Source organism: Mustela nivalis (assembly GCF_964662115.1).
Source record: "Mustela nivalis genome assembly, chromosome: 12".
NCBI lineage: Eukaryota > Metazoa > Chordata > Mammalia > Carnivora > Mustelidae > Mustela > Mustela nivalis.
In genome coordinates this window covers 23,300,657-23,371,662 of record NC_139031.1, presented here as the reverse complement: position 1 = coordinate 23,371,662, position 71,006 = coordinate 23,300,657, and the positions used below count along the sequence as shown (strand labels likewise).

Sequence of the window (71,006 nt, the reverse complement as noted above, 5' to 3'; positions counted from 1 at the left end):
TTACATTTTTGTAATGTTCTTCCCAAATTTGGGTGTTAGGTTTATACAAGGTTCACAGAATGAGTAAGGAAGTATTGTCTCTTTTGCTATATTCTAGAAGCGTTAGACTGAAATAATTTATTCATTAAAGTTTGGTAAAAATACCTGGATCTGATATATTTTGTGGGAAGATTTTAGCTACTTATTTAGATTACTTTTTCTCCCCCCCCCCCATGAGTTTGAAATTATGGAATCTATTTCTATTCTTTTAGTAGTTACCTTTATAATTTTAAAATTTCATTCTTATTTTAATCAAATACATGTGGACATAGCTTAGAGTCAAATAGGGTTTTGTTTTTGTTTTTAAGATCTTATCCATTTATCTGAGAAGAGAGAGAGCACATGTGTACGCCTGCACATGAGCAGGGAGAGGCAGAGGGAGAGGGAGAAGCTGACTCCACGCTGAGCAGGGAGCCCAGTGCAGGGCTCCATCCCAGGACCCCAAGATCACGACCTGACCTGAAAGCAGACCCTTAACCAAATGAGCCCCCCAGATGCCTCAATCAAATAGTTCTTGAGTCAAGTGCAGCCTCATATCCTGACGCCCCAAAAGTAAGTACTTTCAATTTTTAACCAATTCTTGGGTTATTTGTGCCCATATCTCTCCATAATAGGCTTATATTATCACTTCTTGATTTTTCTGTTTCAGGCATTACCTATTGCCTTCCCACTCAGGAAAATAAAGACTTAACATACTTTCGCATATACCCCCATCCTCTTATAACTTGCCACATACACACAAACATGGTCCCTCAATCTGTACAACATAGTTATTTGAATTTTAGATAGAGGCTGCTGCTTTGCACACACATTCAGTACCTACGCTTCAGTGTTTAAAGTGTAACTCTACTGCACCCCCAACTGTGCCTGCTCCCCCTCCACCACCAGCTCAGAAGTCATGAATCATCTTACCCACAGGAGACCTTCAGGGAGCTGGGGGGCTAGCCACTTCACAGCTTTCTCCAACCAGACCCACACAATGCCATTTATTTCTTCTGGGTACACATGGCATTTCTGAGACGGTCTTGTTGCTTTCCTTTTAATGCGAGGACACGTGTTATTTCTTTAAGCAATTTTGTACCTAATTAATTTCTATTCTGCATCTGGTGATTCCAAATCTGAAGTTCTCGGGGATCTAAATCATTTTTCATTGTTTCTGCTGACTCCTCGTGCAGCTCAGGAGTCAGCTTTCCGAGGCCCTCGGAGACAATGATCACCCGCTTTCCTAAATGAGCTTCCTAGATTTGGGCGCTATTGTTTCCTCACTTGCTCCTATAGGATTCTGTCTTTTGGGCGGGGGCGGGGGGGGGGTGTTGCAAAGAGGGAGAGGGAGAGACAGACTCTTAGGTGGGCTCCACGACCCTGAGATCATGCCCTGAGCGGAAATCAAGAGTCAGACCCTCAACCTGACAGCCACCCAGGTGCCCCTAAATGGATATTTTGAAAAGACAGAAGCCTAGATCAGCAGGGAGTCTGTTTCCCCCTCTGCCCCTCCCCCTGCTCATGCATGCGCACACTCTTTCTCTCAAATAAAATCTTTAAAAAATTTTTTTAATAAAAATATCCATTTATGGTCATGCTTGTGATTGGGGGAAGGAAGTGAAAATAAATGCAAGCATTCAGTTGATAATGTTTAATTGGACATCTTCCATTCTTAAAACATCTCCTTCATATTTAAGTTAAATCCTAAAGTTATTCAATCCCATAGCCTTTGCTCCTGAATACCCTTCCCAATTTACAAGCCACTGTCCTGTATAATTTAACTCTAGTGTTTTAGTCCCCACACATAAGATGTTATTATTTTATACACATAAGATTCATTAGATCACCAGTTTCTTTGTTCACTAGATCTTCTTCCATTTCAAACCTTACATCTAGAGACATTCTTCTCATTCCTTTACAATAGCAGTCTCAAAGTATGCTTTATGGACTTATAAGGGTTCCAAGACCCTCTTAGGAGGAGTCCAGAAGGTCAAACTACTTTCATAATAATACTAAGGTATTATTTGTCCTCTTCACTGCATTGACACACACCTTAACAGTACAGATGCTATGGTGGGTAAATGTGCTGGTAAGGAAAAAAACTGAAACACAAGTTGGATTGGGAGGGAGGCAAACCACAAGAGACTCTTAATCTCTTAAGTGGGGTGGGGGGGGGAGGGATAGGGAGGCTGGGTTATGGACACTGGGGAAGGTATGTGCTATGATGAGTGCTGTGAAATATGTAAACCTGATGAGTCACAGATCTGTACCCCTGGGGCAGATAATACATTATATGTTAATAAAATACTTAATTTATTTTTAAAGTGCTGGTACCTGAGCACAAATGAAGACAGTGGACCAAACAATGCTAGGAATTGATGTGGCCTTCTCTGCCATCCACTCTCAGCAAATTTTCTGAAATGCTAGTTCACTTAACAGTATGCTTGGTGAAGCAGAAAAGAACATACCAATTTTATTAAATCTTGGCCCTTATACAATGTCTTTTTAATATTCTCTGTAACCACATGAGAGGTTAAAAAAAACACTTCTGAATACTGAAGTATGATGGTTGTCTCAAGGAAAACACTTGTGTGACTGAGTTGCAAGCTGACGTAACCAGTTTTTTCATGGAACACCATCTTTACTTAAAAGAATGACTGACAGATGAACTATGGCTATTCAGACTTGGATAATTGGCAGACATTTTCTTAAAATTGAATGAAGTGAGCCTGTTATTTCAAGGAATACAAGTGACAGAATTTGTTGCCAATGACAAAATTCAAGTTTTCAAGGAAAATTCGCACCATATCCTTGACAGCTTTTCAGCATATGGATTTTTCTAACAAGATCAAAGATGATGTTAACGAGTATGACTTTTCTATCAATGTTAAGAAGACCTACATTACCAGTGTTTTCCGCATTACCAGTCCATGATGTTAAAAAATCATACACAGGTAAAAGATCCATCTAAAGTTTAAGAGAGGCAAATAAACTTTAATGTAATAATTGATATTGTCTTCAAATTCCACATTGCAACTAACCATTAGGAAACTACCATTTGTTAAGTTTTGCTGCAGTACCAAAAATAACATCCACCTTTATCTGAAAAGGCAATTAAAATACTTCTCCCTTTTCCAGCTACACCTGTGGGAGGACAAATTTTCTTCATACGTTTTAACCAAAACAACACACAGCAACAGAATGAATGTAGAAACAGGTATGAGGATATAGCTGTCTCCTATTTACTCAGACAATAAAGAGATTGTCAGAAATACAAAACAATTTCTCACGAATGTTTTTGTGTATGAAAATAAGTTGTTTTTTCTTAAAATACATCATTTATGCTAATATCAAATGTTTATTGTTGCTTTTTTTTTTTTTTTTTTTTGAGAGAGTGGGGAGGAGCAGAGGGAGAGAGAGAAAGAGAGAGAAACTTAAGCAGGCTCCACGTCCAGCAGGGAGCCCAACATGGGGCTTCATCTCATGACCCTGAAAACATGATCTGACCCAAAATCAAGAGTCAGATCTTCGGGCACATGTTGTCATGTGCACTGGGTGTTACACGCAAACAACGAATCATGGAACACTGCATCACAAACTCATGATGTCCTGTGTGGTGACTAACATAATAAAAAATAAATTAAATAAGTTGGTCAGAGAAAGAAACACAATATGATGTCATTCCTAAGTGGAATTTAAGAAACAAAACAAATAAGCAAAGGGTGGGGAGTGAGAGAGAGACAAACCAAGAAACAGACTCTTAACTATAAAGATTTTATTTATTTATTTGACAGAGAGATCACAAGTAGGCAGAGAGGCAGGCACAGAGAGAGGGGGAAGCAGGCTCCCTGCTGAGCAGAGAGCCCGATGCGGGGCTCGATCCCAGGACCCTGGGATCATGATCTGAGCAGAAGGCAGAGGCTTAACCCACTGAGCCACCCAGGCACCCCCAGACTCTTAACTATAGAGAACAAACTGATGGTTACCAGAGGGGAGGTGGGTAAGGGGTTCGCAGGGGTGAAACAGGTGAAGGGGGTTAAGAGTACAATTATCTTGCTGAGCACAGAGTAATGCATAGAAGTGTCAAATCACTATATTGTGCACCTGAAACCAATATAATACTGTATGTTAACTATACTGAAATTAAAATTAAAAACTTGAATATTAAAAAAAATGAGTCAGATCTTTAACCAACAGAGCCACCCAGGTACCCCATATGGGTTTTTTAAAATAAATTAATAAATTTTTTTAAAACTGTAGGTTTAACTTCTAACAGGGAAAATACTAATAGATATAACCACATACACAAAAGCTCTATGGGGTCCTCAATAATTTTTAAGAATGCAAAGGAATTTTGAGGCCAAAATGTTTGCTTTAGGAATTCATTTCCTGAGGGCCTGTTGGTGATAAACTCTCATATTTTCCATCTCTTTGTCTTTCTATGCTGCATTCTGGGTAATTTCTTTCAATCCATCTATCAATGATTCTCACTTCAATTGTTTAATTTACCATTTAACCAACTCACTAATTTTTCAAAACTTAATTATATTTTCTCATTTTGAAATTTGTATTGGTTTCTTTTCAAATCTTCCTGCTTATTTGGGAGAGTTCCTTACTGCTTTCTCATTTCTATGAGATACCAGGTTATTTCTTTAAACATTTCATACATGGTCATTTGATGTTTTACATCTGATAATTCTGAAACCCGAATTTATTAAGGCTCTAAATCCTTTGTTTATTGTTTCTGCTGACTCTTCTCGTAGTGAGACAGAGGCTTTTTCTTCTGTCATTTTGTTGTTCTTTGAGTGTGAGTTTATATTTGGTGGATATTAATCTCTAGAAATCCTGAGGGCCAATGGAGGTTGCCTTTCTCCAGAGCAGGTTCCCCCTTGCTTCTGCTGGGGGTCAGGGAGCTCTAGTCCTGGAGCCTCCTTATCTCCCTTCCAGGGTCTGAACCTAGAATAGAAGTCTCATGTTCCATTCACTCACCTTCCATTGGGCACAAAGCTTAGTCTCCTGATTGCATTTGCTTACTGCTCACTGTATCTGCTAGTCAGATTTCAACAAACTATTCTTTTTTACACTGTTAGATATTTCCCTCATTTTCTACAAACAGCACTGCTTCTGAAATCACGACGTTACTCGAGCACGTGTATCATAATGTAATCAAAACACAACTTTATTTTTGCCTCCCGCTGTTCCATTAGGCTCTATATAGCAGGGGTAATGTTTCCCTGTGCTTGAAAGAAAAACAGTGTTGATTCAGAAACTAGGATGTCCAATTCTGTATAATAATTATAACTCTGGGCTTGATTGAGCAGTCAATCTCCTTCTTTCCCAGCTCGCTTCGGGCTCCAAGCTGAAAGCCTACAATGAGAGAGGCTGGTTGGCTTCTTCCCCAATTCCCTGCCTTGTGCTTCTCTTCTCTTTCTTCCTCTTCCTTCTCCCAAGCTGATGTTTTGAAGCCGTCAGGGTCAAAGTAGGAGGATGACAAAGAGACATGCGACAAACGTCCATACATGAACTGATATCCTCACGTGCTAAGTGTTAATGAGCTCTGTAGTGCTTTCTAGCAGTGGATATCTTTCTCTCGTAATATCTAGCCCCAAATGGGTGCCTTTATAACCTGAGTCCTCCTTAGTCTTTGCACATCACTGGTATATAACCAGCCTCTATCTTCTGATATCTTCTTGTCCATTGCAGATAGCAGGCTCTAAGAGAAACCACACTGGCTTTTTCACCCAAGCACCCACGTCTAGTCTCTGAAACAATGAGATAGTTTTTGCCAAAAAAACAAAAACAAAAACAAAACAAAACAAACAAAAAAACCCCACAAAATAAAAACAACAACAACAACAGCCCTCAAACAAACAACCAACCAAAAACTCCCAAAGTCAGCCACAGGGTAGTTGGTCTGCCCTTTTCTTGCCCTCTAGATTTCTGACACCAGAATCGGACTCCAGCCCATAGACAACAAAGCTCTCTAGATGGTGTCATGGAAGTTCTCCCTGGGCCTGAGATGAAGAAGGAGGTAGCTCGCTCTGTTTAGGGGGAAGCTGTGGGATTTATCACATGGTTTTCTCCAAAGACAGCATCCTCACTAATCCTTTCCTCTCCCGTGCAATGATCCCTTTCGTGTCCTTGATCTACTACCGCATTGACTGTGGGTCTCAGAATGTTCTCTCTCTCTTTGGTATCTATCATGTAGGTGCTTCAGTCAAAACTCAGGAGCTCGAGCTCTCTCTCTTTCTGAAATGAATAAACAAATCTTGCGCCTGGGTGACTTAGTGGAGTGACCCACTCCTGGCTTGGGCTCAGGTCATGATCTCAGGGTTGTGGGATCAAGCCCCACTTCAGGGTCCATGCTCAGTGTGGAGTCTGCTTCTCTCCCCGGCCCTCTAGCCCCACATCCCCACTTACACACATGTGCTCTCTCTCTCTCTCTCTCTCTCTCAAATAAATAAATCTTAAAAAAAAAAATTCTCAGGAGGAAGAATTTCAGTCCAACATTCTGTTACTTATCAATAAATATATTCTGTCCAGGAACTAGCTGAGTATTTAGTTCACCAAACTGCAGGAAGCAGGAGCATGTTCTAATAAACTTAATTAACTAATGTGGATTTTGTAAATGTATAATCAAATACTTTAAAATAAGGCTGCAGTAGTTAGTCATACACGGAAGGCCCTGAGCTGTGAAGAATAGTGTAGACACGCCCACAAATCAATGTCATTTCTGGAAAATAATGATCAAGTATACTACAGTAAAGGAACTGCCTTCTTCATTATCCAATGGGCTCCATGTACCCGCTTACATGGCTGTGTCTCAACCCACTTTTACCTCATTTAGATGCACATGAGGCCGTTTATTCCTCACAGATACACATTGCATAATTATTTTCCGCTCTAGTAAATGAATAGCTTAATTAGCTCTTTAATTTGATTTTAAGAGCCGAAAAATATAAGTAATAGCACATTCTTTTTTAAAAATATATTCTAAATAATCACACTTTGTGACTAGTTCTTACATATGCAAACTGTAGAAAAAGAACAGAACTAAAAAAAAAAAAAAAACAGAAGAAAGCAACCTCTACTAAAAAGCTATTTTTGACAATTAAGAGGATTTCTCTTGTTTACATTAGAGGAAAAATAGTACAAAAGTAACTGAACACATGCCAGAATAATTAGCAGCTCTTGGCTCATTGAAATTATGTGCACATTGCCATTTTAATGCATTTTTTAAACACCCACTTGCAATTCTGTTTTATTCTCAGAAGAAAATTAATGGCTTTCCACTAGGTATGACTAGTAAAACCAAATTTTCCTGTTTTCTTGGAAAACATATATCTTCCTGGGTTTATGGACCCACTTTTAATAATAATTAAAAACATAAAATAATAATAATTGTACTTTAGAAGTATACAGTATTTCTGCATGAAATGTAGAAGCATTCTTTTATGTAAGATAATACCTCTATAGAAATATCATGCTGTTTCTTCACAATCACTATGTAACATGTTGAATCTAAGGATAATCTAATGTTAATAACACAAGGATTAGGACTGTGATTTTCTGTTTTCTTTTTTTTTTTTTTTCCCCAGGAAAATACTTCAGTAGCTCCCTAAAAACAAATTCAGGTCATGAATTTTACATATTTTCCTCTAAATTTAAGGTCCCTGATGATTAGTTACAAAGTAGTGATTAGCAAGAAGTACATGCATAAGCATGTTTCATATCCTAGGAGATAAAAACAGGGAACAAAAAGAGAGGAGACAGTCACTTTCTCCTTTTGAAGACATAAAGGCAGAAAATTTGGTCATAAAGACACCAGACCCACTGATCTGAAAGCTGTAACCCAGACCAACAAAAGTCTTGTTGTTAAATGTTACAACATATATAGCTCCACTAAATATCATGACAGACCTTATTTAGACTTCAGAATATATAGAAATCATTGACACAACCTGCCCACTGTTAGGCTGTACCCAGCCTGCTCCAGGCCCCAACTGGATGCCATGTGAAACCACAATGAGAACCGCATCTTTCAAACAACCTGAGCCTTCCCAGAAGCTCCCAGGCTATTGAGAGATACGACTGGTGCCTAGGGGAGTATTACACCAAGGTAAAGATTTAGAGATTCTCTAAGATAGAATCCGACAGAGTGCTGAGGAAATTCACAGAAGGGAGCTATTACTTCTGCATGGAGGGGCTGGGGAAGGCAAACTCAGCCCCCAAGCATATGGCCAAATAAAGCCATGAAAGTGCGTGGGCTGCAAGAGGGGCCATTTCAGGCTAATGTGAGCATTTGCCACAATCACTGGAGAGGAATGGAGGCCCACTTCACTCATACGAATGTTTGCATAAGCTGTACAAGAACTGAATAAGAGCATGCCTATCCAAGAATTGTGCATAAGCCAAAGAGAAGAAGGCAAGGTCAGAAAACATGATCAGATGATCCAAGAAGACAAAAAGCAGGGATTCTAGTTGGGTAATTACCCTGACACATGGTATTTTTACATTGGGCCCCTTTAATTCTAGGTCCAAATCTTAAATAGGATATTTCAGAAGCAGTGATCTGGTCACACAGTGTTAGGGAGCCATCATGCATGTCATGTGACATGTCCAGAGCCACTCAGATGCTGAGAAAGAAGGACAAGCACATGTGTCGAGCCCAAGTGGGTGGAGAAGGCTGTGCTGTGAGCCTGAAAACACCAAAAATTTCCACCTTCCATTAGAATATTCACTTCCAGGTGCCTGGGTGGCTCAGTTGTTAAGCGTCTGCCTTCAGCTCAGGTCATGATCCCGGGATCCTGAGATGGAGCCCCACATCGGGCTCCCTGCTCAACAGGAAACCTGCTTCTCCCTCTCCCACTCCCCCTTGCTTGTGCTCCCTCACTCAACGGTGTTTCTCTATGTTACATAAATACATAAATAAATAAATAAATAAATAAATAAATAAAGTTTAAAAAAAAATTCACTTCCAGGGGTGACTGGGTGGCTCAGTCAGTTTGGCATCTGACTCTTGATTTCAGTTCAGGTCATGATGTCAGAGTTGTGAGCTGGAGCCCTGAGTCGGGGTCAGTGCTGGACATAGAGCCTGCTCAAAGACTCTCTCTCTCCTTCTCTCTGACCCTCCCTCCCACACCAGAAAAAGAATATGCACTTCCGTCTTTGCTTTGAAAGAAGGAAAACTAATTATAATAGTGCCATCTTTATTTTTGGAGGCTTATTCTCTTCATTTGATGATCTACAATCAAGCTACAATTGTGGAGACCAGATACATCACCCAAGGGTCCTTGAAATTATGCATTCATCATTTCCAAGATACGTGTGCAGCAATAACGTTCATATTATTTTATCCTATTTTTGACAACAAAATAACACGTGTAAGATATAGTCTTTAAAACTAATAATTTTTACAAAAGCATATAAAGATCTGATTATATATTTTAACATTGCTCTTCTAGCACATGTAGCAACTAGTTCATGAGCTGATTTAACCTGACGAGTGAACATTAATCAACATCCTATCTTTGATCCATGCATGTAATTCCATTGATTTCAGTGGAATCCATCTTCAAGGGGCAGGGACAGAATCACTCCATAATTATCTCTACCGATCTAAATCGCTATATTTATTACAAAAGCCACTTCACCCTCCATACCGACTTTTGGAAACTCAAAAGCACATACATTATATTCTATTGAATTTATTCCTTCCGTATGCAGAGTATGAAATCCATCATGAAATTTATAATATAAAACCACCAGAACAAAAATGTATCTGAACTGATGAGAGTGAATACTTCTGTATATTTCAAGGGGAGGTACAAGTTCACATTTACTTCTTTAGTATATAACCCAGGGTAGATGGGGAAAACCCTCTGTGGGTCTCTGATTAACATTCAGCAATAACACCGATAATCCTTACGGTTCTGTCCCATCCTTCAAAATGCTGGGTTTTATCTTTTACAAATCTCTCCCTAATTCCTTTCCAAATTTCCTCTATGACTTGCCTCAGCAATACCCTCCAGTCATAGTCCAACAATATAATATGGAACTTAATTAGACGCTAAACACTGAAAAAGGCTCCTTGTGCTTCTGAAACTAGAAGAAGAGGAAATGAAACAACCAGTACTGAGACCATTAAACCAGTTCATGGAGCTCTTTTCTAATAAGATATCAGTTAAAATTACTCGAGCCTACAACAAATAAACGGAGTAAGAAAAATGTCATGGAATCTTTTTTTTTTTTTTCCAGAAAAGAACTAAAAAGTCAGGTATTCTAATTTTTTTTTTCTTGAAGCCCCAGTTTAATTCTCTTCTGAGTTAATGTCTTTTTTTATTTTTAATTGGAGTAAGGAGTTTCTTTTCTTTTCTTTTCTTTTTTACAGTTCACATGAAAAAAAAAAGTCCAGGACCCATGGAAATCAGAAACATTTTATGTTTGCTTTGCTGTTAAAACCCACACAGTTTATTTGCAGAGATGTCTATTTTGGTACCAAATGACAGTCTTACCAAACAAGTGCCACCATGAATATAATCTTCAGGAGCCATAAGACTTTAAAATTAGTTCATATCACCCAATTTATTTCTATTAAAAGTATTGACTCCTTCTAAACTAATTAAGTTACAAGGGATCATGGATTTAAATGTGAACCACAAAGCTACCAAGTTTTTAGAAACCAAAAAAATAAGAAAATCTTCGGGTCTCAGATAGGCAAAAAGTTCTTAGTTCTTAGACTTGACACAAAAAGCATGATCTATAAAAAGAAAACTAAAAAAATTGGACCTCATCAGATTGAGGACTTTTGTCTTATAAAAGACCATCTGAAGAGGATGAAATGTAAGCTACAAATGGGAAAAAAGTACTTGCAAACCACATACCAAACAAAAGATTAAGATCTAAACACTATAAAGAATTTTCTGAATTCAACAGTTAAAAAAAAGGTAGCAATCCATTAGAAAGTGGGCAAAAGATATGAACAGATATTTGAATGAAAAGGCTAGACAGGTGGCAAATAAGCACATGAATAAGGTGTTCAACATCATTAGCAGTCAGGGAAAGACACATGAAAACTGACCACAATGAGATTTCACCACGCACTATGAGAATGGCTAAAATGAAACACAGGCATCATCACATGCTGACACCGATGCAGAAAAAATGAATTGCTCCCACATCACTGGTGAGAAGGCAAAACAGCAGTCACCGTGGGAGACACTGCGGCAGCGTGGCCGGCTAACTGATGACCGCCAAAAGGTGTCCATGGCCGAATCCTCAGAACCCATGAAAACCTTACCTTATAGGACAAAAGAGCCTTTGCCAATGTGATTAGATCAAAATCTTGAGATGAGATTATCGTGGATTATCCAGAGGGTGTAAAGTGGTATCACAGGAGGTTTCTTAGAAGATGAAGACAGGTGTCAGAGAGAAGAGAAGGTGCTCCAAAGGAGGCTTTAAACATGGGGGTGCTGGGGGAGGCAAGGAATAGCTTCTCCTCTAGAAAATCCAGGAGGAATCCGCCCTGCCCATCATGTAAGACTCATTTCAGACTTCTGAGTCAATGTGTGTTGTTTTAGGCCACTAAGTTTGTGACAGCAATAAATAATTAACACAGGAAGTTTCTGACAAAGTTAAACATACCGCTATCATGGGACATCGTAATTGTCTCTGGGGTGTTTATGCCAGAGAAATGGAAAACTTATATTCACACAAAGGCCTGTGCAGAAAGAGGCATAGCAGCCCTGTTAGTAATAGTCACTGACGGAGGCAGCCCAGATGTGCTTCGCCAGGTGGGTTCAAAGCAGTAGCTTGTTCATAGCACAGGACATGACTCAGCAATACAAAGAGATGAATCACTGATACATGAAGCAATTTGGAGGAATCTCAAGGGAAATATGCTGGGTGAAAAACCCAATCCCAAAAGGGATTCCATTTGTCATTCTTTTTTTTTTTAAGATTTTATTTATTTATTTGACAGAGAGAGAGATCACAGGCAGGGAGGCAGGCAGAGAGAGGAGGAAGCAGGCTCCCTGCCAAGCAGAGAGCTGGATGTGGGACTCGATCCCAGGACCCTGAGATCATGACCCGACCTGAAGGCAGAGGCTTAACCCACTGAGCCACCCAGGCATCCCTCCATTTGTCATTGTTGAAATGACAAAGTTATAGAAATGGAAAAATGACCAAGTTTTGGAAGAGTTGAAGTTAGGGACAGATGTTGTGGCAGGAGGGAGATAGAAAGATGTGCTTACTAAAGGGAAACACGGGGATCCTCATGATGAAAGCGTTCAGGGTCCTCATTGTAGTGGTAGATGCGCAAACCTACACATGCGATAAAACTGTAAAGAACCAGGGCCCCTGGGTGGCTCAGTGGGTTAAGCCTCTGCCTTCAGCTCAGGTCATGATCTCAGGGTCCTGGGATTGAGCCCCACATCAGGCTCTCTGCTCAGCAGGGAGCCTGCTTCCCCCTCTCTCTCTGCCTGCCTCTCTGCCTACTTGTGATCTCTCTGTCAAATAAATTAAAAAAAAAAAAAAGTCTTTAAAAAAAAAAACTGTATAGAACCACACACACAGACACACATACCTGTGGGGGAGGGGGCAGAGGGAGAAGGAGACTCCCTGTTGAGCAGGAAGCCCAATGCAGGCTCCATCCCAGGACCCTGGGATCATGACTGGAGCCAGAGGTAGGTGCCTAACAGACTGAGCCACCCAGTCACGTCTCTGCATTATTTCTTGCAACTGCATGTGAATCTACCATTATCTCAATAAATATATTTTAAGATTTTATTTATTTATTTGTCAGAGAGAGAGAGAAAGCTCATAAGCTGGGGGAGCAGTGGACAGGGAGAAGCAGGCTCCCCAATGAGCAAGAAGTCTGATGTAGGACTCGATCCCAGGACCGTGACCTGAGGCAAAGGCAGCCGCTTAACCAACTGAGCTAACCAGGCATCCCTCAATAAATTTGCAATTAAAAAAGGTATGTTTTACTATCTGCATACTAAAATAATGTCTTCCTCCTTAACAGACATTTTATGTCTATCATACAAACAAATATTATTAGCTACTTTTGTAACTATTACAAATGGTTACATATGGGCATATAAACTTTTTAGTCTTAGAAGAAAATGCTCTTAAGTCAGATAGGGTTCAATACTCTAAATATCCACTTTTTATTCTTCCCATGTGTACGTTCTCGCATGCCCCACTCTACTAAACCGTTCCTATCGACCACCGCGAGTAGAATGGTGTTTAATCAAGATATGATTTGATTTTAATCAAAATATGATTTGGGGGGTCAAACCCAAGTTTCACTATTTATGGCTTACGTGTGCTTAAGTTCTCTATGACTTAGCTTCCCCCACTGAGAAATGGAGTGAAGACTAATAGCTACCTTAAAGGGTCAATTAAGTGAGTTCATAGAGTTCATAGATGCATATAAAGATTAGACACAGAATCTTACACAGAGAAAACACCCGATAAATACTACTTATTATTCTGGCACATATCATTACTCCTGCTATTTTATCACTATCAGGGTATAGAGGTATACAGGTGTACATATGCAGAGATACTCTACGACTGCACTCAGATGCGGTCCACAAACCTAAGGGGAGAAATTGTAAAGGCCATGCCAAGGCAAGGGAGCATTCATCCTTGTGATGATATGAATGGGACCCCTTGCTGCCGGCTCAATGACTTATTCCTGGAAATCTTTAGGCTCTGTACTAAAAAGCCACTCCCTTTCTCTCTTGATGCCCATGCTCCCACAGTCATATGACACAAACTAATCTCTTTGATTAAATTGAATTCAGGGTACCTCTAAATAGTAGTGGATTGTGCTTCCGTGTTTTGTTTGTAGCTTGATTTTCTTGCAACTTAGAAGAGATGGTTTAGGTTTGTAATAACAGAAAAGGCACAAAGTCATAAGTTTAAAAAATTGTGGTAAAAAATATGTAACATAAAATGTACCATTTTAATCACTTTTAGGTGTACAGGTAAATAGTATTAACCATATTCACACCTTTATCCAACAGATATCCACAACTTTTCATCTTATATCATAAGTGAAATCACAAGTATTTGTCTTTTTGTGGCTAGTTTATTTCACTTAGCATAATGTCCTCAAGCTTCATCCATGCACACACACAATGGAATGTTATTATATATTATATAATTATATATATATAATTTAGTGTGTGTGTGTGTGTATAAATAAAATTTTCCTCATCCATTCACCCACTGATGAACATTTGGATTGCTTCTACCTCTTGACTATTATGCACAATGCTGCTATGAACATGGGCATACAAACATGTATCTCTTTGAAGGGACACTCGGGTGGCTTGGCTCAGTCAGTTAAGCATTCGTCTTTAGCTCAGGTGATGATCCTAGGGTCCTGGGATCAAGTCCCACATCGGGCTCCTCACTTAGCGAGGAGCCTGCTTTTCCCCTCTGCCTGCCTCTCCCCCTGCTTTTGCTCACTCTCTCTTCTGACAAATAAATAAATAAAATCTTTTTAAAATGTTCAAAAAAATTTGGATTCCTTCTACTTCTTGGCTATTATGCACAATGCTGCTATGAACATCGGCATGTAAACACATATCTATTTCTTTGAGATACTGCCTTAAATTCTTTTTTTTTTTTTCTGCTTTAAGTTCTTTTGGATATAGATCCAAAAGTGAGATTGCTGGACCATGTAGTAGTTCTATATTAAATTTTTGAAAAATTATTATACTGCTTTCCATAGTGGTTGCACCATTTTATAATCCTGCCAACAGTGCATATGGTTACCAACACTAAACATTTTCTGGTTTTTTGAGAGTAAGCCATACGAATGGGTATGAGGTGATAGCTCTTGTGGTTTTTGTATTACTCTTATGATTTAGTGAGGTACAGCATCTTTTCATGCTTGTTGGCCATCTACCTTTATGTCATCTTTGGAGAAATGTCTATTCAAGTACTTTGCCTATTTTCTGAGTTATTTTTTATATAAACAGTTCTTTATATATTCTGAATATTAAACAAATGGAACTATGAGGGACGCCTGGGTGGCTAAGTCAGTTAAACATCTGCTTTCAAGTTTTCAAGTCCCACATTGGTTCTCTGCGCAGTGGGGAGACGGCTTCTCCCTCCCACTCTGCCTGCTATTCCCTGCATGTGTGTTTGCTCAGTCTCTCTCTCCCTCTCTGACAAATAAATAAAATCTTGAAAGAAAAAAAAAAAAGAATGCAACTTTTCGGGTAGAAATAAAAAGGAGTGAATTTTTTGTAATATTATGAGTCAATAAGTACTATAATTGACTATGTCAGCAGCTTGAATGGTTTGGGGCAGGGTCTTAATGCTTTTTTTGTTTCTCCCTCCAGCACCTTATCAGTGCTTTATAGCCAGGACCAACCTTGTGTTTTTTGTCAATGGCTTCCCTCTCCTCCCTATGGACAAAGCCAGAAACTCCACTCCATTCATCATCTCCTATTTCCAACAGGTTTCCAAATACTATCCATTTCATCCATGACTAGATAACCCTACAGGAATATTAAGTACCTTCTTAGGACAAAGATGACGCAGTCTCCAATAACATGAAAACAAAATTTGACGGCACCTGGGTGGTTCAGTCAGTTGAACATCTGCCTTCAGCTCAGGTCACAACCTCAGGGTCCTAGGATGGAGTCCCACATCCCATCTGCTCCAGGCTCAACAGGGAGTCTGCTTCTCCCTCTCCCTCTGTCCTTCCTCCCTCCCCCTGCTCATGTGTGTGCCCTCTCTCTCTCTCTCCTCATAAATAAATCTTATTTTTAAAAAAGGAAAAAAAATAAAATTCAAAAGAAGTGGATATTCGATGTTTCTATAAAAAATATCAAAGTATTGTCATAGGCAAAAATCAGAAATTTATTGGATTTTGTTATATTTATTTTACAGTTCAGGGCTGTTTTTTACTTTAAACAATATATGGGGGCGCCTGGGTGGCTCAGTGGGTTAAAGCCTCTGCCTTCAGCTCAGGTTCTGATCTCAGAGTCTTGGGATCGAGCCCGGCATCGGACTCTCTGCTCGTGGGGAGCCTGCTTCCTCCTCTCTCTCTGCCTGCCTCTCTGCCTACTTGTGATCTCTCTGTAAAAAAAAAAAAAACCACCAAAAACTTTAAACAGTGTATGAGGGCTGGGGGTTGCCATTAACTTGTCAGTGCTTAGGGTCTTTACATTTCTTTTTTTTTTTTTTTTTTTTTTTTTTTTTAAGATTTTTTTTTTTTAAATTTATTTAGTCAGAGAGAGAGCGAGCACAGGCAGACAGAGTGGCAGGCAGAGTCAGAGGGAGAAGCAGGCTCCCCGTGGAGCAAGGAGCCCAATGTGGGACTCGATCCCAGGACGCTGGGATCATGACCTGAGCCGAAGGCAGCTGCCTAACCAACTGAGCCACCCAGGCGTCCCAAGGGTCTTTACATTTCTTAATCCAACCTAATTTTACCCTAAATTCATGTCTCACTGTTCTTTGCTGTCCTACTGCCACCGCTCAGGTTCTGGCCCTACATTATAGCTTATACGACCTGCTCCTTTTAAAGGAGAGCCCTTGCCTCTCCTTAGAATCACACTTCTGCTACCCAGATTACTTTTCGCAAAGACATATTATTATTTCCTAGCTGGAAATGGCTTCCCACCACCTGTGGCCCAGCCTAGATTACCTAGCATAAATTTTAAGACTCTCTGATATCTAAACCCAAAGTACCTTGTGAGTTTTGTTTTCTATTATGTCCTTTCACATATCTTGCCGGGATAGACAATATGTCCTCTGTCTTTTCCCACACAGACCACCTTCAAAAGCTCCCCTTTACTCCTGTTATTCTCTTGGACTGGAATTCCTGGCCACCTCTGCCACACATACGCTCCTCCACCCCCAACCACCACCACTTTTCACCCAAACAATGATCCATTGTTTAGATCAACAAAAAGTTGATGGGTTGAATTCATGGACTGTGGTGCTCAGGCAGCCACGACAACCATCAGCTGTGACCCAACCCTGCCCATGGCAAACACACAAGAACAAAAAGTTATTAGTTCTTTTCCCAATCTATCTCCTATATATGTGATATGCAGACCTTGATTCCTCCACATCTCTCTCATCAACAACCCCATCTCAGTCGCTGACTAGTTGCTTAAGAAGGAATAGGGCACTATTGATAATGTTGCCACTCATTGCTGGTCTTGGACCATTGGGGTCCGATGGGAGTTCTCTTGACTTTGTGTCTCCAGGTTTGGGCTTTCTGAGTCATGGAACTTCTCCCACAATTTCGGACATGTCACTAGACTTTCTAGTATTATCTCAGCACAATTCCTGCTGCCAAATATGTACAATTGTAAGCTAAAGATCTAGCCCCCAGTATCCAGCTGCCATATTTCTGGTGTCTAACGTGGCTTCAGTCATGAACAGTGAGGATGTCACAGTGAAATGTGCCACATCCAAACATCTCAACACACGCTATGATGTCACTGGCATTCACTTTGTCTGCTGATGGAATGAGCTTCCTCACACTCTAGGTTTGAATCCTCCTACTACATTTTATAGTCATCATGATTAGATCACTACCATGTGAAAACGTTCTCTTTCAGGTTTCTGGGACCCTATGGCCATGTGACAGGGGCCAGGTGGGGGTGGGGTCCTCCACACTACCAAGCAATTCTTAGGACACCAAGTGGGTGCCCATGAATTCAACTCAGTTCTGAAACTATCTACCCCTAGAGAGCACCATATTCCACAGGTTGGGGGGCACAGTCCCATAACATGCCCCTCCCCCAACCTCACACCCCACTAGCAGCCCAGATGGTTACCTGATTTCTGACCAACCTGCTACAGACTGGAGCTTCCCACAACCCACTCCTTCTATTTCAGACTCAAATCACAAATCCAGGTTGTTACCATACTTCCCACCAACTGGCTATAAGTCTGAGGTTTCCAAGACCCTTCCCTTAAATTTATTCATTTTCCAGAGCAGCTCACAGAACTCAGGAAACCTGCTAACTCACTAGATTACCAATTTACTATAAAATGATAAAACTCAGGAACAGCCAGATGGGGAAAAAAATGCATGGGGCAAGGTATCGGAAAAGGCACAGAGCTTCCGTGCTATCTCCCAGCCATGCCACTCTCTCCCATCTCCCCAAGTTTATCCACCTGCAAGCTCTCTGAACTCTGTCCTTTTGGGTTTTTACAGAGGCTTCATTACATAGTCTGATTGATAGAACTCAATCTCCAGCAACTCTCCCTTCCCCAGAGGTCAGGAGAGAGGGGAAGACCTAACCCTCTGATCACACAGTTAGCTGCCCCAGCTACCCCATCCTTAGAAGCTTTCCAAAACTCACCTCATTTGCATAACAAAAGACACCTTTAATGCCCTCATCACCTAGGAAATTCTGAGGGTTCTGGGAGCTCTGTGCCAAAAACAGGACAAAGACCAAATATATTATATTTATTATTATAAACCACAATGTAATATCTTCCAACTGCTGAGAATTCAGTATTATCTCTACCTTGTAACTAGCTAAACTGAGTCCTGGAAATTGAGATAATTTTCTCCAGTACCAGTAGTCAGAGTCAAAGTTTCCTTCCTTTCAGATACAATGTTGCTCAAAAGAGCAGGTGGTCATGTCTGGGAAGCCAGGCAACAAGGAAGGCCAAAACCTTGAATAGACTTGAGAATACAGAGTGGCAAGCCAGCTGCAGGTGTTGGGAGTACAGGTTCTCCCTCCTTGACCTTGACCCCTGTGGCATTCCTTCTTACCTGTGCTTTCACCAGACAGGTGCTTACATTGTCAGCTCCATCCACAGAGGGAAAAAAAAGTTAGACTAGGCCCCCAAAATTCAGTCTGCGAGCTCATCCCCATTTGTCTTAAAGTCTGATACCCACAAAACAGCTGGGCCCCAGCCTCCGTGACACCTGGACGTGCAAAGAGAAGGACTGTGCATACTATGCAGCTGTTGCATCTTGTAAATGGACACAATTTTTCAGAGGCTACAATGGAGACTGGTGAAAGAATTATTATGGCCCTTTTTAGAGCCAGTGACTGTGTCCAAAAAAAGATACGCGCTAACATTTAGCCCAGATATTCCTCACCACTGACTACTTTCCCTGTCCATTCTAAGACATTCATTATCAGATTTTCACCCCAATGCTATCGTTTTACAGTCTTTTGCAGAGTTACATCGAAATGACATCAACTCTTGTCCATTCTCGTGATCAGATAAATGGTATAGAAGCAGTGCTCCGTATGTAGAAAGCTTTCATTATAATGCACTTTTGCTGGCATGTCTTCAGGAGGAGAGGAAGCCGATGATATTCATATACTAAATCAAAGCCTTAAGTACAGCACGAGAGAAGCCAAAACTCAGCCTCAGATCGCATCACAACACTGACATCTGTTGGCTACAAGCGCACTGGATCTTCTGATCCTCCTTTCTCTGCAATTGCAGGCCAGCTCAGTCAAAACTACATCTCCTAACAGCCCTTGACCATTTGATGTAGGTTATGTCCTTCATTCCTAATAGATTGCAAACTTGTGTTCAGAGTTTCTCGTGTTAGCTTTCAACTCTCTCATGAAACAAGACTTTATGCCATTTTAACTCTTTCCTAAAACAAACATTCATGTATGCAATATCTGCTTCCAGCCAAACACAAGCTGCATAATGAGACTGGTCATTTACTGATATGGTCTTGAAATGTACATCAGGAGGAAGATCACACACAGCGTACTTACTGACCCATCCGCCTGTCCTCCATACAAATGCTTCCTGCTATTCAGCCTGCTAACTCTTCTCTCCTGCTTTCTCGACCTCATCCTGCTCTGTGTTCTCATCTCCAGGATCCGAAACTCCTCTTTTTCTTCCTCTGCCTAATTATGAGGACCCACAAAGACTCTCTCTCTTAGGCTGCCAGGGGCCTTTTAACTCACAGTGTCTACAGAACTGCATCTAAGCACACAGTTTAATATCCCATAGAATAAGAACATACTGACTTTTCCTCTCCTTTATCCTCTAAGTTTTCAAAGACTTAGAATAAGAGGGATTACCTCCAAAGTCCCCTATTGAATGTTCTCTTTTATCAATATTAATCAATATCTGTATCAATATCTACAGCCTTATCATAAACACTGAGCTGGTTACTGTCCTCTTCTGAATCAACACTGCAGTCCAACTCCCCCATTTCTACCAAATGCAGCACCATCCCCCCGGGCTCCTACCTGCAGTTGGACAGGTTGTCACGTTGTCATGGCTGGCTCCCCTCTTTTCTCTCCCACAACATTCCTGATCCCTCCCCCGCCGGGAGGCCTGACGTCAGGCCATCCCTCTGCTCTCACCTAGACAGAGACAGCAGAACAGCAGAATGCTCTTCCTCGTCCATGACATGATTACCAACTATGTACTGAGGACTCCCACCTCCCCTTCTCCAGCGGAGGCCTCTCCCCTAAACTCCAGACCCACGTAATCCACATCATCCACAACGGCTCATCTTCACGTGGCTCTCCCCTGGGTACCTGAAACTCCACATACCAAAAATCAAACTCCTATGCTTTCCTCCCTCTCTCATAAACCCCCCCCCATCTTCCTTATCTCTGTAAGCAGAGGGATTATTAGCTTTGCCTTCAGAGCCCAAAACCTGGGAGTCACCCACAACTTTATCGTCCCTCCGATATCATATCCATCAATCACAGAAGCTTAATTCACCTGTTGATTCCGGCCCTGGGCACTCTTTCATTCATGCCTCACCAACCCCGCTGCAGCAGAGACCCTGGCCCACCACCTCGGAACTGGACTCCTCTTCCACAGCATGGAGTTGCCACAGGGAAACAGCTGTCCAGACAGAAACTCTCTTTTCTCAGCCCCAATATCTGGCGTGGGGAAGAGAGCGCATGATTAATCGTTGCCCATGGAATAGAAGCTGATGAGACTAGCACTACTTAGCATTTACAAAGCAGAGGGCCATCTCCAAGGCTCTTCCCTCATCCATCTGCAGAGTAGAGGGGACTTACAGAATAGAGGTCTTAAAGGATGATGGGACCACGGGGTAGAAGGAGTCTAGGCCCCCGAATGAGACTCAGAACGCTGTCTGCCAGGAATACCCATACTGGGCTGTGAGCATGGAAGAAACCCCCCGGGGGGGGGGGGGGGGGGGAGGGGGGGAGTTCCGGGCTTGTCCCTTACAGCCCCTGAAGCACTCTCTGCCACTCCCTAGGTCAGGGCACCATCCCTGCTCCCCCAGGTTACTGCAGGTGACTCTCAGCTGAGCTGTGCCTTCAGCCTGGTGTGCAGGCCCCTGGGGCCTAGAGAGTCCATGGAGACAGAGGCTGGCTGGGCTTGTTAGGCTTGTGCGAGGACCCCCATCAGCTAGCCCAGCACCTGGTATGCGGTAAAAAGGACTAGGATCCTTTCTTCCCAATTTGTCCCTAGCTCATGCTCTTCCTCTCTTGGATTCTATTACCGTGTGCCCCTCTCTCTCTTACACTGACAAACACACGCACAAGCACATACACATACACACACACACACGCTCTCTCTCTCACCAAGAGTACACTTGAGCCCACCTTCCAGTCCTTATGCCCCATTCCTTCCCATTCCTTCCTGCCAAAGCCCTTTCCTCTCAAGTTGCTTAGAGCTCAGCTTCTGTGAATTTTTCTCTGACTTCTCCTAGGACTGATTATTCTAACGTTCAGCTGTATTATGCGCCTTGGCCTTGACCTCCCCTTGCATTTGCAATTAACCCTTTGTGTCTGGCCTGTATTCTGTCCCACGTCCTGGGCTATATGAGCCACTCCTGAGGGAAGAATTGAGGTTCACTCTTCACAGAGCTTCTCAGCAAATGCTCAATAAATACCACCCACTGAAGCCAATAATTTGCCTTAAATAATACTCTACCTGGCATCTTCCAGATGCCTCTGGATCCAAACATTTTTTTTTCTTTTCATATATTTGAATTTGAGGGATTTTAATAAATGATATATAAATCTAAAATGAAACATAGTCTTTACAAAGAAAAGCATCCCTCCATTACCTCCTTGGTGACTATGGAGTTTTCCAAAGGGGAAATAGATTGTTAGAGTATGAAATAAGCAATTAGTTCCAATGTACAGTTATCATTAATAACAATTAATAAGTAAAAATTATAGTTCAGTGTCTGTTAAACCACTGCCAGGCACACACAGTAATGTTCTGCCAAACATCTCATCTAGTTCCAACAACAACCTATAAAGAAGTTTTCTTGCTGCTTCTGAATTCTATCAATGTCTTCCCAAGCTTTCTCTCTCGAAAGAGTCCAGAGCCGCGGAAGGGAGCTTTCCTTGAGACCTCCAAAAGGCTCACTGCACAGGCCTTCCAGAAGACACGGGGTCTGAGAAGCGCACCAGAAAACAGCTCGGGAAGAAGAGCCAGGGGCGGTCAGCCTCATGGAAGATTCCCCCATTTTCGCAGAGGGGCAGCTGGGAAAGTAGGGGGACATCTGAGAGCCACAATGCCAGTCAGACAGACACCATTATCACTGCTGAAATCCACCAGTGCCATACGCTGCACTCACCACACGGTCCGTACGTCAATGTCTGCCATGTGGTCAAATGACATGCGTCATCTTAAGCCTATGGGAGCCGTGCACCCTGCATGTCTAGGATGCTGACACACAGGCCAGCCAGGACCCACCTCTCTTCAAATCATTCAACCTAGCACCCCCCCAAAGAGACATAACCCACCTCCCAAGTAAACGTGTTAAAGCCTTCAGGCACGCCTTACCACACATTTGAAAAATTATTTTTCATTTGCAAGCTGTGCATTATCACTATATGATGCTGCACAAAAATAATCGATTACTTATGAGTGACAGAGTAATTGGCACGACCCTGGTTATTCAGGGTTACTCATATTTTTATGCATAATTACCCGCTTCAGTACACTAGACAGAATTTCATGTTCTTGAAAATTAATACTGTTGAAGGACTTGATACAAAAAAGCATGCAATGTTCTTAAATTAAAAACTTGTCACACGCTGATAGAGTCTCACATTGTTGGCTATTTATCAACATTTTGCCTTGATCACTTCAAACCTTTTTATCAAGGTATAGAGCCTGGAGCTCATGTCAATTCAGTACAACCGAATTCTAGTCACTCACGATCTGAATTAAAGTTTGCAATAATAGTATTACATGCTTAATGTTGTCTTGAAGACCTAGAATCTTTTGCCTACTGACCTGCATTATAGCTATGAGTTTCTTGAAAGCAAAAAAAAAAAAAAAAAAAAAAGGCATTTATATATGATCCTAATAAGTGCCTGGTATGCTAAGGCTGCATGAAATATATTAAAGAAACAGAATAGTATGCAATAATGATGCCTGTGAACTCACTAGAAGAAATTCCGTCTTTCTGCACTAGGTCTAGGTGTCATACAGGAGATAAAAGACCTGGTTGTGAAGCTGGATGGGCTCCTAACTGACAGACATCCTTCCTGGAGTGACAGTACCAAGGTAGGAGATCTGTCATTGTGCTTTTTTGATTGGATATGGAGATCCTGCCCCCTTTAAAATGACTTAATCCCAGTCTCCCAAAATACTCCTGGCTTCCTCTTCAGTGCTGTGATCAATTTCTGCTTACTGCAGCCCCTTTCTTTTTTTAAAAATAGATTTCATTTATTTATTTGTCAGAGAGAGACCAAGAAAAAGAGAGAGAGAGAGAAAGAGAGAGAGAGAGCGCGAGCGCACAGGCAGGGGAGTGGCAAAGGGAGAGGGAGAAGCAGGCTCCCCGCTGAGCGGGGATTTTTTTTTTTTTTCCCCAGGAGGAATGTAGGGCTGGATTCAACCCTGAGATCATGACCTGAGCCCAAGGCAGACACAACTGACTGAGCCACCCAGGTGCCCAACTTCAGACTCTTTCTTTCCTCTTCTACTCTGTTTGCCTTTGTATTTTTAAAAGCACAACAAGTTTTATAGGTTTCTTTGAGGGCCATTCATCTGGTGGGTCTTCACTGTGCCAGGGTCCCCCTCCCACGAGCTGCCAGGCCACACCAGCCATCTGGGGGCGGCTTTCCTGACTAGTCTCTCCTGAATTCATTTTCCCTGATCCCTCCTTCTCGATCCATCTATCTTTTTTCTCTTCCTCAGCAGCTGGCCAACATATGGAACTATGGCGAGCTTCAACTCTTAAGTGCTTACACAGCATTTTCATTTGCCTGTTCCTAATGCAAGAACCAGATTCGTAGACTCTTTTCTCAATCTTATGACTTTCTTATAATAATAATTAAAGTTATGTTTTACTCTTGTGGCTCATGAATTGCCTTTTTATTTCTGGGAGCAGAAGTCCCTTAGTAGAAAATGATTTCCCATCCCAGTACAGTGGCCCAATAGCTATGAATCAAAGAATCATAGACCAAATTACTATTATTAGTTTTTAAAAAAAAATTAAAGTTAGAAAAGACAGGGCTAGAATCAATTTTAAATGTGAAGCCAAAATTCTAATATTTCTTCACAATCACATTAGTAGATTAACATAATTTCAAGGAATGGACTATATTGTTCTAATATACATCAATTTAATGATCAGAGTGATATCTGCCAACTTGATTAACTCCTCTAAACTTGCATGAAAAATGTTTTTTTTACCACATATTATATACAAAAAATCAAAAGGGATTATAAACCTAAGATTTTAGTTTTTACTATAATTAATAAGAACTAAAACTACACCTTTCACTCAGAAGGAAATAATAGGAGTAAGTCTTTGTGACCTTGGATTAGGAAATGTTTTCTTTTTTTTTTTTTTTTTTAAGATTCTATTTATTTATTTGACAGAGAGAGATCCCAAGTAGGCAGAGAGGCAGGCAGAGAGAAAGAGAAGGGAGCAGGCTCCCTGCTGAGCAGAGAGCCCGATGCGGGACTGGATCCCAGGACCCTGAGATCATGACCCGAGCCGAAGGCAGCGGCCCAACCCACTGAGCCACCCAGGTGCCCAGGAAATGTTTTCTTAATATGACCCAGAAAAGCACAAGTGACCTAAGAAACAGATAAATTGGACTTCATCAATATTAAAAACTTTGTGCTTTGGAGAACACCAACAAGTAAGCAAAAAGACGAACCACAGAATAGGAGAAATATTTGCAAATTACACATCTGATAAGGGTCTACTATCCAGAATATAAAGAACTCTTCACACTCAACCCAATTAAAAATGGGCAAAGGATCTGAGTAGCTATTTCTCCAAAGATGATATACAATGGTCAATAAGCACAAGAAAATATATTCAACATTATTAGTCATTAAGGAAATACAGACCCAAACCATTATGAGATACTTCTTCACACCCACTAGGTTGGCTACAATCAAAAAGATAGACAATAACAAGTGTGGACAAGATGTAGAAAAACTGGAACTCTCAGACACTGCTGCAGGGGAAGTCCAATAGTGCAGCCATTCTGGAAAACAGTCTGGTAGGTCCTCAAAAATCTAAACAGAGTTACCATCTGGCCCAGCAATTCTACTCCTAGGTGTATGCCTCCCCCCTCCAAAAAAATGAAAACACACATTCAAAAGCACGCCTGGGTGGCTCTGGCAGTTGAGAGTCTGAATCTTGATTTTGGCTCAGGTCATGATCTCAGGGTCCTGGGTTTGAGCCCCACATGGGGCTCAGAACTCACAGCAGACTCTGCGTGAGATTCCCTCTGCCCCTCTCCCCCAAGTAAATAAAATCTTAAAAAAAAAATACACCCATACAAAAACTATACATGAACGTTCATAGCAGCATTATTAAAGTTAACCAAAAAGTGGAAGGACCCAAATGTCCACAGATTGATAAACAAATAAACAAAATATAGTATATTTATGCAATGAAATATTTTTCATCCCCTAAAAGGCAACTGATTCATACTTCCAACACTCCTTGGAAACATTATGCTAAGTGAAGGAAGCCAGACATAAAAGGCCATATATTGAGTTACCCCATTTATTTATGTGCAAAATAGGCAAAACCACAGAGACAGAAAGCAGATCAGTGGTTGCCAGGGGTTGGTGATGATTCCAGCAACTCTATGAATATACTAAAAACCAAGGAATGATATATTTTAAAAGGGTGAATATTGTGGTATGTAAATTACATCTCAACAAGCTGTTATTTTTAAGTGCTTATTGCTAGCGTGCACTTTGGGATCTCATCACGGAAGGAGTTTCCCAAAATAGGGTTGGGGAAGTATCAAAGGCTTAGAAGGCAGAGAATTCCATTCCTGGACACCAGGCTCTTCACCAGGCCTTCCCCCTTTTTTGCTTAGTTAATTCAGAAAATCAGCCGTTTGTTGATGTCATTTTAGATACGCTAACTTCTCTGACCTCAGTTTTCTTTTCTAAGGCATCACCCCAGGGAGTTAGCACCTGGATATTCCAAGCACATACCCACATCAGGGGAGCTACCGTCAGATGGGAGACTCTGCTCATGTTAGTTTATCTGGCCAGGCCTCATTCATCCTCACTGTAAAATGGAGATAATTGACACTCACCCCACAGATTGTAGTGAATGAAACACTATACATTTATTGGGATCCTTGACAGGAACTGAGCGCTCTGCAAATGCAGCTTTTATTGGCTCAAAGGCTCCTTCCTATTCTAAAAGTCTCCGATAGCCAATGGAAGTACAGCTTCCGTGGCGTATGGAATAAAAAGAGTAACACCACTTCCAACAGTTGAGAAGGTTGTCACAACTCAGTGAACTAGGAGCCCCAAAAGTTGGATTATAGAGCCAGAGTTGTTCAGCCAGTCAATAGAATACAAAAGCTTGTCATCTTCAGCATGCATCGTGATAAACTGTCATTCTAAAGAACAAATCAAATGAAAACTAAACAGGAGGGAAAATAGTAACAAACACAGAATTAGGATTTAAGTCGACTCGACACAGAGCTTAAATAGTAAGAAAAAGCTGAAGTCCTTCTCTCCTTCTGTACAAGCACCGCCATTACAACGGCGTAGACTGGAAGCTTTTTTCCATCTTCTGCCAGTTGCCTGGTTGCTCAGAGAAAGTCGTTTCCATAATCTGGCTAGATTCTGGTCCATGACTTTCTTCTACTGAAGACTGCTCTGGCGGCTCCCAGGACTGACGGATGGGTAAGTGTAAGTCTATGTTAAGCCATGGTGACACTGTCCTCTCTGCCCCTTATGTTCTGAGTCAGAGAGAAGACAGGCTGACAACGGCATAGGGTTTTTTCCTCCTCATTTGGATGCCTGTATGCATTAGATGCTATTTCTTAGATCGTCAAGCAAGCATTATCGTCATCATTTGCCAAATGACGAATCACACAGATGTCTCCCCTGACTGCTTTGATGGTATGACTTCCAGCTCTCAAGGTACCTTCCCTTTTCCTCCAACAGTAATTTATCTAAAAGTTAATTAGCACCCATTAGCTCTCCTACTGAGCTAACCCAGCAGTCTAAGTTGAGTGTGAAGATGGGGGGAATCATGTAAGTTACCCTCTGATTTTTCTCGAAAAATAGAGAAATAGAAGCAATACTAAAAGACTCTTAATACCAACAACAACAAACCCTTGCAAGAAAAATCCCTCAGATTGCTGCAAGATAACATGGTTTCATTTCATTTTTAAAGGAATATGTGTTCCACTAAGAAACAGCAGCCTGTGATTAAATCTAGAGCCATTCAAATCCCTCCAAGCCTGGGAACATATCACAGAATAAAAAACATACTGGTTTTCATAGGTCAGCCTGTCTGTAGTAGATCTGCGAACGTGGGAGAAGGGGAGAGCAGACACGTGCTTCGGATAATCCCTCTAAAACTTATTAAGGTTTTTACAGCAAGCTTGCCTTTCTTCTTCTAAGGTACCCATGGGGAAAATGACAATCCATGGACACAAACAAATGACACATTATCCTGAACCTTAATTTTAAATAAATGAAAATGATGCCATCCAACAAATTATTCCATAGTACCAGTAAATGTTAAATTATGCAGGCCTCATCAAAACAGCGGACACGCACAATGACATCTACGATAACGTTATTGCATCTTAATCTAGTCTTGCCATTTGTGAGACTACACAATTAACGCAACCTACCATGGGCTACCAAATGGGAATATTGCATGTAAGTGAAATGAACACTTGATAGAGAAGTGGATTCAGAAAAGGGAACCAAACCAAATTCTAGAAAATTTGAGGTGTTAAAATAAAAATATTTGGGGGGCGCCTGGGTGGCTCAGTGGGCTAAAGCCTCTGCCTTCAGCTCAGGTCATGATCCCAGGGTCCTGGGATCGAGCCCCGCATCGGGATCTCTGCTCAGCAGGGAGCCTACTTCCTCCTCTCTCTCTGCCTGCCTCTCTGCCTGCTTGAGATCTCTGCCTGTCAAATAAATAAATAAATAAATCTTTTTAAAAAATTTTTAATTAAAAAATATATATATTTGGCATTCAAATAGATGACCTATTATAAAGCTTCTGCATTTGCATACTTTTTTTTGAAAGGGAATGAACCTCAGAGCCCGATAATCTGGGTCTGAACTTTGGTTTTTCTTTTTTTTTTTTTAAGATTTTACTTATTTGTCAGAGAGAGACAAGTGAGCACAAGCAGGGAGAGCAGGAGGCCAAGAGAAGCAGGCTCCCTGCTGAGGAAGGAACCCTCAGGGCTGGTCCCAGAATCTGGGATCATGACTTGAGCCAAAGGCAGAGATGCTTTAACCTACTGAGCCACCCAGGCTGAACTCTGGTTCTGCTAAGCTACATGACCTTGGGCAGTTTAACCTCTCTGTGCCTCAGTTTTCTTATCAGTAAAACAGGAATAGAAATAGTACCTATCTTTTAGATTTGAAAGGCAAATTAAAAAAGCGTTCACCTGAGGAAAATACTTCAAACGGTGTCTGGTACATGGGAAGTACTACATAGGAGTCAGCTGTCATTATGTCTATGGTACTAGAGGTGGGGGGCTCTAGTAGGGTATCATTTTGCATGAAAAATGCAAGTGAGTCCCTTGGCTTGGCACTTCCGGATGCTTGGGCCCCAAAATGCAACATGACTAATGATCTGAACCAATAGATGAGCCCCTCTATTAGCAATCTAAGGAAGGATTCACGAGTTCTGTTTTGTCCAGGTACCTTCAACTCCTGAACATCCAAGGGATGGGAAAGAGCATGGTCGGGATCAGCGAACATTAATTAAGAGATGTCACCCGTGCTCTACCACATTGCAGAAAATTGTGACACAGTAGAGTCTACCCATAATAACATTTGTAAAACAGTTTTGACAAGTCAGAAAACACTTCGTGATCTGATCATTATGATGAGCCTTTGTGATCCCTATACTATAGAGGTACAAACATAGAAGAATATCGAGTTGAACTTATATTAACTCTATCCGAGAAATAGTCCTTTTTTTAAACCAAATATCCTTGATGTGAGTGTTCTTACTTATAACTCAGCTTTGGGCTTTTTTTTTGCTGCTCTAGTTGTTGTTATTTGGGTTTTTTTTATTTTTCCCGTTCATTGCGTCCTCTTTTTCTGTGTTTTTCCTCCAGCCCCTCAGAGAATTGTTCCCAGCTCCCCACACAAGCTGACTGCCCTCTGAACGTAGAACCCCGAAACCAAATATCCAGCGCTAGCAAAACCTGGAATAGCAGTTCTGAATACTCTGACCTCCTTTTATTTTCTTTCCCCACAAGGTCTTAACAGATTTTATCTACAGAAACGCCATCAGCGGCTCTCCATTTACTTGCTGAAGGACATCTAAGTGGTTTCCAATGTTTAGAGATTACAAATAAGCTTTTATGAACATTTGTGTACAGCTTCTTGTGTAAACGTAAGTGTTCATTTCTCTGGGGTAAATGTTCAAGAGTGCAATTGCTTGGGTATATGGTAGTGCAGGTTTCATTCTATGAGAAACTTCAAAACTGTCTTCTGGAGTGGCTGTGCCATTTTACGTTCCCACACATGACCTGGGAGTGACCCATGTGATTCACATCACCACCAGCATTCAGTGAGGTCATTATTTTTTATTATAGTCATTCTGATAGGCATAGAGCAATAGCTCATGGCGGTTAAATTTGCATATCTCTAATGACTAGTGATGTTGAACATCTTTTCATGTGCTTGTTTGCCATCTGTGTATCCTCTTCAGTGAAATGTCTGCCCATGTCTTTTGCCCATTTTTGAACTGCACTATTTGGTTTTTCCTATTGAGTCTTCAAAATTCTTTGTATATTCTAGATGCTTGTCTTTTATCAAACATATGGCTTGCAAATATTTTCTCCCAGTCTGTAGTTTCTCTTTTCATCGTCTTCACATGGTCCTTCACAGAGCAAAAGCTTTTCATTTAGGGAGTTCCAACCTATCCATTTTTCCTTCTATGAATGCTGCTTTTTGTGTCCAGCTTGAGAACCGCACAGCAGGAGACATTGCACCAGAATGGTGCAATCAACTCACCATCAACTCACCGAGGGTTGTCCAGGATGGGACTTTACTGGCTTTAACTCCGAAAAGCCCCATATCCTGGAAAACCCCTCAGTCTTGGACAAACCAGGACAGTTGCTCACCCAACCTAGGACCAATGGAGTCCTGCCCCTCTTTTGCAACAAAGCAGCCTCAACTGAGCAGTGGAGGGGCTAATGCCAGAGAGACACCCATCTTAGGGCTTAGACTCGGGATGTGATATCACGGACACACCCATACACATTGAAGGATACACAGGGTAGCTTTGCCACTTCCTCTCTCACGATGATGGGCATGATGTTCTAGAAAGGCAGGTCGGCAGGACCTCTTTGGGCTAAGGATGCTCAGTCCTGGGTGCACCAGATTCGCCCGAAAGCACTTCTAAACTGCTGATGACCGTACCCCATCCCAGACCAGTTAAACGTGACTCTCTCCAAATGGGAGTGGGGCTCAGGTATCTCTTAGTCCCCAAAACTCCCAAAGTGATTCCAGTGTGCAGCCAGGGTGAGACCCTCCACTGCCAGCTCCAGGAGTGCAAACTGCTAGTGGCCAGGGGATGAGAGCTGTTTGCCACCACTGTGTCCCCAGCACCTCGCACAGTGCCCTATATAGTAGGTATCTGATATACATTTAATGCATTTTTAAATGAATGAAAAATAAAGAAATGATAAAAGATTGGGACCAAATATCATTTACTTTGTCTCTCCTGCTGGGAAGTAAAAGGATAAAAAGAGGGGCAAGACAAACTGTAGGATAAGCCTTCCTAAAACTCGACGGTCCCCAAGCCTTTCCCAATCTCCCAAAAAGCTACGGGAGTTGGAAAGCCAAGAAATCCCCGATTGCCTCAATGGGCATTTTTATCACCATCATTTTACAGATGGGTAATTAGGCTGTGGGACAGACAGCAAGAGCGGTACCTCATCTATTTGGGAGTTGAAATCCAGCCCCTCAGCAGCATCACGGGGGAGCTCATCAGAAATGCAGATTTTCAGGCCCCATCCCAGAGCAGCAGAATCACAGTGTGCATTTTAAGAAGACCCCAGGTCCTTTGCACCTCCTTAAAGTTTAAAAGCTGCATGGAACCCAAGAGGCTCAGAGGTCCCTGTGGGACCTGGCAGAGCTTAAGAAAGGAAAAGCCCCCTGGAGAAATGTTGGGGAAGGGGTGGCCACACCCTGAGGCCAAATGTCAGAGCTTTTTTAACCTTCACAAAACCCCCAAAGCATCTAAGGACTTGAATCCTTAACCCACCAAGTCTTAAACCTTAAGCAGGCAAACTGACAGGGTCCAGAGGAAAAACCTGTAGAGGCCAAATAGTGTTTCTATTTACTTCCGGAAGGATCTGGTGAATTTAGGGCTGTGATCAGTTACTAAGTATCATCCTGAGAAGGATCAAAGAATGTGGCCCCTTCTCCGAATCACAGGGCTGAAGCTCAAGCTCTTTGGGGTTTGCTCAGCGAGGCTGGGTGGGTGGGCCTCCTCACTCCCTCCCCCACGTGGCCAGAGTTCTGTAATTCCCACATGACGTCCACTGTACTTGCTAGGCAATTCCCCCCAAGCGTCAAGATCCCTCAGAAACCCTGGCTCTCACTCGCTTATAAACCACCCCCACCCCACCCCACCCACCACCCTGCCTCGCTGGATGTTCCTTAGCCTAGGGCACCCTCACAGGCACTTGCCATGGGAAGCTGTTCCTGTCACCACTGCCTTCAACCTAAAAGCAGCCCCTGTGGGGTTGCAGATGGGAGGAAGTGGCTGTGGTTGTCTTTTCTTTTGTATGGCATGGGGACTTCCAATTGCGAGGAAATCACTTACTTGTTGTTGTTGTTTTGGTGTTTTGTTTTGTTTTTTGGCAAATTCTAGATACCTTTATGCAAGTTTCTCCAGATTCTAGTATCACCTACCTGTCCTTCCCTGCAGAGACAATAGCAGAAGTTTCCGGAGAACAGCCCCCAAACCAGTGAGAACATCAGGGAAAAACTGAAGCCTCAGCCCCCTGCATCTGAAGCACCTCTCTGCCCTTCCTGTAACCTGACCGTAGCTGACCGTAGCTACACACACACACACACTCACACACAGAAGCCCAGGACCGGCGCGCTCAGCTAGAAACGGTGGGGAAATCATTATGCTTTGCCCTCAACAAAAAATCACTTAAACTTTCTGCTTTACAACATCATACACAGCAAACATTTTTCATGCCCCGGCCACAGCCCGAGGCAGTTTTTGCATTTTGCATCAGGAGGAAATTGATTAATGTGAATGTTTTAGCTGTGGTTGTTGTTTGTGTATAAACTTTTGTTAAAACAAGGACGGCAGAATAAATGACCTTTATGTAGACACCTATTAAGGCACTAAAAGGCTTGGCTACATTCATCTGAGACGCATACACATAACGCGTGGAACAATGAGGGATCAGCAGCTGCAAGCGGTTGAATTGAATTCTTCAACAATAGAAAAGTTTTTCAGACCCAAATACCAGCAATCAAAGAGAATTTTTGCAGATAATCCGAGAGAAAGAAAATAATAAAATTAAAAAAAAAAAAGCTAGCCAACTTTGCGCCAGTTAGCATAAGGTTGCCATCTGAAACATGTCAGCTTAAGAGCGGGCGGTACCACCATTCTTTCGCCCAACTGCAGTATTCAGAACTGTTTCCCCAAATAATCCCAGATGGCATGCCACAAAATTTCAATTCATTTTAAAAGCTTTCTTTGCTGTTATTATGTGATTGAAAGTGCAAAAGCAAGTTGCCATTCTCATGGCACTATTTGCATTGGCTATTATCCCCTAAAATCCCCTTTAAACAGCTACATTGTCAGCCCATAGGCCTCATTTAGGACTACAAAAAAGCCCAGATTAATTCGATCAAAGAAAGAGCCAAGTACAAAATGCACTTTTCAAACTGTATCAGAGTGGGTTCGCTTTACAGATCGCTTCGGGGCAAGGAACGGCAGGGCAAAGAAAGCCCTGAAATAAAGCTTGGTTACGAAGCGAAATAACTAGGTTTGGCTCCTTCTCTGATTTATTGGAGCCCCTCAAGGCGAAATCTCCAATTAAAAATTCTTAGAGGGAAAGATATTTAAATATAAATGCTGAAACAGACCCCCACAAATCGCGGCATCCCATGTGTACCCTTGGCTCTCCGCCACCATTCTTAGGAGGCCCTTGGAAGCCTCGCCTGGGTAACCTGGGTAGGAGGAGGCGTTTGCGAAGTCGCCCACACCGCATTCAGCCCGAGGGCTTTGAGCTTGTAAACATTTATATCCGACTTTCCTCGCCCCGTCCCCAGAGGAAATGTTTTTAAGTTACCACCAGAAGAGAAACGGCTGGAAAACAAAGGAAAACGGTGATGACCACATTTCTTTCCACAAAACAAAACGTGCCCAAGATTCAGGTCGAATTCCGGGCTTAGGCGCCTGCTTGCGAGCCCCCTTCTGCAGGCGGGCAGACGGGGCTGGCGGCCGGTCGCAGGGGGCTGTCGCTTTGTTTTAGTCTCACCTGGGGGCCTGGAGGTGGGGGAGAACGCTGGAGCTGGGGTCTCTTAGGGACGCTCCATTAGGGTCCTAGGCAGGGCGAGCCGCGTGCGCGCCCGCTGGAGCCGGTGCCGCGGCGCTCGGCCGCCGGGCTCCCTCCCTCTCCGCCCACAGCCGCGCACCTTCAGCGGCGGCTTCTGGGTGCCGAGAACATGTTACTGGGGAGGGAAGGGCTGCACGGAGGTAGGGCTACGGGACGTGCGGGCTAGGTGGGCCGGGGACAGAGCGGCGCCAGGAAGAGTGCGGAAAACGCGGGCAGCTGCAGTCAGTATCAGTCATTTGCAGGAGGGAGGAAGCCCGGGCGGATCTCAGCCGGGTGTTTCAGTTCAAGCTCCGGGAGCCACGAACTCCAAGTCCTGAGGGGTCTGCTGGTCCCCAGACCCACCCTGGAGACAAAAGGACGTCGTGCTGCTGTAATCACATCTCGTAGAATGTTTAGAAAGGGACACGCTTACCCAGACGCTCCAGCCAGCCAACGCCAGTCCTGAACCTCCTGGCCGCATGCTTAGCTAGAAACGCGCGGGGCTAATAAATTATTCCGTTGGCTCCTAGGTGTTCACCAACCCCCACTGCCAAATCCTCGTCCTCCTGAGAGTTATCCAGAGGAAACAGACACGGAGAGAAAACCCCAAATTGGGTGCTGCTCCACCTCCCATCCCTAAAGACAGGCGAACAGAGAAAGAAGTAAACGGTGAGCACATACACGGGAAAGAGAATATAAAATCGAGCTGTTCCAGTGAAGAGAAGCATTCCGTCTTCTCACCAGATCTCCAAAACAGATTATTCAGACTCTTTCCCTGATGCTCCTAACTTTTAACCACAGCAGCACAGTACAAGGAAAAACCGCTCTGGTTTTTTGAGACCTGGATAAACTTTCTGAAATTCTGCAAGCCTGAACCTGCAGGGGAAAGACAAGAGTCATCTGTTGATTCACTAGGAAGCAAATGGGAGCGGTGAGAAAGCACACCCACGCTAGTTTCTTTCTAGTGAATTTCAGCAGAGTGGTAACTAATTGGAATGCGACTGTTTGCTTGACTTTATATAGGTCTCACTGAAGTCCTTTTTTTTTTTTTTTAAGATTTTATTTATTTGACAGACAGAGATCACAAGTAGGCAGAGAGGTAGGCAGGGAGAGAGGAGGAAGCAGGCTCCCTGCTGAGCAGAGAGCCTGATGCAGGGCTTGATCCCAGGATCCTGGGACCATGACCTGAGCCAAAGGCAGAGACAGGCTTTAACCCATTGGCTCTATCCCAGGACCCTGAGATCATGTCCTGAGCCAAAGGCACAGACTTTAGCCCACTGAGCCACCCAGGCACCCCCTTATATAGGTCTCACTGAAGTCCTAACTGAAAACACAATTACTTCCCTTGATGGGAAATACCTGTTTGATGACCAGTCAAGAACATTCAAGCAAAATGAGAAAGAAAGATCAGTGCCTTACTAATTATCACCACTGCCAACATTCAGACACCCAACGTGGTCCCATCAGGACTCACAAGAATGTTTTTTAAGGCAAACCCCTTGTGGCTTTTTTTTTTTTTTTTTTTTTTTTTTTTAAGAGCAGGACACTAAAGGAACAGGTGAGGTGATATATTGTAAAAGCCTCGAGGTTCTGTTAGGAGATCCGAATTCTGGTCCTGACTCTGCCTCTGACTAACAGAATGACCTTGGCTTAGTTGCTTTCTCCCTCCAGATTTTACTCTCCTCATCCATAAACAAGGCTAAATTAGATGATTTCCAAGAGCCACCCCAGAAATAACATCAAAGAAGGATGAGAGCATTCCTCTAGGGAACGCAGCCAACAGTAATATAATGGGTCTAAAATGAGTTTCTCATGTTATGCAGCATGTATGTTTGTAACAGAATGGCTCTCATGTATGTAACAGAACAGCTTCACTGGCCCAGGGTGGACTTGAAAGCTCTCCTCCTCACCTGCTAGAGATTCTGATTCTCCCAAGGCTCTGCCTAAGAATTAACTTCAACCAGGTCCATTTGAAATTAGCCACAAAGGTTCTAGCCATTGGATGCAAAAACTGATGCCCAGTCTGAATCCTCCTTAAGGAAGCCTACTTGACCTATCTGGCTGTGGAGCCCAAGCTGTTTGTCTTCTAGAAACAGTTTCTATGTTTTGTTCAGTCAAATGAAAAACAGGATGCCATTAAAAAAAAAATGATTTGACAAATATACCTCATAAACATTTTATATTTATGAAGGGGAACTCATGGTTTAGTCACGAATTTTATTACATGTATCTAATTTTATTACACGTATCAGTATCTAACCATTCATTCAAGAAATATTTATTGAGCGCTCATGTTGCACCAAGCACTATTCTAGATTCAGTTCGGTAAATATAAGAGTGAAAAACAGTAAGTTCTCTGTTCTCATGGAGCTCACCCTCTAATGAGAGGGGCCAGGAAGAGATAGTAAACAAAAATAGGATTACTGTAGAGTGGTGGGACAGGAAGCAGGTGGGCCACCCAGCATCTGTGGACTCTTCAGGAAAAAAGTAGCCATGCACAGCTCAGGGAGGAGCACACTCTGGGCAGAGGGAAGAGCTCGGGACAGAGAGCAAGCCAGCGTGGCTAGAATGCCCTGGTGGAGGAAGCAAGTGGCTTGAGAGGAAGTCAGAGAGATAGGCACAACCCTGACTGCTTAAGTGATTGGATTTTATGCTAATTGCAGGAGGAAGTGTATCAGGGAGTTTTAAGCATGGTGGTGACAGGCTGTGTGTTCCCTTTTTAGAAAGTACTCCTGCTCTGGGAAGAATGGACTCTAGGTGGAGCACGTGTAGAAGGGAGGTTATTTCAAGAATACAAGCAAAGGTAGAAGTGGCTTCTGCGGGAACTCGTGGAGAACTGAGTGTATGCAAGACGTGTCTTGGGAGGCTTGTTACTGGAGCAAATGGGGATGAGTCAAGGGAGAGGACCCCCAGGAAAAGAGAGAGGTATAACTTCTAGATGTGAGAATTGAGCAACTCATTGAGAAAGAAGCAAGTCTGGTGGTGTGGAAGGAATTAAGAGTTCTGGTATGGCAACATAAAATTTGAAACACCCTATTAAATGTGTATGTGGTGAGATTGAGTGGGCAGTCGGACCCATGAGTTAGGAGCTGCAGGGAAAGGTCACTGGGATAGGGTCGATGACAATCATGGTCAATAACTCTGATTATTAAATGATAATACATAAAAGATAAATGGAACAGAGGACCTTCAACCCAGTTCATTTAGGATTTGTAGTTGGTTAATAAATCAAATACTTTTTTTTAAAGATTTATTTATTTATTTGACAGAATGAAAGAGAGGGAGAGCATGAGAGGAGAGAGGGTCAGGGGGAGAAGCAGATACCCTCCTGAGCATGGACCCTGATTCAGGACTCGATCCTGGGACTCCAGGATCATGACCTGAGCTGAAGGCAGTCACTTAACCAACTGAGCCGCCCAGGCACCCAATAAATCAAATACTTTGAGACACCTGGGTGCTTCAGCAGTTAGGCATCTGTCTTCAGCTCAGGTCATGATCCCAAGTCCTGGGATCAAGCCCCACATCAGGCTCCTTGCTCACTGGGGAGTCTGCTTCTTCCTCTCCCCCTGCCTCTCCCCATGCTTGTGCTCTTTCTCCTGATAAATAAATAAATATTAAAAAATAAATCAATCAATCAAACACTTCTTTGGTGCTACTATGGTGCTTTTGGTCTCAACTGAATCCAAGGATTTGGGTCACTTGTTCAGGACCCAGCTGCCACAACCTAACAGTGTCTACTTTTGTACCCACACCCTACATCTCTCACATCGACCTCCAGGTTTTTCCAGAGGGTCTCCCTATTGAGGGGGACCTGCTTGTGTGTGTGTGTGTGTGTGTGTGTATCTCCAACATAAATGCAACTGGGAAGTGTGAGGAAATTAATGCCCCGTAGGGTAGGTCTTTGACTGAGGCAAAATGGCAACTGTCAGGTTCTTCCTTCCACGACATTCTTTATGAAAAGACCTGAAAACAAAACACAACAAAGCCTGTCAGAAAATGAAATTACAAGATTGAGAAATCAGTCATTCTTTTTTTAATTATTATTTTATTTTTAGGGGCACCTGGGTGGCCCGGTCAGTTGAGCGACTTCCTTTGGATCAGGTCATGATCCCAGGGTCCTGGGATGGAGCCCCACATCCTGTCAAGGCTCCCTACTCATCAGGAAACCCTGATCGTCCCTCTCCCTCTGCCCCTCCCCTTGCTCATGCTCTCTCTCAGTCTTTCTCTCAAATAAATAAAATCTCTTTAAGAAAAAAAGATTTTATATTTAAGTAATCTCTACACCCAGTGTGGGGCTCAAATTCACAACCCCAAGATCAAGAGTCATGTGCTCCAGTGAGCCAGCCAGGCGCCCTGAGAAATCAGTCCTTCTCAGCTCCAAGTGGTGGCCAGTTGGCTAATGCATGCTCATATGTACTCACTCTTCTCTCTTGCTTCCCTACCCCTTTTCCCTCACCTTTCTCCTGGGATTGGATTGAGGATGCAGGAGTCCCAGTGGAGGGGCAAGCTGCTCTGCCACCTTATCACTCCCCAGGTCTGGTGGTGCTGGAAGCATCTGTGGTGAGTAAGAATACCGTGTGGCTTTTCAGAAAGCCACAGTGGGAGAGTTATTGCAAAATACTAGTGTTATAGAGCAAAGCCACATCATCTATGGCTAAGAATTAATTTCCATTTGAAAAACACCTCCTGGTGTGCCACTGCATCCTAGTAGAGACTGATTGACCTTGGGATACCAACTGACTATGCAAATGAGTTTGAGAATTGCCCGTCCAGCTGGATATGATTAGATTCACTGAATCATGAGGTCAGGCAAGTACAGCAATCCACTAAATGATGGAAAATGAGGTCTAAGTAAATTACATGCACAGGTCATCCAGACTCCCATTCACTTGTCTCAATGGCATCAATACCTCTTCCTCAGCTCACTCCTGCGGCCTCATAGAGGATTCCTTAATGCCAACTAATAGGTGGAGAAAGAACTCAAGGTTGATTCATAGATGGGTTAATAATAATATATTGGAACAAAACCAAAATAAGATAAAATAAAGCAAAAAAAAAATTCTAATAAAATAAAAGACTGCAGCTCCATTACTGAAGAACAGACTTAAGGGACAGCGATGAAGGGAAATTCTCCCTGTAGGCAGACCTCTGAGTAGTCTGCTTGGTTGCCCACTCCAATATGGAATGGCCTGAAGTACGGATACACAGAGATTCCTGGCCAGTGGCAAAGAATGGCCCGTTTGGTCAAGGCCTGAAAAGAACAATACTGCACTATCAGGAATAAGGAGTTCAGGGGAAGAGGCATGTGACTGATCGAAGGAAGGAAGTATCAGGTGTTTAGATCTTTGTGTCTCATGTTAATGTCCACAGGAAGTGAAGGCTCTCGCCGACCAGATGGACGGGTGAGTTGTCTTACAGATATGAGCGAGCCTTTCTTTCCTGGCCACCATAGTGCTTGTACAATAGACCACGTTGTATCCATAGTCTCATCCAAGCTACCATGGCATGGGTGGGTTACACAGCATGAATTACTCCCCATCAAAAAGGACACAGCTAATACCACTGCTGAACACCCAATCTGCCAAGAGCAGAGACTGACACTGAAGTATTTATTAGCATAGCATTATTCTTCAAGGAATTACACTTATACCACCTGCTACCCTAGATGAGGAGCACTTGGTCTTTCCAGATGTGACATCTGCTTGAGTTAAGGTTTGCCTTTTGTCTCCACAATGCCTCCAACAGCACTGCCAGCCAGGGTTTATAAATGCCTGTTCTACTGACATTGTATCACACAGAACATTGCCTTGGTCCAAGGGACCCACATGATAGAAGAGAAAATGTAACAAGGGACACATGACCATGAACTCCACTGTCTCACCGTGTGCCTCATCACCCCAAAACATTCAGGCTAATAGACAGTGTATCTACGACATCAGGGAAAAGAGGAGAGTTGTGCGTGGAAATTCCAAGCCCCCAGGCACATGCTTATTAAGAATTTCAAGACAACAACTGCAGAACATTAAATTCCAGGGAGTCAGCCCCCTCCTGAGCTTGGGGCCCTGTATGACTGCACTGGGCACCTGCCAGGCAGCCAGCTCTAGTGCCCGTACGTGCCTCCATGGGAGTGTAAGAAAATCAACACTCCGTGGAGCAAACTTTTAGCCAACGGGAGGGGAAGGAACAAGTAAATTCTTCTCCCTCTTTACCCTAGACATACTGTTCTGAAAAGCACCCATTTATATAGCCTCTCAGAAAATGGTCCAGTAAGATAAAAAAACTGGTCACACATGATTGCAAGTGCAGGCCAGCTCAGTTTGGCACTTTCACACTAGTGCCCCCTCCTTCCTTGCCTCATGCCCCTTCTCTTCATTCCGCCTGGGTCGCATTCCTGATTAAAGCTAGAACCCAGAAGCCACTTCGACCGGCTCTGCATTCTGGGTAACCCAGGCTAAGATAAGCAGTTGACTGAAAAAGCAAGGACCCAGGGAACATACTTTAAATACTTTATTTTAATTTAAACATTTACTTTTAATTTAAATGTTATCTCGATTTAAAATGCTGAAGCGTGCGTTTGTTTGCCACTTCTCCAAGGGTTTTGGGGTTTTTTTCAAGATGGGATGCACAGATTGAAGTTCTATTTTATCTTTGTTGACTCAATCACAACCAAAGCACGTCACTTCCAACTTACAGCCTTGATTTATTTAAAGTAAAACAATCATTTAAAGACTCTGTTAAAGCAACTTGAAAGAATAATTCCTCCAAATTTTTATAGATTTTCATTTCTGGCCTTTAATAGTTGCCCCACCAAACCAAACACTATTTTAGAGAGGACCTGGGCTCATTTGGGCAGCAAATACACGATTTTAGTGAGCACCTCTATTAAGTCCTTGCAAAAACATCAGCTAGTTTCATAGTAACAACCCTTTTTTCAACTATTTTTCCATAGGTTAATGTGAGATTTAGTTAAATTACAACTACAAGCATGTTACGTATAAACAAATTTGCACTGTTATAATTGTAGAGATTTCCAATGTTAGATTTTTTTTTTACAATTTTCAATGTAAAGATTAACAGTTGGAAAGACTTACAGTTGTAATAGTATAAATTTCTAAATATAATATATAGACACAGATTTCAGGACATACATAACTGATGCCTGGTAACATTCAGCTCTGCCTACAAGGACAGAACACTGTGGTGTCCTTAGATCAGTCTCAAAGTGTGTCCCCAGACCCCAGCATCAGTGTCCCATGGGAACTGACTAGAAATGCAAAATTCCTAGACCCCACCCCAGACCAACTGAATCAGAAACCAGGAAGAAAGTTCAGTGATCACTATGTTAAGTTCTCCAGGTGATTCTGAGCACAGGTAAGCTTGAGAACCACGGTCCTACAGTGTGTAGTTTAGTGGCAGGAACATTGTAATAAGCAACAACTAGCACACCTCACTAAGGAAATGGACAGGACCATTAATTTCCCAAGGTCATTAATTGGCGGTCAAAGTTCAAAGAGCTTCTACTGTGTTTTACTTAGGATTAGGTTTGGCTTCATTGAAACAAAAGCCAAAACAACAGCAGTTTGTGTGAATATAGTTAACACTGCTGAAATGTATACTTAAAAATGGTTATTCCATGCTTTTTGTTATGCTCCACAAATAAGTGAAACCATCTGATAATTGACTCTCTCTGCTTGACTTATTTCACTCAGCATAATCTCTTTGAGTCGCGTCCATGTTGCTACAAAAGTTGGGTATAACAAAAAGCATGGGGACATGGGGAGTTAGAGAGGAGAAGGGAGTTGGGGTAAATTGGAAGGGGAGGTGAATCATGAGAGACTATGGACTCTGAAAAACAATCTGAGGGGTTTGAAGGGGCGGGGGGGTGGGAGGTTGGGGTACCAGGTATTATAAAGGGCACGGATTGCATGGATCACTGGGTGTGGTGAAAAAATAATGAATACTGTTATGCTGAAAATAAATTAATTTTTTAAAAAATGATTAAAGATGGGAAATTTATTTTACTTTTTTGCCATAATTTTTTAAATGAATGAATACATTTGTTAAAAACTTTAAAACAGTAGTTTAAGCAAATTAGAAATTTATGTTTCTTTCATCTAGAAGAAATCTAGACATAGACAATCCATTACTTACCTAGAACTCCGCAAAGTGATCGAGGACACAAGGTATGTGCCAGCTCACTCTCCACCGTCCCTCGTGTGGGGCCCTCCTCCTCCTCATGGTCTAAGAGGGCTGCTACAGCTTCAACCATTGCATATCCATCCCAGGCAGCAGAATGGAGCAAAAGAAAAGGCAGGGGTACTTCCTCCCTTAAAAAGAACCTTCACAGGGGCGCCTGGGTGGCTCAGTGGGTTAAAGCCTCTGCCTTCAGCTCAGGTCATGATCCCAGGGTTCTGGGATCGAGCCCCGCATCATGCTCTCTGCTCAGCGGAGAGCCTGCTTCCTCCTCTCTCTCTGCCTGCCTCTCAGCCTACTTGTAATCTCTGCCTGTCAAATAAATAAATAAAATCTTAAAAAAAAAAAAAAAAAAAAAGAACCTTCACAGCAATCCCAAACAACCCTTTATTTCAGGGGCTCCTCTAGTGGTAATCACAGCAGTCACGTGGTCTTCCATAGCTGCAGGGGCCTTAGCAAATATCTTTGAGCTTGAGGTACAATGTTCCCATTTAGATATTGAGATGCTATCACTAAGGGAGAAGAGGGGAATAATTAGGAGACAATTATCAGACTCTATCACACATAGTAACTGTAAAATCATGCAGGCCATTATCCAAACCCCAAAGGAAGAGACCTCCCATGGAAACATTGCTAGACATTGCTGCAGTAAAAATACACATAAATTCAGCTTTCTTTTGAGGAATAAGATTTCTCCTTTTTCATGAGATTTGAAAGGGAGAAACCTTTTACCCTTCACCAAGGCCCATGACATGCTGACCACTGTGCCTTTATATCTGTCCTCGTACTGATGGTCCACCTGCAGCTGTGGCAGGAAGTCTGACTTTCTGTGATAGGATGGGCTAGATGGAAAAGAAAACTCACTGGCTACTTCCTGGGAGGGAGATAGGGAAATGGAGGAATACTCGAGAGTTCCGATAGGTCAAAGTAAGGGACGTGACCATGCCCAAATTCTAGCAGGTGAGCAAGTGCCAGGAGAACTGGAAACATCAGTTCCTAATGGCCCATGGGTAGAAGGAACCTCCTCGACACCAGAAGCTGTGTCTCACTGCCTTTGTAATTAGCATCTGGCCATGTCCTCACACATCCAAGGAGCACGATACATATTGAAGTTGAACTGCTTGTGGGTTCTAAGCTTAGAAATCCCCTCCCCGGCCCAACCTCATGTGAACTTCTCTCATCTTTCCGGAACCACTCTTCTCCCCCAAGATTTAACTTCGGTAGCATTTTTTCTTGAATTCACCCAGGTAATGAAAAAGTTAGAAATTGCTGAGAATTGGGTTCTGCCCCACGCTGTCCACACTGCCGCTGCCCAGGGGAGAACTCCCCGAGACAGTGTGGACACCAGCCTTCTAGTGGAGGAAGCACTTACTTTGTTCTTCAGGCTGAGGGACAATTTGATGTGTCAATATTCTGCCTGCCCTTTTACAAGGCAATAATAACAGATGTTGCTATGGGAATTACATTTTTCCGATAATTGGATTATATAGCAAACTAATCACTTTTGCTTTTATGAAGTGCACCACCGCACAGCTGGAGTTGTTATTAGTGATTGTCAACTAAATCATTTAAGCGGTGCTGTTTACGTAGGTCCCTAATTACTACTGGGATTTGTACAGAAGATAGAATTAATGATCTTTTCTGTCATCTCTCTTCTGCAGTGTGATGACTTTTGTGAGCTTCCTCCTTCTAATTGCATAAAACAAGGCAAGCACTGTGTTAAGGAAAAATGGGCAAGTAAATAGTGATGAGTCAAAACCCACCTAATTAGGACATGAGTGCCAGAGCTGAGCCCAGAGATGCTTGGGGGCACACTTCTAATCATTACTGGATGTCTCAAAAACAAACTGTGCACGAATACACACCAAGGGAAATGGCCAGTGTCACCCACCCAAGCATCCTCACCTGCACATTCCTGGGCTTCAGAGCCAGGATTTTAACATCATTAGTGATGGAATTCGATAGCTTAATACCACATTTGAAAATAAACTTTATTACATGCGTTCTCATCCCATCTCTCAACTCTCCAGCCCGCTTTGGATCCAGAGACACTTTAAGGTTTTGGGGTGTGTGTGTGTGTGTGTGTGTGTTTTAATGGCCATTGGACCACTGCAGACTTTTGATCTTGCCTGTGATTTCACAGAGGTGTTTGCTGGCCTGGACGCTGACCTAAGGCAGCTAATGTGAGCAGCAAGGGAGAGCAGCCAGGAAGTACAGACAGAAGTGAGACAGCCTCAAAGCTCAGGACCATGACTCACATGGGAGGTTCTAGTCTCATCAGCCTGCTGGAGTTTACCAAGAGCAAGGCCAGAAAGACATCACTGCAGAGGAGAAGGGCAGAATGTACCTGCACAGAGGAGGATGAAGACAGGGAAAAAGTACTTTTGCATCCACTTAAGGGACTTCGAAGGGCTCAGGCTGGCCTGAGGGCAACACAAGGTGACCAAGAAGAGTAGCCTCTACATCAGGGGTAAGATCTGGAAAGCCACTCAGGTGGCTGGAAGGAGCTATTAAACGCATTATGTTTTCCTTTAATGTATAATTGTGTCCTGAGATCCCCTTGCATCATAATAGAAGTTAGTACAGACAAGCTTTGACAGTCTATTGATTGGGTGATTCCTACACTCACACCAAATGTGATTCTCTGTGTGTGTGTGTTTTATTTCCTTCAAAACTGTTCAATATCTATCTTTCAAATCTTCATTGGAAACTCTTTATGAATTCTTCTTTTCAGAAGAGGGCAGGTCTGTGGTTCTAGCAGAGGGAAGAGAGACCCATCAATCCAGTGCTTTGAACACCCTGAGTCACAAGGGGCTAGTAGGCCAGGTGGAAACCCTGCATGGGCCATATGAAGCTGGAGCTCAAGGAAGGGTCCTGAACTGGAACACAGCTCTAGGAGGTCACATGGTGGTGGTAATTAGAGCTAGGGCCCTGGATGGTTCCCCGAGAGAGTTGCAGAGTGATGACAGAAGATCAAATACAGAACTCAAGCAAACGGCAACAGTTTCTAGCAAGTGGGGGAGGCAATTAAGTCACAGAGATCAGAAAGGAAGAAGTCAGAAGATAAAGAAGAAAGAGGTGTTACTCCCTAGGAGGGAAGGTTTGGGAAGGGATGTTCATACCGTTCGAGACTATGGCCACACCATGACCATCGTGTGGTCAAGAGGCCACAGTGAGCAGGCAGATCAAGGATCAGAAAAGAGAGGGATTTCTGCTTGAAGGTGTGGGACAGGTAACCCCTAGAGAAGAAAACGTGAGCACATCTCATGGAACCACTGGAAACTTTGCAGGAGGAATGTATACCTTTTAGTTCCTTCAGATAATGGGACAAAGTGTTCACAAGGAGATCCCACATGGGCAAGACTTCACTGTGGGGAGTAGAAGGTAGGGATAACCCGTGTTATCACCTGTGCTAATTACTCTTTAATTTTGGACTATGTTGGGGCTCACAGTTATGAGGCTCCAGCCCCAGGTTTCCGATCTGCCAGGGACCAGGAAGCACCAAGCTTCGGGCTGCCAAGGGCAGCTGGTACTGTACACCGTCCCAGCGTCAGCCCTGTCAGATGACTTGGTTTCCTCAGGCCGCCATAAGAGAGAACCACAAGCTAGGTTGCCCGAAACAACAGAAATGTATTCTCTTTCGGTTCTGGAGGCTACAAATCCCAAATCAAGGGGTCAGCAGGGCCACAGTCCCTCTTCCTGCCTTCTGGCGGCTCCTGGCAATCCTTGGCCTTCCCTGGTTTCTAGCTGCATCACTCTGTGTTCCACCTCCAACTCCACGTGGCCTTCCTCCCTGTCTGTGTGTCTCCTCTTCTTATAAGGACAAAAGTCATTGGATTAGGGCCCACTTGAATCCAGTATGACCTCATCTTAAAGAATTCTATCTGCAAAGATCCTGTTTCCAACGAAAGACACATACTGAGGTTCCAGATAGATGTGAGTCTGAGGGGGACTCTTGAACCCATTCTACTGAATATGTAAGCCCTGCCCTAGGAAAAACAGTCACTGCTTCAGGAGTGGGACAGACTGCCGAGGCATTTCTCTCCCCTCCCTCCAGCTCTCCAATACCTCGTCTTCCTCAGCAGTGTCCCCCAGAGGGGAGGACAGAGGCATCTTGTTGGCCAGGCTATCTATTTAACAGTTTGTCATGAGAAGTATGATATCCTACAGGGCACCCAACTAGAGACCTTGGAACCTAGAGCCCTGAACCCTCCTGCGAATGACCCAGTTACATGGCTTACATGCCTGCAACCTTTGCTCATTCTCAGACTAAACTCACAAGTTTGGCACGAAACCGGACTACACTGTCAGCTCCTGAACTTTGGCTCTTCCAGGGATTCAAACCTTGCCTGAACTCCCTGAAACATGTCCTCATGGGTCAGTCCTTTCCTGAGAGCCACTCAGACACGGCCCAGGATTCCCACAGTCACTCATTGTCCTTCAAGGCTTCACGCACCCTGGGAGCAGAACGTGCACCTGGGCACCAGTGGGCTCTTCTTCCTGGCACACATCCAGGACTTCAACACCCTGTCTTTGATACAGGTAAATGGATCTTCTTCAGGCCACACTAATGATTCAGGTGGTATTGATAACTACCCTTTAAAGAAGGCATATGGGGGGCACCTAGCCAGCTAAGTCAGTAGAGTATGTGTCTCTTGATCTCAGGGTTGTGAGTCTGAGTCCCATGCTGGGTGTAGAGATGACTTAAAAATAATTTAAAATCTTTTAAAAAAAATAAAGAAAAAATAAAGAAGGCATATGGGATGACACTCTTCCTTTAAGATGGTCTGGCCAATCTAGAGTTAAATATTCTGATGGGAATGGGGACACTAGATTTGGGGGTGATTTAATGAAGTCTTAATTTTGGAATAATTTTAGACTTACAGAAAATCTTCAAAGATAATATAGAGAGTTCCCACCTACCTCAAACCCAGTTTTCCCTTTGATGAATGTCTTACATTCATAGGCACATTCATCTCTATTAATAAAGCAATATCAATACACTGTTATTAACCAAAGTCCATACTTTATTCATATTTTCTTAGTTTTTACCTAATGTCCTTTTCCCCAGGATTCCATCCTGGAAACCATGTTACATTTAGTCATCATGTCTCCTTGCACTTCGGCTGTAAGAGCTGGGACTCCACCTTTTATGACAGTTCCTCCAACTCAGACTCCATCTCTATGCATCTCCACACTATCTGGACTCCTGGAATCCGTGCATACGGGGAGAAAGGTCACGGGGCAGACATGAGTCACTCAAGGTAATGCATGAAGCCTAATCCAATCTGCACTGTTAACAAAGGCCTATTAGAACAAGTGAAAGAACTCTTACAGTGACATCAGAAACAGTACTTGAGGGGCACCTGGGTGGCTCAGTGGGTTAAGCCACTGCCTTCGGCTCAGGTCATGATCTCAGGGTCCTGGGATCGAGTCCCACGTCGGGCTCTCTGCTCAGCAGGGAGCCTGCTTCCTTCTCTCACTCTCTATCTGCCTGCCTCTCTGCCTACTTGTGATCTCTGTCTGTCAAATAAATAAAATCTTAAAAAAAAAAAAAAAAGAAAGAAACAGTACTTGAGGAGTCAGGGCTTTGGAAGTTATCCCCTGTGACCTCCTTTTTTGCTACAAATAAACTGGTTTTTGTGTGACAACTACAAAAAAAAAAAAAAGAGTGAGACAGGAAGGAAGGGAGGGAGGGAGGAGGGGAAGGAGGAAGAAGGAATAGTATTTGGTTTGTATGGTACAAGAGGAGGAATAGGAAACAGATCAAGAATAAAGCCATACTTTTCTCCACTGAGTATGATATTCACTGTGGGTTTTTCATAGATGGGTCTGATGATATTGAGGTATGCACCCTCTATCCCTACACTTTGAGGAGTTTTGATCAAGAAAGGATGCTATGCTTTGTCAAATGCTTTTTCAGCATCTATTGAGACTATCATATGGTTCTTATTCTTTCTTTTATTAATGTATTGTATCACATTGATTGATTTTGCATTGATTGATTGATTGATTGAACCAACCTTGCAGAATTTGTACTCAGAAAACTATAATGTACTCATGAAAGAAATTGAGGAAGACACAAAGAAATGGAAAAGTGTTCCATGCTCATGGATTGGAAGAACAAATATTGTGAAAATGTATATGCTACCTAAAGCAATCTACACATTTAATGCGATCCCTATCAAAATACCATCAATTTTTTTTCAAAGAAATGGAACAAATAATCCTAAAATTTATACAGAACCAGAAAAGACACCAAATAGCCAGAGGAACATTGAAAAAGAAAGCCAAAGTTGGCAGCATCACAATTCCAGACTTCAAGCTCTATTACAAAGCTGTCATCATCAAGACAATATGGTACTGGCACAAAAACAGACACACAGATCAATGGAACAGAATGGAGAGTCCAGAAATAGAACCTCAACTCTATGGTCAACTCATCTTTGACAAAGCAGGAAAGAATGTCCAATGGAAAAAAGACAGTCTCTTCAATAAATGGTGTTGGGAAAATTGGACAGCCATATGCAGAAGAATGAAACTGGACCATTTCCTTATACCACACGCAAAAATAAGACTCAAAATGGATGAAGGACATCAATGTGAGACAGGAATCCATCCAAATCCTTGCGAACACAGGGAGCAACCTCTTCAACCTCAGCCATAGCAACTTCTTCCTAGAAACATCACCAAAGTCAAGGGAAGCAAGGGCAAAAATGAACTACTGGGACTTCATCAAGATCAAAAGCTTTTGCACAGCAAAGGTAACGGTCAACAAAACCAAGACAACTGACATTATGGGAAAAGATATTTGCAAATGACACATAAGATAAAGGGCTAGTATCCAAAATCTATAAAAAAACTTATCAAACTCAACACCCAAAGAACAAATAATCCAATCAAGAAATGGGCAGAGGACATGAACAGACATTTCTTCAAAGAAGACATCCAGATGGCCAACAGACACATGAAAAAGTGCTCCACATCACTTGGCATCAGGAAAATACAAATTGAGACCACAGTGAGATACTACCTCACACCAGTCAGAAAGCTAAAATTAATAAGTCAGGAAACAACAGATATTGGGAGGATGCAGAGAAAGGGAAACCCTCTTACACTTTTGGTGAGAATGCAAGCTGGTGCAGCCACTCTGGAAAACAGTATGGAGGTTCCTCAAAAAGTTGAAAATAAAGCTACCCTACAACCGAGCAATTGCACTACTGGGTATTTACCCTGAAGATACAAATGTAGTGATCCGAAGAGGCATGTGCACCCGGATGTTTACAGCATTAATGTCCACAATAGCCAAACTAGATGTTCATCAACAGATGAATGGATAAAGAAGAGGATACTATGCAGCCATCAAAAGAAATGAAATCTTGCCATTTGCAATGACACGGATGGAACTAGAGGGTACCATGCTGAGCAAAATGAGTCAATCAGAGAAATGTGTAAGCCTGATGAATCACAGACCTGTACCCCTGAGGCAATTAATATATTATATGTTAATTTTTAAAATAATAAATAAATAAATAAATAAAAAGGGGGAAAAAAATAAAGCCACAGGGCTGTGAAGGAGATCCTAGAATGTGTGTTAATGAGGAAGTGCTCTATCACTGGGGACTGTAGGGATGAAATAGCCTGAGCGCTCAAAGCAGAGCCAGCCTGGGGCGTGGGGACAGACACCGCTAGAGCACATCCCCCATGGAGATTAGGGACACCGGCAGCCCTAAGAGTCATCACCCTCTAAACAGATGGGTAAATTGCATGGTGGGCCACAGGGACGTATCAGGCTCACAGAGCTCCTCCCCTGCACCATCAGGGCCAAGGACTCTCAAGGACATTTATTCCCTTGAACAGGAAGTCTCTCCCATGTGGGGACACCATCAGGATCAGGGGCGTGAACCTTATCCCATTCTGTGTCCATCAGCACATTCTCTCCATAGGGACCAGAAATGCCATCTCTCTCCCTGGCTGGGGCCAGGTCAGCCTCATGTAGTGGACTTTCTGCTATTTGTAGTAGGGGAGGAGGAGAGGAAGAAGATCTAATATATGGGAACATGAGGCAACCACTCTGAGACCTGGAGAAGGAACTGGGGGAGGAGAGCAAACAACCACCAGGAGGTACTTTTTCAATCTCTTGTCTGTGTCCTCTGATTATTCATCACCGATTTTTGCCTCTTTGACCCTCCTAGCACGCTTTTAGTAACGTTATTGAGGTATAATTCACATATAAAATGATACACTCACTTAAAAGTGTAAATTCAATGGCTGTTAGGGTTTTTAGCATATGTACAAAGCTCTTCAATCATCACCATTCATTCCAGAACATCACCCCCAGAAGAAACCCTGCGCTTATTAACGGTCACTTCCATTCTTCCCTCCCTGCTCCCCAGCCCCTAGCGATGACTAATCTGTTTTCTGTCTCTACGGATTCACCTGTTCTGGACATTTCACGTGAATGGAATCATACAATAGGTGGCCTTTTCCGTCTGTCTTCTTTCACTTGGCGTCATGTTTCCCAGATTCATCCACATTGTGGCGTGTATCAGTACTTCATTCCTTTTTATGGTTGGATAATAGTCCAGTGTGTGGATTATACCACACTTGTATCCATTCAGCAAGCAGATGGAGAGCATTTGGGTTGTTACCACTTTGTGGCTATTATATGTACTAAGAGCCCTTGTATGGAAGTGTGTTTTCAGTTCTCTTGGGTATATACTTTGGAGTGGAGCTGCTGGGTCCTAGTTGAACTTTTTGAGGGGCTTCCAATGACTACACAAATTCTTTCACAAGAACAAAAAATGAATTTCTCTGCTATGGAAGCCAGTGTTCTTTTGGGTTTCGATATACATACAAGTAAGCCACATTATAACTGGTACCCTTGGCCATGAAGTCTCTAGTGTTTTGTAAATGGATACATATACACGCTTAATTGCCAGGGTGTGTCTTGTCTGCCCCATAAGACTGGAAGTAATTTGAGGATGGGGATCGTGTTCTTATCTTTCTCCTATCACAGAGCCCGGCATTGTGCCTTGCCCACAACAGAATTAATTTAAATAATTCTGGTTATATGCATGGATGTGGGGGCTCAAAACTGGGTCTAAAGAACAGATTGAAGAGCTATGGATGAACCTTGAAAAGATTATGGTAAAAAACAAAACAAAACAAAACACAAGAACAGCTAGAAGAGAGAATCATCAGCCTTCTCCCTCTAGGAGTGGTGAGAATTTCCTTTCTCCGCCCTCAGGCACAGGGCTGCACCTTTTATTCTACCATTTTAATTACAGGACACTTCGTGTTTTCTGTTGAAATTTATTTGGAGAGACACTAGGTGTTGCTGGTTTCCCATGTAAAAGAGTATCGCTAGGAATCATCCAGTAGTGCTGGGAGCCTTTATTACTGGGAAGTTAGAGGGAATTTTCATTTTCCATTTTTGCTTTTGCTAAAATTCTTTCCAGGTAAATTATTTGCCAAATATATACTGTGGTGGGCAGACTAATGTCCCCCCTCCCCCAGATGTTCATGTCCTAATTTCCAGAGCCTGTCAGGTTACAGGACAAAGGGGAATTGAAACACGGAGATGATCCTTGATTATCTCAATGGGCCTAATGTAATCACAGGGTCCGTGAGAGAGGAAGACAGAGGCAGAAGAGAGGTAGAGGAAGAGGTGACTCTGGGAGAAAGGTGAGAGAAATGTCACATCGCTGGCTTTGAAAATGGAGGAAGGGGACCAAGGGAACGCAGGCAGCCTCTCCAAGCTGGAAGAGGCGAGGAAACAGCTTCTCCCTGGAGCCTCCAGAAGGAACAGAGAGCCCTGTGGACCCCTTGATGTTAGTCCAGGGAGACCTCTCTCAGACTTACAACTTCCAGAACTATTAGATAATAATTTGTGTTATTTTAAAGTCACCAAGTTTGTGATAACTTGTTATGGCATCAGGAACAAATCAATACTTCTTTTAATATTTCCCCCCCACTTCATCCTTTTAAGACTATGAATCTACTCCTACTTCCTTAGGAAGACAGTGGGATGGGGTTTAATTTTACCAGCATGTAGTTAATTTGCCCGTGTATCATGTTATCTTGTGTATAAAATGTCAGACTATAATAATTATGTTTTATTGTACACTTTTTTAAGATTTTATTTATTTGCTAGAGAGAAAGAGTATAAGCCAGGGGAGGGGCAATGAGAGAGGGAGAAGCAGGCTCCTCACTGGGCAGGGAGCCCAATGTGGGGCTTGATCCGGAGATCCTGAAATCATGATCTGAGCCAAAGGCAGATGCTTAACCGAATGAGCCACCCAGGCATCCCAATACTTTATACTTTTCTAAAAAACTTAAAATACACTGCTTGATTTGATCATCACAATAACTTTGAGAAAACTTGTAAATGCACTGTTTCCCCTTTTGACAGATTAAAAGCAATGAGTCACAGGGTAACTATGTAGCTCAGTCAGTTGGGTGTCGGACTCTTGGCTTCAGCCTGAGTTGTGATCTCAGGGTCCTGGGATCATGCCCCGCACTGGGCTCCATGCTCAGCAGGGAGCCTGCCTGAGATTATCTCTCTCCCTCTCCCTCTGCCCCTCCCCAAGCTGCACTGCACATGTGCGGGCGCTCTCTCTATATATATCTAATAAATAAATCTTTAAAAACAAAAACAAAAACAAAACAGTGGGTCACAAAGTTCCCAGAGACAAGTGAAGACAAAATCGGTATCTTGTTTTTCTCTCTTTCAGGAGTGATCCTCAGCCTTTTCTCCTACTCCTTCAAAGAACTTGAGTCTCGGGGTGCTAGAAATCAAGAGCCCATTTTTCCTAAGGACATTTGTATGTTTGCAGGCATTCTGCCACCACACCTAGCACTTATGGAAAGAGTTCAAAGACATTAAGTCTACTCGACTGCTATTGAGGGCATATCTCCTCTGCACACTGCACAGGGCACTAGGGATGAGGGGGTAAAGAGTAGACCCACTCCCTAGCCTCCCGGTTCTGACATCTATTGAGGAATGCACACATACATTAAATAATTTCTGAAATGGGGAAACACTGGGCACTCACATTCACTTAGCAAGAAAACTGTCTCCAGATCCTTCAACAACTTTGGATTTGGGCCTTTTAAGCTTAGCAATGCTTTTCTAGAGAGGCATTGTAGGGTAATGATTAAGAACCCCAGCCCCAAAGCCGGACTTTCTGGGCCCAAATCCTGTACCTCCTGCTTGCTAGCTATGGGATCTTGGGCAGGTTACTTAACTTTTCTTTGTCTCAGTGTCCTCAGATGTAAGGAGGATGATGAAAATAATGCTTCATGGGGTTGTTTTGATGATTAAATAAAGAATAATTAAATTCATTGCAGAGAGAAGCTCTTAGATCTGGTCTTCCATACATAAAACATAGTACCTGGCACGTTAGATTGCGACCATAGAAAATTGCTGTTGCTCTGGGTTGAATGCCAGCAACTCTGTGAATCTTCAACTTGGCAAACACAGCCTAAGTGTAGTCACTGTCTGTTCTCCAAAGTGTTGGCGTGGGGGGTGAGGAGTGAGCAGATGAAGGGGCAAAGGCGTGAGTGGCCAAGGAACCCCAGAAACTCAAACAAAGGAGGCCTCTTCCCTCTTTAATCACCACAGTCATTAAAACAGGGGAGGGGATACCTGGAAAATGAAACGCATTATAAAATAATCTCAAGTAAAAAAAGCCACCAAATTAGCACGCAGACTATCCTGTACATGCAGCATAAAGGCAAGCACTCCCGTGGACAGATACTGGAAAAAGAGCATCAAAATTAAAAAACCGGTTGCTGAGTCACACAGCAGGAATATGTTTGAATGTTGAAAAGTCATTTCAAATTGTGTTGGAATGTGGCTTAAAACTTGACAGGGCCAAGGGCGCCTGGGTGGTGCAGTTCATTTGGCATTTGACTCATGCTTTCGGCTCACGTCATGATCTCAGGGTCGTGGGATCGAGCCCTGCCTCAGGCTCCATGCTCAGTGCAGCCTGCTTGAGACTCTCTCTCTCCCTCTGCCCTTGTGCTCACCCTCTTTCTCTTTCAAGTAATCTTTTTTTTAAATAAAACAAATTAAAAACATTTTTGACAGGGTTGAGCACTCACTCCATGATGAATCTCACTCTTCCTGGAATTCTTTGACATCCCCTCACTGGATTTCTCCTCCTTTTCTGGTTGTTCCTTATCTGTCTCCCTGTGCTCTTTTCACTCTGCCTTACTTTTTAAATGTTAATGAAGCATTTAATATTAATGAAACATTAAAGGCCGCCATCCTCAGGTTCCTGCTGTAGAAGGAAACACAAATACAGAATGGATGGATAATACAGAAGCACTGTATGGAAATGGATTAGAATTGGACGTATGGTGTGAACTCATGATTTGTAAAGTGTGTGGGCATGTGTATAGCCACATGTGTATGCGAGTGTGTACATTATATGCATACATTTCCTATATGCATACATTTCCTATATGCATACATTTCCTGCCTGCTGTGAGGACCTAAAAACAAAGATACTCCAGTAACAACAGGCTGACATCACTCCCAGATATTGGTTTCTAACACCAGACTCCACTAAAAGGAACCAGGGATTCCCCCAAAGAAATCACTGGTTTCAGACTAGGGTATAGAACCCACAAGATGAGCCAGAAACACATTTTTATGCCAGAAATGATGGGAGGATGTCACCAGAACATAGGAGTTTGAAGGGACTTTTACCAAATCTGAGAAATTTGAGCCAAAATAATTTAGGAAAATAGTGAATTATAAACTGTGGAAAAATAGGAATCCATCAGTTCATGCTAATAATAAATAGATAAGTAAACTATTAAATAAGCGATGAAGAAGGCAGGGCTCTTTCTTTAAAAAACAAAAAAACAAAAACCCAAGGACCAAAAGATAAATGCTGGAGTTGAAAATCATTTTGCAACCATCAAGATCAAGAGAGTAATGATTGGATTATCATGGGTTGATGCTAAATTTAGGAGGGAAACTTTGATGAGGAGCAGGATATTTGCAGGGACTTAAAACATCTCCCCAGGGGCGCCTGGATGGCTCAGTGGGTTAAGCCTCTGCCTTCAGCTCAGGTCATGGTCTCAGGTCATGATCTCAGGGTCCTGGGAGTGAGCTGGGCACATCGGGCTCTCAGCTCAGCAGGGAGCCTGCTTCCCCTACTCTCTCTGCCTGCCTCTCTGCCTACTTGTGACCTGTCAAGTAAATAAATATTCAAAAAAAATAATAATAATAACCTCCCCATAGATTGATTAGTACCAAAGCAGAAATACTAACCATGCAGTGAAGAAATCAGATATCTGTCTGGGTACCACAATTAATATCACCAATGAGGGGCAAAGGGATAGCATTTGCTTCTAGATGTGATATTCTGAGATCATAATATTCTGGTAGGGACTGGATCACCAGCATCTAATCATGAAGAAACATTAAACTCAAAGAGGGGGGGTGCTGTATTATCTAAAAATGCCAATGTCATAAGAGATCATGAAAAGGCAAGGAACTATTCCAGACTAAAGAAGACTAAGGAGATAATGACAACTAAATGCAATATGAGGCCCTTGACAGGATCTTTTACAAGAGAAAGACAAATCCTATAAAGAATATTATTGAGTTGGGTGCCTGGGTGGCTCAGGGTGGTGTGAAGAGCCTGCTCTTCTCTCTCTCTCTCTGCCCTGCCCCCACCCCATGTCTCCCTCATTTAAAAATTTAAAAAAAAAAAAAGTACAGGAAATCACTGTGCCCAAGGTCAGTGTGGAAAAAGTGCTAAAGGACCTCAGAGAAGGAAGCACCTGCATATGGCTAAGTATAAGAAAAATCGACATGGAGGAAGTGACATTCCAGCTGAGCTGGAAGGGATGAGTGTACTGCTGGGGCTGGGATGGGTGAAGGTAGAAGGAACAGTGCCAAGGATCCCAGTTTGGGAAAATGGAAACTGACCACGTGACTCCGCGTAGGCCTGCAAACCTAACACAACAAGCTTGGCCTCCAGACTCCTTCTAATCTGGACTCAGCTCACTAAGGCCCCACACTCTGCCCCGCAGAGTTAGACAGGCTACTGAGACAGGATTCCCCACCCCCGGGAATGGCCTGTGATATTCCCTAGACTGAAGTTGCAGTTTATTTATTTGACAGACAGAGATCACAAGTAGGAAGAGAGGCAGGCAGAGAGAGAGGAGGAAGCAGGCTCCCTGCTGAGCAGAGAGCCTGATGGGGGGCCCGATTCCAGCACCCTGGATCATGACCTTCAGCGAAGGCAGAGGCTTTGACCCACTGAGCCACCCAGGCACCCCTGAAGCTTCATTTTCAGAGGCCTGGGAGCTGTTGAACTTAAGAGAAAGACAATGGACCCTACTCTAGCTTAGCTAGTACCCTCCTCAGATACGACTGTTTGCGTGCCATTACCAGCCCTGGGCCTTGGGCAATTAGTCTCCTCCTTCCCAGCCTCAAGGTCCTCATTTTTAAAATAAATAAGCTTCCCAAGATTGGTGTGATTAAGTAAAACAATATCTTCCCAGGTTTGGTGTGATTAAATAAAACAATGCAGGCCAAAAGTCAGCAAGTCTCCTTCAGAGCAGGCACTGCACAAAAGGCCATTGTTGTTTCTATTTTTGCTTACAGCAACACTTGTGGGTAAGAAACACTGGAATTAAATTCCGAAAGCTCAGCCTAACTTCCTTTCTGTCACTTAAATACTCTGGGGGAGGAGGGAAGCATCTAACCTGGTTTAGCACCTACTTTGTTTCGGGTACTGGGCTGGTTCTTGATGCACGTAATTTTTCTTTAAGATGAGGATAGAACCTCGAAATAGGTATCATCCCCATTTTAAGAAAACTAACTTCAGTAAGATTAATTTATAAAGTCACAGAACGGACAGGAGATCTGATTGAGATTTCAACCCAGGATGTGTGAACCTCGTTCCTTGCTCCCCAACCATCAAGCTGAGGTAAGCAGGCTGCCTAGTGAGGCACAGAAGACAGAGGGGGGAAGTAGAGGGGGTAGGAGATCGGTAAAGTGACCCATTTGTTAGCCTTCTATGTTTAATTCCCCAAGCTGTTTGCTCAGCTTTACTAGAACCTAGAGTTGGAACCCACTACAGCAATACCCAGCCCTCCTTTTGCTCTGTTGGTGATCCAAGTCCTAAAAATGAGCTGTCATCTAGAGCCTGGGGGACCAGGCAGCTTTATAAAGAACCAGTGTTGCCTGTTTAGCTCTCCAGCATAGCCACGTCACTTGCTGCAGTTTTACAGCTGGAGACTTTCTTTCCATTTGAACCCATCCAATTCAGCTTAGAGCTCAGTCTCTCCAGCCACAGAAGTCACCTGCGGAGACAGGCACTGACTCTTACGAGTCCTGAGAAGACAGCACACTCAGACTGAGCCAGCGTGGGGTACTCAGACCTGGTTTGGACACCTAACAGTTACATGACCTTGGGCAAACGTTAACACCTCAACCACTCTCCACCTGGTCTGTAAAAATGGACAACACAACACACGTGTGGAGTAAATGATGCAATGGGTATGAATGGCTCGACATGGTGCTGGTGCGGTTGGCAAGAGTTCCCAAAGACAGCCCTGCAGTGGCAGCTTCTCAAGAAAAGGCCAAGAGCCCTGGAGTTCTGGATAACAGATAGGGTCTTACATCTAGGGCATGACTATATGGCTATTGATTCCCCAGAGAGTAGATACCCAACAAGAGATGGGAAGCAAGGAAAGCAGAAAGCCCTTAGAATGATCAACTTGCCTTCTCTGCCCCTTCTCCCTGCATTTGTTCTTCTCAGCAATCCTCCCAATTCCTGTGGTAATAAACAATAAGGTCGTCTCCTTACTTAATGTTGACACGCCTCATGTATGACTGTATCTGATCTCAATTCTTTTTCTCTCCCTTTCCTTTCTTAGAGTATCCAGCATTGGAAAACCAGTCAAGAAACTGGAAAATATACTTGGGAGGAAAATGTGGGGAGACAAAGACCTTGTGTTCTTCTTAAGGGTGGGAAGGCACCTAGCCTTTGCCTTTTCAGCAGGAAGTGTTCACAGGCTTATAAGTATTAATAGTTTTTTAAAAAATTATTAATCAGAACTTGACTTGCTTCTTTGCCTGTATGGTATCTTCTTAAAAGTCAAAAGCACCGGAATTATTAGTCCTAGGAAAGTAGCTGTGACCTTGGATCTTTCTGTGCTGTCCAAAACCACCTAGAAATCACAATCAAAATATGTGCTACAGGGGCGCCTCAGTGGCTCAGTGGGTTAAAGCCGCTGCCTTCAGCTCAAGTCATGATCCCAAGGGTTCTGGGATCGGAGCCCTGCATTGGGCTCTCTGCTCTGCAGGGTGCCTGCTTCCCTTCCGCTCTCTCTCTCTGCCTGTTTCTCTGCCTACTTGTGATCTCTCTCTGTCAAATAAATAAATAAAAATCTTTTAAAAAAATGTGCTACATTTAAGGCGATCACAATTAAGAGACGATGATTTTAGTTCAGTCTGAAATCCTGAGAAACTTTTCCAGAATACTGTAAACCCGGCTTTGAAGCATAACAGAGCATTAAAAGACCTGATTACTTCTAAAGTTTCAAGCAGCAATTATGGAAGTTTCAAGCCTGCCCACAAAACCAAGGAGAAAGTATAGTGTAGCTGCTTACACACACACCTAATTGGAGGTTGAAAAATTTGTTTTGTAATTGAGGTAGTTAAAGCACTGAGAGGTTCCTCTCTAGATTCAAGCTCATGGTTTGTTTGGTTTTTTTTTTTTCAAGATTTTATTTATTTGAGAGAGAGAGCAAGTAAGCATGGGGACGAGGAGAGGCAGAGGGACAAGCAGACTCCCTGCTGAGTGCAGAGCCTCATGAGGGGCTCGATCCCAGAACCCTGAGATCCTGACCTGAGCCGGAGGCAGGTACCTAACAGACTGACCCTCCCAGCTACCCCTCAAACTCATGGATTAATATATTATCTCCATCCTTTTTATTCACCATTTACACTCACATTCTGTGTATGTGTATATACATGTGTGTGCGCGCACGTGTGCACAGGCATGCATATTGTTAAAAAAGCACGTTAAGTCAGGTTGTTCAGATTTAATGACTCTGTGGTCTGTTATCATTTGAACACATCACATCTGTTTCATTGAGTCTGCTGTTCCTAGACAGTCTAGGACATCCAGCCTCCCAATTAGAATATTTAATCAAAGTCTTCTGCACCCTAAACCCTCACAAAACAGCTGTGATGACATAACAGAAAAGATACGTATTAGTCCAGTCAGTGACAAACCATTGGTCTTTAGGGTCGAAAGATTTCTACAACCAGATCAAGAGCAGATGGAGGAAGGGGCAGAATAGGGGAACTGATATTGTCTGAACCCAACTTTTCTGAGCCCCTCCTTTCCAGACGGCCTGAAGCTCCCTTTCCTTATGTGCAGATTAAATCTACTTGTGCAAGACCAAACATTTAAAAAAAAAAAAAAAACCCAGGAAGGAGGAAAAATTATAGTAATACATGTAGAGAAGATGAGGATTGTGTACTGAAACTCTGTGACCCGATAAAGACATGGGCAAAATACCCTGGAGGCAGTAACCCATGAACACTCTGGCTTGCAGGGACATGAAGATTTAGCCAGAATGCTGTCCATGGGGGCAGCTGGCACCCCCAGCCCCTCGGGTCACAGAATCTTCTAGAATCAGCAAATCCTCCTCTTCTCAGTCCCTACAAAGGCAGAAACAGCTGCGGGGAGGTGAGGAAGTTGTAAATCTCTGAGCTAATTCTTTGTAACCAGACAGGCTCAGAGTTTCCCAATCAGATCCTCCGCTGTTAAGAAAGCCAGGGTTTTTTCTTAATGCAAGTTCAGCATCGAGGAAAAGCTAGCAAAATCATTTACTCACAATCCCAGACCAAGCTGAGACAGACAGGTTAAGGCAGGGTCAAATGCAAGAGGCCCATGGAAACCCTATCCAGGCCAAAAGCAGGTTACTCAGGAAATCCACAGGACTGACATGGTGCTCGGGGCCCTCTACATACATACTACATACTTATAGGTATGTTTTGTCCAGACTGACCAGGCCGTACCTAGCCCCAGCTAGGTAAGTTTCCCTGTTCCAGAATGGAAGAATCTGTGGACAACAGGGAACAATCGGTCACTATTTCAAACTTCCTGGTTCCTCTCCGGCCCTGATTTATGTCCCCAGAAAATTGGGGCAGCGGTGGACCAGACTCAGATTATGAGATGGGGCATAAACAGCCGGTCCTTGTGAGTATTTAGAAATAACTGAACTCCCTTTGGAGTCACATTAACTCCTGGTTCTGTGCTAGGAGTGTAATACTAAAACAGAAAGTCTTATTTTAAAATATTCTCACCACCTCCCCAACTTTGGCACCTCCCAGTCTTCATCTGTCCCCCGTCTTCCCTCACAAATGCACCATCCGAGTATTACTGGGACATTTTCGGGATCTCTAGGGCCCAAGGACAACGTGGCTTTCATGGCATTTGGCAGAAAATCCCATCCCACATTAAAGACTCTTCCAGTTCAACACAGTGAAGAAAAAATTATAATGTTAAGAGAAGGGGCAGCAGAAACCAGTCTGTCCCTTCCCCCACCAGAGGCACAGAGATTTCGGGAGTCCTCGAAAAGGGCATTCATCTCTTGCCAGAAGGCCACCAGCTCCCACCGGTGGGGAGGCGTGTGATGGCTTGCTTCTCCTCGGGACTGAAATGCAAGATGGTCAGGATGGCCGTGAGGGTCTGCTGGCGGCCCAGGCTGTCAGGCAAGGTCAGGAAGCGGTAGATGATGTTTTTGAGGTACTCCAGGTTGGCTCCCTCCCTACTCTGATCCCTGATGTTCTTCTCAATGTGGCTCTGCAGGGCGGCTACCTGCTCTCGGTGCCGCTCCCCGTCCTCCAGCAGCCGGTCCTGCAGCTGCCGAACCTCCCCCTCCAGCCTGTGCTTCTGCTTGCGGAGCGACGCGATCTCCACCTCCTTGCGGGCCAGCTGCTCGGCGTACAGGAAAAACGTGGGCTCGTTGGCCGCGGCCAGCTGCAGCGCCTGGGTCAGGCTGTCCGGGGCCGACACGTCGGCAGGGTCCCCGGGCCCCCCGCCACCCACCGGGCTCCTGCGACCCGGCAGCCCCGAGGACAAGGCCACGGAGCGCAGCTGCTCCAGCTCCAAGTCCTTCTCGGCCAGCACAGCCAGGGCCCGGTCCCGCTGCTTGTGCAGCTCCTCTTCTAGGCGCAGCGCACGCTCCCTGAAGTCCAGCTGGCTCTGCTCCAGCTCCTGGCGGTGCGCGTGCTGCAGCCGGGCCAGCTCCTGCTTCCAGTGCTCGGCCTCCTGCCCGTGCTGGCGCTCGAGCTCCTCGCAGGACAGCCGCAGGGAGATGTACTTCTCCTTCAGCTCGGCGAGCTGTTCCTGGGCCTCCTCCAGCTCCTTGGCCAGATTGCCGTCCTTGGTGTTCTTGCTCTTGAGGACCACCTGGGCCCTCATCTTGTACCTCTCGAACTCCTCCTTCAGCTGCTTCAGCTCCTGTTGGTAGTAGAGTGCCGAAGCCTTCTCCCCGTCGGCAGCCTCTGAGCCGGCCATTATCTCCAGGTCACAGAGCTTCTCCACGTCCAGGGTCACCTGGCTTTTCCTGGCCGCCACCTGCAGCAGCCTCTTCAGCTGCTCCATCTTATCCTTCAGGACGTTGACATCCAGACTGGACTCCTCGCCATGGCTGTCCAGCGGGGAGCGGCTGGAGGCGGCGAGCGCCAGCGTCTTGTTCTCCAGGTCCAGCTGCAGGATGCGCTCCTTTAGCTTCTGGATAGCCAGCTGGTCCTTCTGCTTGGCTTTCTCATAGGTGCCCAGCAGCTCGGACAGCTCAGAGATTTGATTCTCCAGGGCCGCCACCCTCTGCTCTTCCACCTGAGATTGCTGGCGTAGCTGATCTTCCGCAAGGGCTGTCTGTAAGGCAAGGAAACAGATGGAAATGCGTCCAGAAAAGCCACAAAGGCCTAGAGCAAACTGAGAGAGCAAGAGAGGGGAGCAATGGGGTCACAGGACTCAGATGGCCTGGTTTGAGAAGGGGCACTGGGGCTTTTCCTGTTGCTTTGGAAAACTAATGAACCTTCCTATAACCTGGTGGGGTTCTGCTCCCAGAGATACATCACAGCAAACAATATTAAGAACCTCCGCGTATCTACTGTTGTTCTGCTCTAGTGTCTCCGGTCTCCTGTCATACACAAGGCTCACACGAGAACTGCGTTATCTTTGTTTGTCATCTGTTGCCCCAAATCCCAGTAAGAAATCACAGGACATTCTTTTCCTCTCCCAATATTCCTGGAAGTTCAAAACTCAGTTGGATCTCTCTCCACGCTGAAAGGAGCACTGTAAAATAGCACACCTTTCCAGAACAGGTTAACTGACTAGAAGCAATTATAAGAGGTTGCTTCTGAGACTTCTTTTTGCACCACCTCCTCCTCCCCGCAGCCACCCTACCTACAGGCGTATACCACTCCCTGTGTAAAGCATCTGCCTAGAGGCAGACACACTCCTTTCACTGCATAGCTGAAACTATGCTGCCCCACAGAGCACAGCTGCTAAGATGCCAAGGCCAGAAGTTCAGAGGTGTCTCGTCCCAAACCAGCCTACACTGAGGAAGTCCACAACCTGTTGGAAGCACATTCTGTGGATACTGTCAACAGCACACCGCACCGACTTCCCAGGACTCACAGTGCAACCTCCTGAATAGCATCAACAATGGACACGGCAGCCACTTAGTTCTAATTACCAAAGGAGACAAAACCCTGATATTTCCCACTTTAGGCTAAATGACTAACATTTGAAGGAGATGACAGTAATTACCTTCCTCATTTCCTGCTGCAGCTGAGCCTGGAAATGGCTCTTCAGGCAGGCAGCCTCTTCCTGAAGCTCCCGCAGCCGAGGGTCGGGCCGATTCTTCTCATCCCGAAGAGCCTGCAGCTCACCTTTCAAGTCCTCCACCTCACGGGTCAGCTGCTTGGTCTGCAGCTCAAATCCTTCCATCTGACCAGCTGCATAAGCCCGTCCTGCCAGGGCTTCTCTGGTCTCTTCCAGCCGAAGCTCCAAGTCCTGGCGCTGGGTCCTCTCCTCCTGCAGCAGTTTCTGGAGCTCACGAAGCATCAAGGCATGGTCACTTTGCTCTTGGGCCCGATCATGCTGCTGGGTGATAAGTCGGGCTTTGGTTTCTGCTATCTGCTCCTGCAGCCCCTTCAATTCTCCCTCCAGACGGCCCCGCTCCTCTTCTGCCTTTTTACTGGTATCCTCTAAGTCCTGTTTCATCTTCTTCTTGTCAGCCAGGTAAGAAGCTTCCATGCGAGACTTCTCCTGGGTGACTGTAGCCAAAGAGCTGGTCAAAGTAGCCAACTGAGTCTTCAGCTGGTGCAGTCGTTTGTCCACTTCCCCACCCCCAGATGGTCCATCCCCACTGCTACTACTAACGCCACTCTCCGACCCGCTGGCTTCTTCGGACTTTGGAGGTGGGGGTCCACGAGCCGGCCTGTCATCCTCTACCCCAAATTCACCCTTGGTGCTGGTGAGACTTGCCGCAGTATCCAAGCTGGTGGCGGTCCCAGTGCTATCCTCGCTGTGAGTGGAACATCGGTCATCCACAGAGTCAGGAAAAGAGAGGCCTGGAGGCTGGACACCTGTGAGGCCCACATCTGCCTCGTGGGATACCGACAGCACCTTAATGCTGGCCTCTAGAGCCTCCTTCTCTTTCAGGAGGCTTTTATAGGCGCGGACCACATCCTTAAGACGTGCCTGGTACTGGAGGAGCTGCTTCTTCTGCGTCTCAATGGTCTCCAGCAGGTCCTTCTTGCTCGGTCCGCCCCCGAAATTCATGCCAAACTTCTCCATGTTCAGAACGGGTTGCTCGACGTCGGCCAGAAGAGGGTCGCGAAGACCTTGGCGGGGGCAGTGAACGACGGGGAGATAACTGTTCCCGAAGGCGCTCCTCCAAGCTGTCGGAGACCGGATGCCGGACGCGGGGCAGCCTGCAGAAGCGCCTGCCGGGTCCTAGGCACCGAGAGCCGTGGCCAGTCCTATCCTAAAGGGGCGACGCCGCCACAAGAGAAGCACACGGCCAGGAATCGCCTGTACTGTCCCAGAAACTGCTTCGCACTCGCCCGGGCCACAGCAGGCCCCGCCGGCCCTCGGCCCACGGTCGGCCACGGGTTTAAATCCAGCGTATCCCCATCACGACTTTCTAAGTACAGCAGCCGGAGAACGGCGCTTCCGGGTCCCCTGGAAGTGACGACAGCGCGACGCAACAGGCTCCGCCCCCAGCGGGCGCGCGGTAGGCGGAGCTACTTCGGCGGGTGGGTGGGAGGTGGCCTGTTCTGAACCCAGCTAGGCTACGAACGCAGGGCAAGCAAAGTCGAGTACTCCGGAGTGTTTCATGTTTTCGTGACGGCGCCCGAGCTTACCTTCGGGCTACGAGGAGCGAGGGTCGGGGGGCAACGCCGCACTGAGTCCTTCTCAAACACCCGGATGAGCGACGCTTCCCCACATTTGGGGCTCAGTATCTCTGTCCCTGAAGATCAACAAGTCAGACTCCCATTTAGACTACGAAAACTGTAACCCTTGATAGGACAGTTTTGGCACCTGTTCGGTGTACAGTATAATAATTATTAGCACCCTTCCTGAGTTCTGCTGAGTTGATTCAACAATTATATGTGGAAGGCACCCTACGGCCATGACCTCCATCTTACGTGCCAGCTGTACTCCAGGACCGTCACAAGAGTTTTGTTATTTACCCCTTGCAGCTATTCTGCTCAGTGGGTGGAAACGCGAGACATGGGTTACATAACGTGCTCAAGGTCACACAACTAGGAATCCTATCTATATCTGTCTACCTCTCAACATATCAAGTCCTGTTCCAGGTGATCACGACGAAGAGACAAGGCCCTGCCCTCAAGGAGCTCCTATCTAGTGAGAAAGCAGAGATAAAAACACAAGTCCTGCTCTCACACCAGCATGTATGGGTATATTCAAAGTGCTACAGAAGTTAAGAGGAGGGAGGCCTGTCTAGGGGAAGCAGAAAAGGTTCAGGGAAAATACCTGGGGATCTGAAGCATAAGTAACAATTATCCATCTAACTAAAGATGAGGGAAACAAGCATTCTGGGCAGAGGGAAAAGATTGCTGGGACTCCTAGGGCATCAGAGAGCCTGGCTCACCGGGGAAGCACTGAGAATCACCTCATAGCCATAGCTTATGGTATGTCAAGGAGGTTGGCAACAGATGGGCCAGGCACAATAGGTGGAGACACAAATTAAAGCATTTAGACTTTATCTTGGGCGCTAAGAAGACACTAAAAGATTTTAATCTTGGGTGGCATCATCCAGACTTAAATGAGCAAGAGCTCAAGGAGCTCAAGGAACAGAAGACTGGTAAGGAGGCTATTTCTGTCTTGAGGAAGAGATGGTAGTGAAACAGAGCAAGGACAGCAGGGACAGACAACAGGGATTGGCTCTTTTAATTAAAGATGTGGAACTGACCTGACTTCCTCACTACTAGTTCTGTTAATATACTGAGACTCTTAAACGCACTCTTCAACCTTGTAAAAAGCCTTCTTAAGAATGCAAGTCTGTGGCTGAAGAGTCAAGGAAAGTCATGGATTCACTCATACCCTGTGCCCAAAGCTGTTCTCTTTACAGACTTTTCAGGTCAGGACAGGGAAGAGCCTGGAGGTCTGTTCATATAATTTGTCGTTCAAATAATATCTGTGGCCCAGATAAAATCCAGCTGCACTATGCAAAGCATTTAGATATACTGTTTCTCCTTTTGTAGAAAATAACAGGTTATGAGGATCATTGAAGCTAAGCCCTCCAAAAAAGGGGGTAAAAGGCAGAACTGAGATTTGATTGAGAAGTGGACCAACGGTACATGGTAGGCATTCAATCTTTGTTGAATGAGTGAATGAATGAAGGTTCTCTGATTCTCAGCTCATCTCACAATGTCCAGTCCATAAGCAATTGATCCTACAAGCCTACTGGCATGTAGGTTTCAAATCGCTTGACTTTGCTCCACTGAGCCGCCTATTAGATCATCCAAACCAAGTACTGTATTTGTTAAGCATTTATTAGGTGCCTGGCACTGACTCAGTCTCTATCGTAGAAGAAATTTAAATACCTGTCTTGCTATTCCCCCTCGTTGCTTAGTGGGAAAATTACTTGTGAAGCACTTTTGTCGAGGGCGACAAGAGTTTCATCAATTCCTGGATTGGAGGACATTAAAAAATCCGGGTTCCCAGGTCTGTGGCAAAGTGAAGCGGCTTCAGAAAGGCTGCCTCGGTCAGCTGAAGGACATTGAGTCCGGGGCCCTTCCAGGCAAGGGCCTGTTTCTCCTGTATGCAGGAGTAGATTCTGCTGACTGCGAAACCAAGAAAGCCAGCTAGCGCTGGGGCACCTTCTTTTCCCACCTCCCGCACACTCCTCTCGGGATTCTACGGTCCCTTGAACCACCTGCAACGCTCAAAGCCCCTCTCTGGGCGCTGAGGGGGTCAAAGAGAAGACTAAGACGCGAGCACAGAGCTTCCGCTCCCCTAGGACGGCGGTGCATACAGTGGGTGATGCTAGTTCGCAAGAGCTAAACCTGAGAGCAGGGTGGACTGGCCGCGACGAACCAAAACCCAGGGGCTGGCCACTTAAGCTACGGGTCGGGGGCCGTTGTGAAGCACTGTAGACTCTCCTCGGCCCCGCTTGGGCTGCCGGTGAAGCAGCCACAGACCTGGCAGCGTTCCAGAAACCGGGAAAGACCGAGACCCCAATCCTCTTTAAAGCCGGCGCGGGACGCCGCGAGGCTGCGGAGACTCTCCAAGCTTCAGATTTCGCCAGAGCCGGAGCCTGGGGACGGGGAAGGGGCGGGGAGGGGGCGGGGCCCGGTCGGGGGCGGGCCCGCGGTGACGTAGGGCGGGCCGGGACGCGCGGAGGCGGTGGCGGAGCCTCCTCCTCCTGCTGCTGCGCCCCATCCCCCAGCGGCCGGCCGGTTCCAGCCCGCACCCCGCGTCCGTGCCCGCACCCCCTCCCCCGGGCCCCGCCATGGGCCTCACCGTGTCCGCGCTCTTTTCGCGGATCTTCGGGAAGAAGCAGATGAGGATCCTCATGGGTGAGGCAGATCTAGCGCGCGGCCCGGACCGGAGCGCCGGCCCCCCGCGCAGCCCTCCCGCCCCCGCGTCCCTCCGAGCCCAGCTCAGCCGGGTCTCTGACCTGGAGTCACCTGCCTCCTAACCCCCCGGGGGTCACTGCTCTCGGGCTGGTCGCGGTCTGCAGTGCCGATCCCCGGGCCTGAGCCCGGGAGCTGCGGGCCTGGGTGGGGTGAAGCTCCCTCCTCCCCAGCCTGGCTGGGAAGAAGGGAGGATTCCGCCCTTGGAGACGACTTTTAAAAGGAGCGCAGCCCTCCTCCTATGCCCTTTCCCCCCTAGCCATCTCCTGCCTCTCGCCCGCTTTGGGGCACGAGTTGGTGCTCACCACCCAGACTGCTCTTAAGGCCTCGAAGGTAGAGAACGGAGCGCACCTGCAGGCGCTTGGGCTCTCCGCCCCCGTCTCCATCGGCTATCCTGGTTTCTCCCCTTTCCTGGTCTCTAGAGGGCTCCCTCGCTCCCGTCTCCATCCCTGTGCCCCTCTCCTTGCAGTTGGCTTGGATGCAGCCGGCAAGACCACAATCTTGTACAAACTGAAGTTGGGGGAGATTGTCACCACCATCCCCACCATAGGTGAGTTCTGAGGCGAGGCCGGGAGGAGCGGGAGGCTGGCAGCAGGCCTTCCCAGGGTTTGCTACCCATTCTGCCTGAGGCCCTTATCTCTGTGCAGGGAGCTGACCCTGACACCAGACACTGCTACCTGAGAAGTGGGTCACAGTTACCTTTAGTTGCTGCATGGTGCTGAGGCAGGTGTATGTGACCTAGCTGGGCCTGGTCTGTAGACTGCCTGTTCTCTGGGGTTCTCTTCCCATGGGACTTGATCATTGCCTTCTGGTTTTATGTCCCCAGTGAATCCACCTAGATTTAGAGAGGTCCTTTCTTTCAGGACTTGGTTCTCATATTTTTTTTCCAATTATCTCCAGGCTTCAATGTGGAAACAGTGGAATACAAGAACATTTGTTTCACAGTCTGGGACGTGGGAGGCCAGGACAAGATTCGGCCTCTGTGGCGGCACTACTTCCAGAACACTCAGGTGGGGTGGGGCTCTCCAACCCCAGGAGAGAAGGTGTTAGGGCTACGACTGAGATGTTGGCCTAGGCCTGTCTCACAAGCCAGGGGGAAAAAAACCTTCACCTCCCATCTATCCACAGTTGTAGCCTTACCTCTCCTCATCCTTCAGGAATGCCTTTAGTTTTCTGAGACTTAGCTACCTTAGCTTCTGAGAAGCAGAACTCTGGGGCCATGCTGCCTCATTTATTTGTTTATTTATTTTTAAAGTCAGCTTTTTCTTCCAACGTGGGACTTGAACTCACAGTTCTGACTGAGGCAGTCAGGCGCACTCATGCTGCCTCATTTAGCTCTCATCTGGTCTTTCCCTGGTCCCTTGTGCTTCTTCTAACTACACTGCTTGCCTGAGGGCAGAGGCTGTATCCTTCACATGGTGTCTCCAGTTGGTGCCACCGTGTTTGCAGAAGCTTAGTGAAAAGTTTTAAGATGAGAAGGTTTAGACACAAAGATGGGAAAAAGAAAGAGCCAGACTAGGGTATGTCCCAGCTGGGAGTGATGGCTTGTCCGTTCTTCCTTCCCTCCCAGGGTCTCATCTTCGTAGTGGACAGTAATGACCGAGAGAGGGTCCAGGAATCTGCTGACGAGCTCCAGAAGATGGTGAGCACCAAGAGCCCTGGGAACGGAGTCCCCGTTCAGAGACAGAGCTCTGAGATCTCTGAGCTGGGGTGAAAGTCAGGAAATGTCTCACAGGCCTTGACTGTGTTTCTCTGTGTGGACGCAGTCGCAAGGCATACCTCACTGTGTTTTAACTGGAGTCAGGTCAAAAAGCCCAAGATTGACTTTTTCCTTGAATCCTCACGTCTTCACATCCGAGGTGTTGGTGGGGAAAGGGGAATTATGTGTGGTGGAGAGAAACATCCTCTTAACATTCCTGTTTTTCCATTGAGAAACGTTGCCATTTTGACTAGGGCAAGTCATTTGAAAAAGGCTCTTTTTGGATTTAAGGCCAGATGGCTGCAAGCTGACTTAGGAAGCTTGTGTTCAGCTCAGACTACACGATATTACATTTTCCCCACAAATATGTTAGAAGGCAGAAAGGGAGGTTTCCCTGCCCAGCGGGAAGGGGAGGCCTGGAGACTCTGCCAGGACGCCGGCCTCCATCCCCTTCACCCGTCTCAGCTGCAGGAGGACGAGCTGCGGGATGCCGTGCTGCTGGTGTTTGCCAACAAGCAGGACATGCCCAACGCCATGCCCGTGAGCGAGCTCACCGACAAGCTGGGCCTGCAGCACTTGCGGAGCCGCACGGTGAGGGTCCCGCATGGCCCAGGGTGCCACGGGGGGGCGGAGGGGTAGGACGTGAAGGCGTCCCCTCATCTTCCTTGCTGCTGAGCTCTCTTTCCTTCTCCCCACAGTGGTACGTCCAGGCCACCTGTGCCACCCAAGGCACAGGCCTGTATGATGGGCTCGACTGGCTGTCCCACGAGCTGTCCAAGCGCTAAGCCACCAGGGGCCGGCCCCTGCTGCCCAGAAGCTCCCGCGTGCACCCGGGACGGCCAGATTCCCGGACTCCTCAGGCAGTGCCCTTCCCTCCCACTCCTCTCCCACAGACACGGGCCTCCGCTCTCGCTCCTACCTGCATGTTCTCTCTGTCGTTGGAGCCTGGAGCCTCACTGTCTGGGCCGAAGGGGTCCACTCTCCTGCCTGCTGGGACCTGTGGAAGGGGGACTTCTCCAGGGCTAAGGCCCCTTCTTCCAGAGGAGGAGCAGGGATCTGGGTTTGCTTTCTTTTTTTTTCCATTTCGGGAGTCCCCTTGGGGCCAGGTGGGGAGGGAAGGTGAGGGCTCTGGTGGTGCTATGATGTGGCACTGGACATTGAGTAATAAATTTGCTGTGGTTTGTACATGGTGTTGTCTGTAGCCTAGAAGTGAGGGGACTGGGTTGTTGGATACAAAGGGACAATGCGATAGGAAGGAAGCTCAGAGCCGTGGAGACTACAGAGCGACCCCCTCCCCACCGCATGCACACACCGGCTCCCTTCATCCAGCTCAGCTTCGCCCTCCTTATTCTTGAGGCTACAAGCGCTCCCCAATTCCAGGGGGCCTTTGCTGAGGGGATCTACTTTCATGATTCTGTAAATCTCTGACATCCTGGGCCTTTCCATCTCCTAGCTACTTAGAATAGTGGTTCTTAAAGATTACTGTGAACATTAAAATTGGGGGGCAGTATTTATTAACAAGAGCACCCCGAGGGGCACTTCAGAAAATATGACTCATTAAGACTGATCTGAAGCCCAAGAATATGCATCTTAGAAATTACACAGGTGATTCTGTCACGACTACTCTGTTAGCCTTATTCTATGAAACACCATAGGGTTCTTCTAATCCTTGGGGATTAAAGTTCCGCACCGTGTGAGGCAACTCTTTCTACCTAAAAGACACCTCTGGCCCTGTACCACCTCGCCCCCACGGCGGGAAGGGGAAAGTATGTGCATGGAACCAGGAGTGTAGGTGGTTCTCCAGGTGTGGTTCACTCTGCCCGTTCTTCGAATCCCTGCAAAGCTTAAACAAAACCTGCCTTTGCCACCGTTATTTCTTCTTGCCTTTCTCCTTTCATGGTGGTCAGTTTCTCCAGCTACTGGCCTGATTTTCTCCAGGAGCTTTGTAGGA

At 44.7% G+C, this 71,006-nt stretch overlaps 3 protein-coding genes across 7 annotated transcripts; 1 reads left to right on the top strand and 2 right to left on the bottom strand.

Moving 5' to 3' along the window:
- Positions 1 to 36,198: 36,198 nt before the first annotated feature.
- Positions 36,199 to 67,810, bottom strand: LOC309845757 (uncharacterized protein). Of its 4 annotated transcripts, none has more exons than XR_014301494.1 (4): positions 67,708 to 67,810; positions 42,147 to 42,500; positions 38,452 to 38,576; positions 36,199 to 37,958 (listed from the first exon to the last, which is right to left on the bottom strand). XR_014301494.1 is itself a non-coding variant. In XM_082694087.1 (4 exons), exons 1-4 carry the CDS (start codon positions 67,801 to 67,803, stop codon positions 37,947 to 37,949), a joined length of 387 nt encoding a protein of 128 aa, XP_082550213.1. In that variant the 5' UTR covers positions 67,804 to 67,810; the 3' UTR covers positions 36,199 to 37,946. The 4 variants fall into 4 exon arrangements, 1 of the variants encoding a protein (XP_082550213.1); XR_014301495.1 differs by having other exon boundaries at positions 38,452 to 38,550; XR_014301496.1 differs by having other exon boundaries at positions 42,147 to 42,254; positions 67,708 to 67,728.
- On the bottom strand, positions 59,253 to 64,448 carry GCC1 (GRIP and coiled-coil domain containing 1). 2 transcript variants are annotated; one of them, XM_082694083.1, is made up of 2 exons: positions 63,017 to 64,448; positions 59,253 to 62,176 (listed from the first exon to the last, which is right to left on the bottom strand). In XM_082694083.1, the coding sequence occupies exons 1-2, from the start codon at positions 64,046 to 64,048 to the stop codon at positions 60,821 to 60,823; spliced, it is 2,388 nt and encodes a 795-aa protein (XP_082550209.1). In that variant the 5' UTR covers positions 64,049 to 64,448; the 3' UTR covers positions 59,253 to 60,820. The 2 variants fall into 2 exon arrangements, with proteins under 2 accessions (XP_082550209.1, XP_082550210.1); XM_082694084.1 differs by having other exon boundaries at positions 59,253 to 62,116.
- ARF5 (ARF GTPase 5) lies at positions 67,082 to 70,240 on the top strand. Its single transcript, XM_082694086.1, has 6 exons — positions 67,082 to 67,299; positions 67,826 to 67,906; positions 68,257 to 68,366; positions 68,927 to 68,998; positions 69,521 to 69,646; positions 69,754 to 70,240. Exons 1-6 carry the CDS (start codon positions 67,233 to 67,235, stop codon positions 69,838 to 69,840), a joined length of 543 nt encoding a protein of 180 aa, XP_082550212.1. The 5' UTR covers positions 67,082 to 67,232; the 3' UTR covers positions 69,841 to 70,240.
- The last annotated feature ends 766 nt before the right edge of the window (positions 70,241 to 71,006 follow it).

What these genes read in the sequence shown, in the direction of transcription:
- GCC1 (XM_082694083.1), bottom strand. Translation starts at nt 64,048, where the DNA reads ATGGAGAAGTTTGGCATGAATTTCGGGGGCGGACCGAGCAAGAAGGAC. An exon ending in TGCAGCAGGAAATGAGGAAG is followed by an intron (nt 62,177 to 63,016) that starts GTAATTACTGTC and finishes TTGCTCTCTCAG; the next exon opens with TTTGCTCTAGGCCTTTGTGG.
- ARF5 (XM_082694086.1), top strand. Translation starts at nt 67,233, where the DNA reads ATGGGCCTCACCGTGTCCGCGCTCTTTTCGCGGATCTTCGGGAAGAAG. An exon ending in CACCACCATCCCCACCATAG is followed by an intron (nt 67,907 to 68,256) that starts GTGAGTTCTGAG and finishes AATTATCTCCAG; the next exon opens with GCTTCAATGTGGAAACAGTG. An exon ending in CTGACGAGCTCCAGAAGATG is followed by an intron (nt 68,999 to 69,520) that starts GTGAGCACCAAG and finishes CACCCGTCTCAG; the next exon opens with CTGCAGGAGGACGAGCTGCG.
- LOC309845757 (XM_082694087.1), bottom strand. Translation starts at nt 67,803, where the DNA reads ATGGAGACGGGAGCGAGGGAGCCCTCTAGAGACCAGGAAAGGGGAGAA. An exon ending in CCTTAAGAGCAGTCTGGGTG is followed by an intron (nt 42,255 to 67,661) that starts GTGAGCACCAAC and finishes CAATGGTTGAAG; the next exon opens with CTGTAGCAGCCCTCTTAGAC. An exon ending in ATCACTTTGCGGAGTTCTAG is followed by an intron (nt 38,577 to 42,146) that starts GTAAGTAATGGA and finishes CTTTCTGAAAAG; the next exon opens with CCACACGGTATTCTTACTCA.